The sequence below is a fragment of the Lutra lutra genome, chromosome 11, assembly GCF_902655055.1.
Source record: "Lutra lutra chromosome 11, mLutLut1.2, whole genome shotgun sequence".
NCBI classification, from domain to species: Eukaryota; Metazoa; Chordata; class Mammalia; order Carnivora; family Mustelidae; genus Lutra; species Lutra lutra.
In genome coordinates this window covers 59,475,738-59,536,685 of record NC_062288.1, presented here as the reverse complement: position 1 = coordinate 59,536,685, position 60,948 = coordinate 59,475,738, and the positions used below count along the sequence as shown (strand labels likewise).

Genomic DNA, 60,948 nt, shown 5'->3' with positions numbered 1-60,948 from the left:
TCCTTTGACAAGCTCTCAAAGGGATCCTGATGTGCTGAAGTCTGAGAACCACTGGCTTAGGTTTCCGGAGGCCCAGCAGGAGTGACAGAACTGGCCTGTTCCGCATTCTCCCTTCCAAGAGAACCCAAGGTGACACAACCGAAAGTCTCTGAAAAAGTTTTTAAAGTTCAGCGTCAAGTTTGCTCTCCAGCTCTGGGTGTGAATTGGGCTTATCAGTTCTACCTGCTTTAAGAAGAGCATCATCTCATAATGCAGGTTACCCGCCAGAGGGCTGGACGTTCCAGCTCCTATGCTCTGGTGTGGACACATTCCCTAATGCCAAGGGAGGTAAGGCTGGCCCTATGTTCTTACGCATGATAGCCAGACACTGGAAGTCCATGTCATACTTCAAATCTCTAAATGCCAGTGACCGTAGGGCACCAAGTCTCACCTTCAAAGACCAGAAACTTTGTAGATCACAATCTTCTCTTAAGATGACGATGCCTTAAATGAAATCGTCCAAAGCCTGGCAAGATTAGCTTTGTAACTGTCCCTTATATTAGTTGAATGTTTTCAAGCATGTTTTCCTCCCTTTTCTCCTTTTGATTTTAGACCTCAGACCATCCAGAGAAGCCCATGTAATAGACAACATCAGATGTTACGCCACTATCCTTTACCCCATCCTCTCTCTAACAGGAGTTCACTTTTTGTCCCAGCACCCTTCTCTTCCCCCTGAAGCCCCTCGCCTCTGCCCTGGGCTCCCCCAGCTCCAGAGGTGAGTCTAAGGGCGATCCCACCCCTCGGTGACTCAATTCAGGCTCCTGAATTTCAGAAAAATGTTTGCCAAGCTATTTCTTGCTCATCTTAGTCTTCTAAGAAAGCTGCCAGAGACATCCCTGTCTGTCTCTTCTGTGGGCTCCATGTGCCCATGTCAGGCTGAGAACCGCTGCTTCTGATTCTCTGTTAACCCAAGGCTGTAGTTGACACAGGAGATGCTGGGAAAGGAGATCAGAGCCACTGTCCTTCCTGTTCTAGGAGTCAGTCAGTCTTCTGATTGCTCAGGAAAATTTGACTTGGGTTACTTAATTTGATTTGGGTTACTGTTACTTATTGCTGAAAACACCCAACTGGTAGAATGAGGATTATTATCCATTTTTGTATGTGGGGAAACCGAGGCAGAGAGGTGGGTTTTCATTGTTGTTGTGTTTTTTTTTTTTTAAGATTTTATTTATTTATTTGACAGAGAGATCACAAGCAGGCAGAGAGAGAGGAGGAAGCAGGCTCCCTGCTGAGCAGAGAGCCCGATGCGGGGCTCGATCCCAGGACTCTGAGATCATGACCTGAGCCGAAGGCAGCGGCTTAACCCACTGAGCCACCCAGGCGCCCCTCATTGTTGTTGTTTGCGGGCGGCGGGGGACGTGGTAACTTTGCAGTAACTGACAGATAGTCGGAGTGGAAGTTCATGCTTTGGTGCCCACTGCGGGGAAAGTCCCTTGGCTGAGAGGTGTTTCCTGGGCATCAGGAGTGGGGAACAGGGAGCAGAGCCATCCAAACAGGGGTCAGAGTTGCCACGGGTAAACTTTACCCACACTGCAGTTTTGTCTAGGGGTGCTCAGCTGTGGGGACCGGAGGTAGAGGAGGACAAGAAAGAAGAAATGCTGGAGAAGGGAAATGATAGTTATGGCACATGATGGCAATTAAAAAAAATACAATGTGTTTTTTAGCACTAGGGCAAGAATCCAGCCCTTATGAAAAAGTTAACAAGTCTGTGACTTGCCTCTTTAAAGGCATTCTGTTAGCTTACTGCTCCCTACAGAGAGAAATGGCCTGTGTTCTGCCTGGAAGCACCGGAGGCCAGTCTGTCCGGCTTTCTCACCCAGTGGCTCAATAGTGCTGCCGCCGCTGAGCCCAGAGCCTGTTCTCACCCCGCTCTGCAGAGCTGACACAAATAGGCTATAAAGGTGCCCTTGGAAGAGTCACCCAGTTAGGGACTGGGAATACCAACCACAATGGCCATAACCTTGAGTAGTGCCCAGCCAAGCCCCACTCAGAACTCCGCTCCCTCCAGCCTCCCCTCTTTGAGGAAAACAGGGTTGTTCTGGGCCAGCAGATCCCTCCTCCCCCATCCCACCTCGTCAAGTTGCAGATCAGTATTGCTTGGTGGATAGCAAATGAAATTTCAAGGTTACAGGCAACAGGGAAAGGAAGAATGTACGTGGGAAATCATTTATCAAGACCTTATTTAAAAGGGAAAAAAAAAAAAACCACCTCCGTTCAAAGATAAAGCATAGGCTCTTAGCTTGGTTCCCCGATGGTGTTGGCCAAATCTCGGACTGCTGTGATATTTAAATATTGTTTTCAATGGGTTTTGCAATTTGGGGTCAGAAGCTTCATACATGTTCTTGGTCACAGAGTTCAATGCGTTTTTTTTTCTTCCACTGAAAGGGATCAATTGGCCTGTTTTCCAATGGAAAACTGCTAACAGCTTTGGGGACTGCTAGGTGGGCCTTGCTCCTTAATCCATACCATTAACTCTTCAGTTAACCACCTTTTAAATTAGATAAATGTGTCTGGTTTTATAAAATTCAGTGTTTGGGAGAGTTAGCATACTGTAGGAAGAGATGCGAGAATAAGAAGCCTCGCTGTGAAGATCCAGGTTGGGGGTGGGGAGGGAGGCGGCAAGGGTGGTCAGCCTTGAGCAAACAGAGGTTCAGAGAGGCTCCGCGAATTGCCCAGATTAAACAGCTTGTTTCTAATTCCTGTGTGACTCAATGTAGAAATGGCCAAGGGAGTGTCATAAACAAAAGGGACATATGGGAAGGACTCTTTCTTCATCTCCCACTACTTTGGCTACTGATAAATCCTGACCTGGCCAGGAGCCTGTAGGCATTGATGCAGAGCTGACTGGACACAGAATCCTGACCTGGTGTCATGTGCGAAGCCAGGACAGCTGGATCCCATATCCCCTACCACCATCACCCAAGGGAAGGGGGCCCCCCAGAAGCAGCCGATCAACTCTGGCCAGCCTGCTGACCAGCTCACACGCCACCAGCCCGTCAGCAAAACATGGAGACTTTCTTTCTAATGGAACCCAGAGATGTTTGCCATGTTTTCCTTTGAAGGACCTACACCATTTCTCCCTATCTCTTGCCACTGCGCCCCCCAGAGCCTGGACACAGATTCACCGACTGGGTATAAAACCTTTCCTTGGACCGCTGAATCTTTGACTTCACAGACCAAGTCAACAACACTTTTTACCCACTGCTGCCCCCATGACCCAGAGGAAGATGGCACAGTGACAACAACTTGCCTGTCAAGTGAAGCAAGTCAAAGGAAGCATCTCCTGCCTTCAATCACCCCCTCCACTTTCCAAATCAAGTATCTTTCCACCTGAGCACACAGATTCTTCTCATAGAGATTCCCCAAGCGTGCAGAGGTGTGAAGTGTGCTCAGTAGGGCTACTAGATCACACCCGCCTTCCCACAGAGAAACAAGACATACTGCCATTAACACACAAAAACTGGAAACAACAACAGACCTTTGATTATCTCTGTCATAGCAAATGAAGTTAGCGCTTTTTATATTATTGCAGATTTCCTCTTGACACTTCAAATTTTGCTTTCAATTCTGGAACCAGAAATGCTGCTGGAAGTGGCATGTTCCAACCTCTGAAGCTGAAGGACGAATGACACAGAGAACAGAAGCTTGTTACCTCTCTTCCTGTCTGAATTTCTCAGAATCGGGTATCTGATATTTTAATACTTTCTTCAGTACTAGTTGAGGAAATCGTACGTATCTCATGCTTTTCTGTGAGCATGTGCTGGTTTATACCTGACTTTCCAGCATTTTTTTATGTTGAATGAATAGTTGAATTCTGCACAAAGACCAGCAAAAGGACTTTCCCGTTGTTTAATAAATGTCCACTGTTTAAAAAAAAAAGCAACAAGCCCATTCCATCTGGGTGGATACATCAGAATGGGAAGGAAAGCCTTGGACACCCTGCCCTTAATTCTGTGCTAGCCCCAGACATTGACCGAGACAGGGACCTTCATATATCCTCCCCTGCTCTCCCAGGGGCTGGCTTGCACTGGTTAACAGAAGTCAAAACAGACTGACAGTCTTTCCTTAAACTATTTCTATTATTCCTGGGTTTAATTCTCCAACCTTCTCTGGCCAAAGAGAAGCCCAGAGAGGCTCACATAAGGACTCAAAGCTATAAAACTGAGATGCAAGTAAAAATGCCTACAAGGCCATTAAACTCTTTGTACTTGCGGCCAGAGTTTTTGGATCCTAAGAACTAATTTAAAATCCATTTGTCCTTCATGTTTGGACTATGAGTCTCCAGGGGCTTAATCAGAAGGAAAAAGAATCAAATACCCCATCAGCCGCTGGGCCTCTGGTACCCAGCTCTTGCCGGTCGACCAGCAGGAGATTTAGATTTCCACGTATTCCCTAAAATCACCTCGGAGGCAGAAAAGGAGATGGCCAAATTCAGCTGCAGTTACCTAATGGAAGAAAAGCCCTAGCAAGCCCGTGAACTAGGCACAGTTCTAAGAGACACCAAATGGAGACAATACTCTTTAGCTTCTGAATCAGGGTCTCATAGCGAGTGGGTGGGGGCGGGCATTGGGAGGGGGCTCTGTACCAATATAAAACGAAATCATAATATTCGAGATACCCCCTTACAGGTGAGAGCAAAAGTTAAGGTCTGTCGTGGTAGAGGGTCTATCTGCCCAAACCAAGGGATGCAAAGCTGCTTTTTTATGGGCTGCATGAAACAAAAGACATCAAAACCATTGCTTTATTCCTTGTCTAGCCCAGAGCCACAGTAACATTCTCATAATAAGGAACCAAAGGCAGACTGCTTGTGGAATGTGTGGCTCCAGCCCCTCTCAATTTAAGGGAGGCCTCAAGCTACTGAACCTGCAGCTGTTAATCTGCATGATTACTGAAGAATAGTAAAACCATCAACCCTGGGGTCCGGCTTAGCAGGCGGGCAGGAAGCAGTCATTGGCTTGATCTCTGGGAAAGTGTAGAAGAAAAAGGCCTGGCTGGGAACCTGGCTTAAAAAATCAGCCCAACAACCCATCGTGTTTTTCCTTCTCAGCCTTTCTTTCTGGGTCCAGGTTCTGGAAACATCAGTGAGAAAAGTGGGGGTGGGGGGAGGTAGGTACCATGAAAGCACTTAGAAGTATCCTTGGGAGCTCCTAATAATTGGGATGGATATTCTGAACCAGTTCAGTTTAAAAAAGTACTTTGTAATTTTTCATGATCCACCTAATTAAAGGACAGAAGTCAAGGAAAAAACACTCTAATTATGTTCACCAACATAGGAAGGTCAGGGTGCCTCTGTTAGAGAAATGAAAAAGTAAATTTAAAAAGTGTCTTCACTAATAAGGTCTCACTCAATTCATTAACTAAATATTCATTGTGCATCTATGAATGAGTCCCTTACTAGGTAAGACTGGGACTCAATGAAGGGCAAGGCCAGGTCATTGCCCACAAAGGACCAGCATCCTGGGGGAGGATGGAGGCCATGCCCTCCAGCATGATGGGCAAATTAGAGACACTGGAAGAGGCATGAGGGGGACACCTAGCCCAATCTGGGGGCATCAGGGAAGGCGCTCCAGAGGCGAGGTGGGTGTCTGAAGTGGACTTCAGACAATGACAACAGTCAGGGACAAATCAGGAAGAAACTGGTGTGTCGAATGGGGTAATCCCTGTCTCTGTTCCCCAGTCTTGTGTTCAGAACTGCTCTGGAGTTGTAGGGATAATGAAGAAAGCACTTTTTTTTTTTTTTTTTAAGTCTTTGTAGCCTGGGCTTTTTCCTATTCATTTCCATATCCCTGAATCCCAAGCTTTTTAGAACAGGTTCAGCTGACTGATTAGACTTATTTTATTTTGATTACTCTGTTAAGTTAATCTGAAAGTTCTTCAAATTAATAGAGAATCTTTTGTTTTCATTATACTGGGTGATTTTAGTTATTTTTTTAAAGACTTTATTTATTTATTTGACAGAGAGAGAGATCACAAGTAGGCAGAGAGGCAGGCAGAGAGGAGGAAGCAGGCTCCCTGCCGAGCAGGAGCCCGATGCGGGGCTTGATGCGGGGCTCCATCCCAGGACCCTGAGATCATGATCTGAGCTGAAGGCAGAGGCTTTAACCCACTGAGCCACCCAGGCGCCCCATATACTGGGTGATTTTAGAGCAGCCCCAGGAATAATGTTTGGCTGAGTCTTTATGTAATGTGAATTTCTGAGTAGAAGTGTGTTGCCTGTAGGGGAAGGAGCAGAGGATAGAAGGGAGATTCCTGCTGTCGTGAAGAGTAAGGACCTGAAAAAACTTAACAAGGAGGTCTACACTCAAATTAGGTATAACAGTTTTGTCACAGTGGAAGTAATAACCCAGAAGTCAAACAACATAGAAACAGGATCCTGAATGCGGTTACTGCTGACGTGCAGCTGACAGAAAAAGAGAGAGAGAGAGAGAGAAAGAGAGAGAGAAAGAGGGATGAACTGAATGGTAAGATCTGAGAAAAACTACAAAAGCATCTGGATTTAATTGGAGAGATGCAATAAAGGAATTATATCAAGTACAAAAAGAAAGTAGATTATCAGGGATCTCTTTCCTTAAAGTCAACATGGTATTGGAATTAGGCACATAGATTTGGAGTCCACCACCTGGGCTGAAATCCCTGCTTAACCCTGTATTAGTCATTGGGCCAGTTTACATAACACCTTGTGCCTCAATTTCCCATTTCTATAAAATGGGGCTATGAGAGTACTAATCTCATGAAGAATGGGGATTAAGTAATGATAGATATGTGAATAAGCCTGGAACATAGTAATACTCAACAAACGTAGTTATCATTATTACACGCCCCCCCACACACACCCATTTTTTATCAGAAAAGAACAAAAAAAAAAAATAGGTTTCATTACAAAGAAAGAATGTTAGTCTAAATAAGAAAATTTCCCAAAAATGAGGATGCTTATTGACATAACAATACTTTTCTTAGACAAAGAACATTTTGTCATGAATCCGTAGAGATTAGATTGACTGTGACCTGCTGAGGATGGATAATGTGAAAGGATGAGGAGGTCAGGCGAGTGGGGCTGAGGAGAGGACAGTGTTTAGAACCAGAATCCTTGAGGTCAAGTCTCAGGATCACAGGCCCAAAATGGAGTCGTTAGTATGATAAACCCCACATCAGCAAACCAAGACTTACAGTTTAGTTCTCCCAGAAATTGAATCTGGGATGAATCCCAATTAATCATGACCCATCTGATCAGTATTAGGTAATTTGCTGGAAAGATCCCTGACATCCCCTATGAGGGAAGTAATCTTGAGAAAACCAATCCATTTTTTTTTTTTTTTTGCCCAGCCCAACTTCCTTGTTCTTGTGCCTTTCTGCCTGTACCATCTCTTGACGTGGAGAGCTCTTAGAAGGTCCTTCTGATCTGTGAGATTAGATACTTCCTGATTCATCAGTCACTGAATAAAGCCAATAAGATCTTTAAAAGGTACTCAGTTGAATTTTGTTTTTAATGATCACAAATCAAATCTATACTGTTTTCTGTTATGGCTCTATCAATAGCATACAAGTGGGGACCATGTTCTTCATATACCCTGTACACCTCTCTCCATCTGTAGCTGGGGAGCCCTTTTAGCGGCTCCTAGGCTACATACTGACGTCCACTCTCACTCACATTGCTTGGGCACATGGGACCTTTGTCATGATTTTGAAAGACTTGCCATGAAAAGGTTCAAATGAATTTGAAACTCAATCACAGTAATAAAAGAAATTTCAAAATTATATTTGTCAGTAAAAGAAAAGGAAGACCTATTAAATTTTTTAATAGATCTGCAACTGTAGAAAATTCCCAAATGGCTGTAAAAATGGTTTTAAATTTTTTTTATCACCTACTTTGAGAATAAAGTTTCTCTGGGGACTATAAGGAGTTTGACAAGATCATCGTTAAAAGTCTCGATTAAGTGTTGAATAGAGCCATTTCAAACATAAAATCTGAAATAGGAAAAAATGTCTATAGAAGCAAGCTCAAGTTTCTTAAAACTTGGAAAGGTTCTATTTGTAAGTTATATACAAATTTAATGTTTAGTATCTTAGTACTTTTTATTTCTTGTATCCTAATTATATAGCATAAGGAAAAAGTAGGGATTATTTTCACCAAGCCCCACAGAAGCTCTCAAACCCCTCCAATTTACTCTGGTGTGCCATGTAAATACTGGAATTTCCAATGTCTGCTATTTTGTAAAAATCACTGGAAAACACTATCTTAGAGAAGATCGCAGACCCTACTGATGCCTAGACAGCAAGACTTCACTAACTTTTTCCTTGTTCATCGAACTCACATCTGATTCAGATATTGAGAGTGTCTATGCTTCTGAGGAAGACAAGTCTCCCCCTAGCTCCAAAGCAATCATGTAATTTCATTCTCCTTCCCAACAATAGGTTTGGAATGGGCATGTAATATGATTCTAGCCAATGAGCCATCTGAGAAAAAATTTCAGAATGGGGTAGACAGAGGGGCTTCTGGAAAGTTTTTTCCTCTTAAGTCAAGACTCTAGAAAGGGACATTCTTCCTTCCAGCCTTTGTACATTGTTGAATGAGTCTGTGATGCTTAGAGCTGCTGCAGCCATCCTGAAACCATGAGGAATTAATCATGAGGACCATCCCCACATGCTGGGGAAGGCAGAGCAGAAAGGCAGAAAAGACATGGAGCCCTAATGACCACTGAGCCACTCAATTAACCATCCCTGGAACTCCCTCTCCTATGGACATCTTGTTATGTGAGATAATAAATTCCCTTCTTATTTAAGTCATTTTTTGTCTAGGGTTTCTAAAACTTATATCTCAAAGTATTTTCCTGGATCCACAATGGGTTTGATGCCCTTCAGATGACAATCTCAGTTTAAACGTTACTGGTAGAATATGAGAATGCCTGTTTTCCCTTAGCAGCATTAGACTTAAAATTCTTTGCCTCTGGGATAGGCAGACTTCAGATTAAGATTCATAGGGCCTGCTTATCTACTTGGGCAAAAATACTGTTTTCAGGACTTCTGCCTCCTCACTGCAGCCATGGGCCTCTGCGTTAATCCCAGTGAGTCTGGCCATTGATCCAAGCAGGTCCAGCAGGACCTCTGCTTTCTTTCTTTTTCTTTCTTTTTTTTTTTTAAAGATTTTATTTATTTATTTGACAGAGAGAGAGAGATCACAAGTAGGCAGAGAGGCAGGCAGAGAGAGGAGGAAGCAGGCTCACCACCGAGCAGAGAGCCCAATGCGGGGCTCGATCCAAGGAACCTGAGATCATGACCCGAGCTGAAGGCAGAAGCTTAACCCACTGAGCCACCCAGGTGCCCCAGGACCTCTGCTTTCTAATGCTTGATTCTAGTCATAAAGTATGCTTAAAAGTAATATGTTTGCATTTAAAAGGCACACGTTCTTTAACTTAAGCTTTTCATTGACTACCACCAATCTCCTTCCCATTTGTTGTCTCAACCATATTTGTGGTTACAACCGTGTGTCGTAAAATGAAAATCAGTTGAAAGGAATAAACTAATGTATACCTCCATCATACACAACTTCTAGAGGTTACAGAGTGTGTGAGTGTGTCCTGTGTGAGAGAGACGGAGACAGAGAGAGGGTAAGCCAGGGAGAAACTTGGTGGAGGGGAAGAGAGAGAGAGAGATGTACATAGACACCTCAGATCTCTCTCCTCGAGTCCCCCTCAGGCAGGAGATGAGATCACAGTGAGCTTTGTCCCTGGACATCGCTTACTCTGGGTAAAGGCATAAGAGGCATAAAATAAGGCCTCTGTGGCCTTGACTTTCAATTTATCCATTCAAGTAGGTGTGGCATCGCTCCTATGCTCTAATTTACTTCTCACAGCAAACTTATTAGAAAGATATTGTTGCTCCCGTTCAAAAGACACAAAATTGAGATATGGACACATTAACGTCCAGGGCCATGCAACCAATATGAGGTCATTTGGATTTGACCTCACATCTAGGCCTGACACAAAATTTTGCAGGGACGTGACACCCCTTCCTGGAAGCGCTTTGCTAGAGGACAGCTACAAAACTTAAGAGGATCAACACCAAAGAGCCAACTTGCCTGCAAAGCTCACTTGTAATTGGTCAAATAATTCATTGACATGAAATTTCAGTTCTGCTAACTCATATGGAGCAAAAATATTATAGGTGTCTTCTGATTATTACTCTGTCTTTGGATTTATTTTATCATTTACTTTTACTATAAAAGAGAGAACTAAAAAGTAATGTGTTCGGAATAGAAATCTTAGAAAGTACAAGGAATAAAGTAAAATAAAATAAGTACCTGTTGCCCCAACATACAGAGAAAAAAAATTATTTTTCACATTTTGGTGATAATCCCTTAGCTTCTCAAAGATCATGTAAAATATAAAATGATTGCTTAAAGAATACAGAATTCTTTTAAAAGAAAAGTTGCATCTTAATGACTATGATGGTCAAAGGAGCTGTCTATGGCTACGTGGTCAGTCACCTTACCATCTTGTCATTATGGCTTCATATTCTGCTCTGGTCTTGTATATTTTCAGAAGTAAAATACATTAATACTGAAAACTAGCTGATGTATGTGAGATGCCTTATTAAGGGAAGTTGCAAGAATTGGGAGTATATTATTAAATATAATTTAAGGCACAAATTTAGCTCCCCAGCATAAAAATTGACAAAGCCAGAACTTAAAATTTACAAAAAGTAACACAAGTACTCCATAAACATTAAAACATATCCAACCTTGCTATTGATCAAAGCAAACAAATTATCATAAACATGGCAATCAATTTTTTGCCTATAAAATTGTCAGAGGTTTGCAATATGAGAATGCTTGATCCTGGTAAGGGTATCAGGGGACAGAACCCTCCCTCCTCCATTCATCCAATGGGAGAGAAACTGGTACAGAGTTTTTCAAGTACATATCAAGAGGCTTAAATTTGTTCCTGCCCCTCGCCCTTCTTTAAGGGAGAGCTCTTCTCTGAGGAAGAGTATCAGAGAATTGATCAGGGATATCTGCTCATGGTCACTCATAGTAGTGTAATTTATAAGAGTTGGAAACAACTTAAAAGTCCAGGAGATAGGAGACCAAAGTGGGGAACATCTGCCCAATGTACAATTAAGCTGTCATAAGAAATTTCCAAAGACCACTTAACAACATGAGTTGATAGTCATAATGTCATGAAGTACTATTCACAGAGAGTGAGAGTGAACAGCAGGATAGAAAACTGTAGATACACTAGGATTTATTTTGATACATATATATGCAATTGAAAATATGTAAAATACAGTTGTATTTTATTGTATGTTTGTTGTTGTATGTATTTGTTGTTGTTGTATGTATTGAATGATCAATCCATGAGTAAATGTCATGGATAGACCAACTGAATGATCAATCCGCGAGTAAATTCATTTAAAAAATATTTTCTAAAATTTCTACCGCTTAAGAGCATATTATTAAAAAAAATGGACACTTAAAATATTTCTAGTGGTAATGAAGCTCAGGTGACGAAAACACAGCTTGAACCTGCTAACCCAAGGCCATGCTTGGAGGATTCCCGGTCCTCAACCATCCCTTCTCCTGGGAACTGAGAATAATTACAGCAATTGTTAATATTTATTGAGCAACTACTATGACCCAGGCATTATATTCAATATTGCATTTAATCCCCACAGCAGCCCAATAAGGTAAATGCTAGAATTCTTCCTGTTTACCCTGAAACTGAGACTTTGAGATGTAGGGGATCCACCTAAGCCCATTCAGGGATTAAAGCAGAATCAAACCGGGTTTGACTGTAGCAAACCAAGATAGACTCCAGAGCAAAAACAACAAACAATTTTATTTATTCAATCTCAGCTTTGCTAAAATCTCCTTCTAAGCTCAGTCTCTCCAATTAAAACAATTCTTAATACCTGAACAATTTAGTTTTCCATATTCTGCGCTCTTTGGAAGAAAATCACTAGATCTAAGAAATACAGACAGTAAACGATGATAGAAAATGTGTTCCATCACTTTAAAGAGTGTGGTCACCGGGGTCGGCTCCCTGGACCTGACATCTGTAGGTCCCAGGGCCCCACGCTTCAAAGGGCCCCATGCTTGATTTAATGCTCTGCTGTCACTGTCTTATAATTCTTAATTTTTCAATGAGGGGTCCACATTTTCATTTTGTACCGGGCCCTGCAAATTTTCTCACTAGTCTTGATAGTCACCCATGAGCCTCAAGCCTCATTTTGAAAAACAGAATGTTTGGGGTTCAGAATTGTGTTCTTTGCTTTTTACTACCTAACTGGGCCTGATGCCTTTACAGAAAGTACTTTCCCTTGCTTCAGTGAATCCTCTACTGGAAACAGGTGATGTTATCAAGGCCTGCCTGGCTTTCTCCTCTTTATCATCTCTGGTGAACATTGTTTTAAACACTGTGCATTCCCTGTACTTCAGAGTCTGGTCATTTGGGCCCTGGTGTGGGCGGCCTATCCTGGTTTTGCAGCCAAACAGTGTCACCCACCTTCAGAGTGAGAGGCGGGCGCCTGCTACAAAGAAATTCTTCCAGACAGGAAGAGATTCTTACAGACAGGAAAATATAAGCTCCATGCTATGTACTGTTCAATAAGGTCCTTGTCAGGAAGATAGAGAAGATCTAGTTAGCTCTCTGGCCCTACTCTTCTGAATGGAGTAGTAGTTGGGACAGTAATTTGGCATAAGAAGACCACATGGTGATAAGCTACATTATAGCACATTTATGAATATTTTAGACTGCCAGGTCTCATTTCAGGGAAAAGAACGAATTCTCATCTGCTTTCCCTCTTGGAGTTGCATGGGATTCCATCTGACTAACATCCCTGTGTTTTCCCTTTTAAGATGGGATCTAGCATACAATGAAGTTAGGGTCCCTGGGGGAGTGAATGCTTCTGCCAAACCACCAGGTTCCTAAGGATGAAGCACAGTAATCATGCCTAGGAAAAGCCCAAGGTCTTGCCCTGCGTAAGCAAAGTCCACGTAGGATAACAGGGAGATTGCTGAGGAAATAAAATAAGGAAATAGATAAAAGACAGTGAAATAACGGAATTTAGTTTCGGCGACTCCCTCTAACCAAATAAAAACATCTCTTTTTGCTGCTTCCTTCCATAGCAAACACAGGGATTTTTTCCCCCAATTCGTTGGCTACCAAATTCACAGGATTCTGTTGATCCATTTCCATTTCTTCCTGCAAAAACCCTGGTTTTGTTCAGGTACGTTCCCTTTCCCTGAATATGCCATGTGGCTCAGGATTGGCTTTGATTAGATTAGATTAGATCAAGCCAATCATAGTAAGCCCATGGCCTCTTCTTTATCCTTGATGGAGGGTGTCATGTGTTCTACTTCTGGAGAAGGAATAAGGGTGTCTGGAAGTGTCTAGAAAGCCTTACCTTGCTTTTAAGAAATAACACTGGGGAAATCAGACTCTCTCTTTCTTGCTAGGGGTAAACTCAGAAGCATACTGCCCCAATTGCTACTGACCACCATTTTGCAGCTGTGAGGAAAGCCAGCTGGAGATCAAAGGCAGCAGCATAAAGAGCACAGAGGAGAAAGAACTGCATAGAAACAGTCAAAACTTGAACGGAACCAACTCTGAAGCCCGCCCTATCTGGCCCATTATATGAGCCAACGCAACTCTAGATAGTTTAAGCGTGTTTCAGTTAGCTTTTCTATTGCGTGTACCTGAGAGCACAAAATTACCCTCCACACTGGAGCCAACCTGGGATTTGGAAGAATCGGGCTCCAGGCTCCAGCCTAATCGTTCACTGCACAAATTCCTTTGTGTGAACCCCAACTTCCCCAAACCTCCGATTTCTCGTCTGGTAAAACTGTGTATCGTAAGTCCCATCCTGCTTACTTTGGAGGAATATCACTAGAGTTGAGGAGATAAAACATATGAAAGCTCTCTGAAACACGTCATCGTTACCTCCATGTGAGGTATGATTACCTCAGGGTAAATACGTTTGTAGCATGTCAAGAAATGTGCTTGTTTTTCTGGGTATGTGTACATAAATCACAACGCCTTAGTTTGATTTTTCCCTGTTTTGTTTCTCCTTTCTTTTCCCCAACCATACTAAGCATCTCATCAATGTATGGAAGGCAGTGGCAGAGTTTTCCAACATCATTTTTCTCCTACTCAGCAGATTCACCAAATACCAAACAAAAGGATACGGTAAATATTTTAAAGCATCTCATTGAAGCCCCTCCTGTTCTGTGCTTAGAACAGGCATCTGAGACGTGGTACTAAAGAGGCTTCTGGGGGCCGGAAAGAAATTTGTCTAATCCCAGAACAGAGTATGTGGTACGTTTATCCTCTTAAAAGGTAAATGAAATTGTCAAAGGAATGTGATAGATTGGCAGAATTTTAAATGGAAACGGGTGTGTGTTTTCAGAAATGCGCTAACTTGTGATCATTCACTGCAGAGGGAAATTAAACTGAAGGAAGGGAAAGAAAAATCTAGCCTGTGAAAAACACAAATGCAAAGCAAGGAGCCATAGGGAATCTGTGAGACCAACTGGTCAATTAAGTGCCATGTAAAGATTTCCAATTTTCTTGTAGTAAATTATTTATTTAGCTCTTACATACCATCAATATATTTTACAAGTTTAATACCCAAATTATGGCTGGCCCACCCATTTATGGCCCCATAAATGAGTCCTGACTTACCAATGTGAATTCTTGTTCCTGGCCATGTCAGATTTAGATTGGATTTGGATCTATTGCTTTTATCCTTATCAGACATTTCGAGGCTGATATTTTATTGCTATATTTAAAATGGAAAGTGCTTTAAAATAGACTTGGGGGGGAGAGGCACTGATTCCTACCCCAATATGTCATTTCCTGACTTAAACATCCTACCATCATCGGTTAAAGGGTTGGGAGTCCACATAGAATCCTTCTCCACTGGAGATTTCCCCCCACACAGAGAATTTTCTTAAAGGAAAGTGAGTGATTATAAAAAGGATGACTTTAATCTTAAGTAAGAGTAGCTAGAGCTTTCAGTAGTAAAACTGACAGGCAATTTCCATGCCTCTGTACTTTGTAAGTCAAATGAATAATAAAGACTATCAATGAAACACATCAGCCATTTCTTAACTTTTAAAGTGTATATGGAGCTAAGTTGCCAAGGTTTGTTTTGCAAGGGTCAGATTTTGTAAAATATGTAGAATGAACCAATAAATTAACAGCAGAACAGAAGACTAACAAATCAAACCTAGGGAACAGCTTCTACTTACAGTTATAAAAAGTAGAATAGTGCTGAGATTAGTAAACCTCACACTTACAAACATGAAGACAAATGCAGGATAGGATTAATGACACAATTACAATAAAACCAGATTATGGTTTGAGGCCTTTGAAAAAGATAGCCAATGCAATTTTGGGGGGGCTTTTTTAGTTACCTTTTTATTTTTATTTACTTATTTTCAAAGATTTTACTTACTTATTTATTTGAGAGAGAACGAGAGAGAGCATATGAGTTGGGGGAGGGGCAGAAGGAGAGAGAGAGAATCTCCAGCAGACTCAGAGCTGAGCACAGAACCCCCCTCGGGCCTCTATCTCATGATCCTGAGATCATGACCTGAGCCAAAACCAAGAGTTAGATGCTTAACCAACTGAGTCGCCCAGGTGCCCCCATATTATTTTTTTAGAAAATTTATATTGTTCTTGTTCTCTTGAAGATTTTTATTAAAATTTCTTAATGGGCTGTAAAGGAACAAATTGGAGCTTGAGGATCATAGCAAGCAGCCACACTCAGTGGGAAGAATAGAGGGATATGAGCTCTCAGCCCTGGCACCAGCCCTGGGAGAAGACCCCAAGGACAAGCCGCTTCTTAGAGTGTAACTGTTCTCATTTATAAAATGGGGCTATCTCATGGAAATACAAGAGGGGCAAAGTACTTTGTAAGAGAAATATGGTATTTGGTATTCACGGAAATTACTAATAAAAAGGAAGGAGTCATCTTAATCAAGCAACTTAGAGTCATTTTTAAAGATTAAATTAGATCAGGGGCACTCAGGTCATGATTTGGATCCTGGGATAGAGCCCCAAGTTGGCTCCACTCTCAGCTTGTCCCTCTGCCCTTCCCCCTGCTTGTGCTCTCTTTCTCTCCCTCCCTCTCTCTCAAATAAATAAACAAAAATCTTTAAAAAATAATAAAATAAAATAAAATTAGATCAGCTTTAGAGTTTCAGCTCTTCCTCCGAGCCCCCGAGCAGCACAATACCTGCTCAGCTTCCCCTGGGCCAGCTCCACTATTTGTGGGGCCTGCTGCACATGAACAGGTGGGGGTCCCTGTTCAAAAAGCAGGGGGGACTGGAGGTACAAAATTATAAAGCTTTTTCCTTTCTCGGTCTCTCTACTCAGTGGTGTTCTTATTTACCATATGCTGTCCTAAATCAAGAAAAATTCAAAATGTGAGTGATTAGCAAGAATTCTACTGTTCTTTATGTTGTGCAATGCCAGTTTTCAGTAAACATATACGATCGTTGAACTTGTATGTGGAATCGCCAAAATTACACAATTCATATTTTGTACTTCATCCATGCATAAGTATTCTCTTCTTAGAACAGTGAAAATGCTGCACAAAATGACCCGGTGTTTTCACTTTCTGATAAGCACCTATTCTACCAACACTCTACCTGTGGCTTTGGCTGACAGCTGAGGAGGGAAGACTGAAAAGAACAGAACTAGGGTTGCTCCTCGTCACCTCTTGTTTTTAACATCATCATTTCAGTGTCTGACTGACAGGGAAGGGCAAGGTAAGAAAGGACACAACACGATCCTTGGGCATCTGTGTACTCTAGAACTTCACTTCCTTCTGCAGTGGAAGCAAATTCTGGAAGACAGGTTTGCGAGGAGAAAGCCTGGCCTCTCGGGGCTTAGTCAGTATGGGCATAGACACTTCCCTCCGTACTCACGTTCTCATGTTGAACCCCCACGCATTGGGCTGGGGGGGTCCACCAGAATTTTGTGCTCAGGAGGACTCATGAGCTGATATGAGAATGGGGTAAAAGGAACAGTGAACGTGAACACTACACGAAATGCTCACGCACATGCTCCATGGTCCATCAGACTTTATATACAAAACACAAGTTCAAAAACAAAATTATTGGCAGTTCAAATGTTAAAAAAAAATATTTACTAAAAAGATTGTTGGAGGTCCCGTTATTCATTCCTTCACTGGAACGGTATTTATGAATGCTAAGTATTACCAGGTTCCAGATACAGGTTCCAGGTTCTAGGTTCTAGACAAAGAGTGGTGAATAAAATTGGAAACAAAATTTAAATTTTTTAAAAAATAAGACAGAAAAGGACTATCATTCCCTGTGCTGGGGAAAACAAAGTTTGACATATAGCCACAAGTTAAACTTTATTAAAGTTGTTTATGTCCTCTCTATTCTGCTTTATTTTTGTATCCACTTTCTCCTTAGACTGAGAAGTGTATGTTAAAATCTACGACTAGCGTATTGATGTCTGTAGGGTTTTGCGTATATAGTAGTTTCTGCTTTATTAAGGCTGTGCTGTGCTATTTGGAATGTAAGTATGCATAACTGCATATAGTTCTTGTGAGTAGTAAAAAAAGAGAGAGAGAGAACAAGAGAAAGAGAATCTCAAGACTGAGAGCAGAACCTAAACCACGTGTGCACCCTGAGCACCAGACCTGTACCACTATGCAAGTCAAGCAGGGGTAAAGCCAGCTCTGCCTTCCACCAAATCCATACCTGGGCTTTTCTGAGATTCCCAGTAGGGGAGATAGTCGCAAACCTCCAATAAGCTCTTCTCTATTCAGATATTCATTACCTGTCCTGTCCTAGCCTGGCTCAGAGAACCCCCTGTAGACAGTCTTCTCGTCTCCCTTATCCTCTTTGCCAGGTACAGACCCATCCCAACATGCCCCACATATGTCAAGACTTTGAGGAAATGCAAAAATAGCTCCTCTTCCGATTCAAAAGTAGAAAAACAAATTCCATTTCCATTTGTTTGTATCCTTCCCCTTTCTCTTAAAACACTGATTAGGCTCCATGCCACAGAGCAAATTTCAGCGAATGCTTACTGTTGTCAAATTTTAAAAGCTAGATGGCAAAGAATAGAATTTTCCTTTATTGAGTTACCTCGGCAGAAATGTACAGGGGGGGAGGCAAGTTACTTCTAAGAAAATCATGGGCTAAAAATTTTTACATGTTTATGTACAATGCTACTTTATATAAGTAATAAAAGAGCTCACCTAAGAAAAATCACAGCTTTCGGAGAAACCCATGCATTTCCATGTGCAATGCAACTCGGTACTCAAGTCTAGAGGGGAAAAAATGACTAGGGGATGGAATAATAAGGAAACAGAGGTGAGTTTATTAAGATTCATTAAATGATCCTGAAACACAGGCAAGTACCTGGAAACTTTTTGCACTCTCTGAAGAATGATGCCTGAGGGCATCAGTTTGGGGACATTTTCCTCATTTTCCCATTCTCTTCCCATCCTAGAGTTCCCGGGTTTGTAAAATGCTTAATGAAGAAACAAGCCCACGGAGCTGCTCCTATTCACCCACGAAGTGGTTTTTCTCCTTTTGCACCTATTTGGAAGTCTCTTGGGTTCAGCTGTAGGAATCAGTAGCTGTCCGAGTTAGGGCAGGGAAAAGGCGAATGATCTCTTCTTTTGCTTTCTGAGGGCAGCCCCACAGAGCCCTCGCACCTAACCGCTTCTCTCCAGAGATTTAACATCCAAAGAGTCAAGTATCCAGGTCACTGCAAATTTAAGCGCCAACCTCTCAGCAGATGAATAAGAGACTACACATCCCTTTCCAGGAGTCCAGTTTCTTCAGCACTTTAGAGACTCCATACGTTGGATGGAGCACAAGGGCGTCCTTCTCCAGAGGTCAGGAAACTCACAGGCCATACTTCACATTGATAACTCCATGGCGGCCAAGAACACATGCCTCACTTTGTTCATAATCCCCATTAATTAGCCTTTGAATGTGGCCAGATTCCAACTAAAATCATTTTATTCAGTTCTACTTGCGCCTTTCCTGGAACTCTAAATGGACATCATTCTTCCCTCCTGGCTGTTCAGCAGCCTGTTGTGCTCTGAAGGTGGTTGTAATTTAGGAGGAAGGAAGCTGGAGGCCCCAACAGGTAAATATTGAATAGTCCCGGGATCTTCAGATCCATGCTCTTTTCCTTCATGTCCTTTGGGGCCAAGCACTTTGGAATAAAAGTAGCTCTTGAGAATGTAAAACACATTCAGAATAGGCAAATCCACAGAGGCGAAAAGTGGATTTAAGGCTGCCAGGAGATGGGGGGGAGTAGAAATGTGGGGTCACGACTGAATAGGTCGGGGGACATTCTTTTGGGGTGATGGAGAAGTTTTGAAACCAGAGAGAGGTGATGTTGCATGACGTCAGGGACGCACTGAATGCCACCAGATCGCACACTTTAAAATGGTTAGTTGAATGTGATGTGAATTTCATAATTTCTTTAAAAAGTAAAGCACATTCTCACAGATTTCATTTGCTTTTCATTCCATAGTCAATTCTCTTATGAAACAGAGTTTCAGGGATACCTTTTGGGAGAAAAATCACATCACCGAATGGGTCTGTAAGAAGAGAGCTTAACAGGGGCACCTGGGTGGCTCAGTGGGTTAAGGCCTCTGACTTCGGCTCAGGTCATGATCCCAGGGTCCTGGGATTAAGTGTAGGGCTCAGCGGCTCAGCAGGGAGCCTGCCTCTCTTCCTCTCTTCCTCTCTCTCTGCCTACTTGTGATCTCTGTCTGTCAAATAAATAAAATCTTAAAAAGAAGAAGAAGAAGAAGAAGAAGAAGAAGAAGAAGAAGAAGAAGAAGAGAGCTTAACAATTAGCCGATGAGTTGGTTTAATGCGCACGATTTGAAAGAAAAGTTTTTCTCAGTTACCCGAAGGGACTTTATCTCATCTGTCCTGAGTAAAGACTGAAAACACGTCTCCCTCTGGAAGCAGTTTTCTTGCACAAGAATCACATAAAGTGGGACGGAGACGCCAGAAGGAGTAGCCCTGTGGTGTGCTCTGAGCCTCCTTGCTCAAAACTCAGGGGTGAACGGCTCTGGCTGTTGAGGGGACCCCTCTGCTGACTGGGATGCCCGGACGCAGGATGATGCCCACCGTGCCAGCCCCAATGACGTATCCACTTGCTTTGCCCAATGTGAAGATTCAGGCAACAGATAGGAGGGGTTCCCGCCATCCCTTAGGTGTGAGGTAGGCTCTCTAGACCCACAGTGCCTGGCTTGTAGTGCAGGTGCTGCCTGAAGCAGTAATTAGAGAGAGGTAGAAGTCACACATACCAGACCATGACACAATCCAGCCCTGATGGGGGCTTACGCGTCCCTATTTATGAATGTTCCACCCTGTCAAGTGCCTGCAAAGCAGAACTGCTAAGGTATGAGCTAATTGATTTGATCAATGTTTCTGGGTCTCTCCAAAATATATTTCTTAAAAAAAAAAAATAGCCAAAGCGGGTCTGTGGTTTAAAAGTGTACATTCAGTTTGAATCTTTCATCACACCAGTTGTGACAGATGAACAACCCACTAGCCTGGTGTCCTAATTGCATGAGTTTCTGAGTATCCCTAGACTCTTACCTACTCACTCACAACTGCCCAGCTGCTAAGTCCATTGGAAGTCTTAGACCTGCCCGGTGTACAATTAGTGCTCAATTCTTGGTTTGTTTTCTAGTAAAGACGTAGAGCATACAATAAAATTTAGAAAACCCGTCAGCACTTTTTGTAATATCAGAGGAGCATAGAAACAAAGAGACTGTGGAGAGTCTATATCCCAAATATTCTCATTTTAGCGAGGAAGCACAGAGAAGTTGAGCGACTTCTCTGAGTCCCACAGAGGGCAGGGGATCCTGTCAGGCTAGAAGCCAGGTCCCTCATCCCTCTTCATTGGTTGTGATCCACCACTTTGACCTGCTTCACTTACGAAGTGATGAAGCCAAGGGTTGAGGCAATTCCAGAAATATACCATGATATCATCTTTCAAATTATTTTTCCATACAAAGCATAATGAAGAAAAAAAAAAAAGTCACAACAGTACCTTAGAAATCAGCATCACGTCTCACACATGTCTCTCCCCTGGCATTAGGCAAACACAGCAGGCCAGGCCTTGTTGAAACCTTAAAACAAACCAGGCCAATTCTGAGGTCTAGACAGGCCCCAGACAGGCTTTCCCAAAGCTTTGAAATGCGATTTTAGAACTGGTAATTTAGAGGCAATTTAACCCTGAAATCAAACTGACATTCAGAACATTTATTTTGAAAACATTTTTAAAGCATCTACTTCACCCCTTTAAAATACGATTTTGTGTTTCACTTGGGGCCGACCAGTGGGAATTGCAATGATTAAGGTTCAAATTCACTAGCTTTTAGCAAGTTCTAAACACAGAATACAGCCTCCTTCCTCGCGCACTTACCCAGCATGCAGGAGAAACGTGCCTTGCCAAAATATATTCCAAAAGTCATATGCAATTTTTACACCGCTTTTGCATCTGCAGAAGGTTATACTTTTAGGTTATATTCACATATTCAAAAATCCTGGGAACAATCTCCACCACGATTTTTGTTCAAGCCAGAGGAATTCTTTATCTCTGCAAAAGTATCATCGTTGCAGAATTCAGGCTTGCAGGTTAGTAGGCACTTGCAATTTTTCCTTTTAGCGAGAACATGAGTATTCTCCAACCCCTCTGTTCTGAGATGCATAGACTGGGCCATAATCTTCTTTTCTATAAGGCAACCAGGGAGCCACAATTAAGAAGAAGCCAAAAATCCTCTCACACTGTAAGTGCTGTATATTGAATGAAATTCCCAAGATGCGGAGAAGAGCCTTTTTCTTTTCTTTTTTTCCTAAGATTTTATTTATTTATTTTATTTATTATAGAGAGAGAGAGTAAGAGCACAGACAAGGGGAGCACCAGGCCGAGGGAGAAGCAGGCTCCCCACAGAGCAAAGAGTCAGATGCAGGACTCGATCCCAGGACACCGGAATCTTGACCTGAGCTGAAGAGAGATGCTTTACTGACTGAGCCACCCAGGAGCCCCTTTGCCAGCTCATTTTCATTAATGGATCCTGCACAACATTGGGATAATTTTATTTTTTAAATAAATGACAGTGTTGGATGGGAAAGTTAGCCAAAGATGTCTGAGAGAATCGGAACGTGCTGTGTCACAAATGAGAGTGCACATGTGGTTCTTAGAGTTTAGATCTTGAGAAGCTTAGTCGCTCTCTCAACAATGCATGATTATTGTTAATTATATTAAAATATAACTGTAGGAAATAGTGTCAGGCTGCGATGGCTCTGTGCTCTCTGGATTCTTTCTTTTTAATCCTTATTAATCATTTTAAATTCAGCTTTTTAAAAGTCTTAGTCCAGTTGCCCTTCGGGAACAATAAAGTGGCAATTAGGTATGACAAAGGCGTGGAATAGACACAATTACTTATTGCTGTAGTAAAAGAAAAAAGATGGGTCTATGAACCTATCAAGAAAACCTGCAAAATGGAATGGGCTGCTGGACCTTATGAAAAATGTATCCAAATATTTGCAAAATGTATTTTTGGCCACTTCCCTACAGAGATATTAAACCATTTTCTTTTTATCGGAGAATTTACTACCATTACATTAGATATTAATTTAACGACTTTGATCAGGCAATCATCATTTATTTGCCTAAATTACCGGTCCCTTAGTACTTTATCGGCAAAGGGAAATATTTCATAGAACATGAGGCAAAGCCTCTAATTACTATTAGAGCATAATTTAAAGTAACTTCAACAGGTATTATAATTTTGACCAATTGAGTTACTAATTTGGAGAATCAATTATCTCCTGGACACCTTCAATTTGCTGCCTTGCTTAATTGGTAGAGGCTGTCCAATTACACATCTGGTGTAGCAGTAATATTTGCATCTGCAAATCCTCAGCCAATCAGCCAAGTGAGCCTGATTGTCAGGTAATAACTGTGTGGGTTTGAAGACTTTGATATATTTGTGCATCAAATTATTTTTATAATTTGTATCCACTTTTTCACAAACCTTTCTCTCAGTGTATCTTTCCTCCCCCATCCAATTAAAAAAATTTGAAGTTATTTTATTTACATAATTCATCTGGTTTCCCTCTTTTCCTCTGGCCCCAATTTCAAATAACACTCAACTTCAAAAAAATTTAAAAATCAAGGGGAACAGCTTCCTAGTAACAAAAACAGAAAATTAAATCATATCATTCAATGCGGCCAAGTGAAACTAGTACAGTCTTGAACCACTAATTACAATGTAAGTTATGCAAATCTTTGAAAAGCAACAGGACTCTAGAAGTCCTACAATGTCCATGCACTTTGAATCCGTAATAACATTTCCAGAGTTTAGCGCCTCTGAGGAGGAAATAGCACCCTAGAGGAAAGGAATCTATATGCCAAAGGTGTTCTTTCCAAACTGACTTCAACGGTAACAAGCAACAATCAGCAAAAGCTGAAACCAAAAATGTCTAAATATGGAGAAATATTTAAATAAGCTATGTTAAAAATAAGACATGTAGCCATTCAACATGGAAATTGTTAAGACTATGCAAAAATGTGGGGCCCCTGTGTGGCTCAGTTGTTAAGCATCTGCCTTTGGCTCAGCTCATGATCCCAGGGTCCTGGGATCGAGCCCCCCATTCGGCTCCCTGCTCAGTGGGAAGCCTGCTTCTCCCTCTGCCCCTCCCCCTGCTTGTGTTCCCTCTCCTGCTGTGCTCTTTCCCTGTCAAATATATATGTAAAATCTTAAAAAAAAAAAAAAAGACTATGCAGAAATATGGAAAATGTCTAGGACAGTAATGAAATAAGCAAACTATAACATGAGATGTTGCAACAACATACAGATGAGTGTCCCTCTTCCTTATATGAAAAGAAGTTGAGTAAGTGCTGTATTCTCTTGCAGCAAAACCAAATGCTTAGGGAGCTAGAGAAAGAGCAATGGCATCCACGTGGACACTATGGAGATGGCACATGCAGTTGGCATTCAAGAGTTCCAGAGAGTCGGGAAGGTGTTACTCTGGAGGGGAAGTTGCATGCCAAAGAGATGTGCCATGTGTATTTGGGGACCACCAAGTGGTCTGTTCGGTTGCGTTGTGGGGCATAAACATGAGACAGGTCACACATCTGCCTGGAACGAGAGGCCCCATCTTACTGAGGAGGGCCAAAGGCTAAAGTTTTTTTTCCAGAAGCAGTGAGAGAAGCTGAGCATTTCAGAACAGCAGGAGGCCGTAGGCTCTAGACAGAGAACTGGAGGCACTAACTAGTCTTGAATCCCGCCCGTCATGGGGTGACTCTGTGGCCTGGACAAGTAACTGAAGCATTTCGCGCCCTGGTTTTCTCATCTCAGCAGTGGTTCCATACCTACATCTTAGGGTGACTGTGGGAATTAAAGGCAAAATATACAAAGTACCCGGTACCCAACAAGCACAATATAAATTGTACTTTTATTGTTCTTAGCAAGAGTAATCTTGTATCAGAAGCAGCATGTGTTCGAGTAAAGAATATAAGAAACAATGGGGACCACTTTAGGCGCTTACTCTGCTAGATTACACACCAAAAGAAGTCTGAAAAAGGTGATGTTGTTAGCCAATGGAAAGATGACAGAGAGTCAAGGGGCGCCTGGGTGGCTCAGTGGGTTAGAGCCTCTGCCTTCGGCTCAGGTCATGATCCCAGCGTCCTGGGATCGAGCCCCGCATCGGGCTCTCGGCTTAGCAGGGAACCTGCTTCCTCCTCTCCCTCCTGCCTGCCTCTCTGACTACTTGTGATCTCTATCAAATTAAAAAAAAAAAAAAAAAAAAAAAAAAGAAGAAGATTCTCTCTCCCTTTCTCTAAAAAAAAAAAATAATAATAATAAAAAAATGACAGAGAGTCAAGAAACACCATGGGGGAAGAATCCATAGGGCTGGGCCAGGGTGAATCCAGGTTTGGTAGGGCATGAAGCTTATAAAATTTGGAGTTCTTTTTAAAGGAAAAGAATGAAATAGTAAGTTGAAAGTGAGTATTTATTTAGAACTAGAAAAGAAATCATAACAAATTATAAAATTGAGAAACCTGACAAGTATCACTAGTGACACACACACACACACACACACACACACACACAAAACATTTATCTTTAAAAATGAACTGCCTGACAGACCTCTATAAATCTTGTTTTGGTACATTTTGGGCTCTATACTCCTTGATTGCCTCTTCATATGTCCAATATTTTATAATACCACTTTCCTTGGAGGGAATAGAATGATGACTCAGTCTTTCCTCTAGCATGGTTGATTGAAAAGGGTTTCTCTACTGGTAGTTCAGCAAAGTTTCTCTGAAATTGGAGAAGTCATGTAAATTTTTAGGATTGATTTCAAATTGAGAAACATTTCTTTCTTTCTTTCTTTCTTTTTTTTTTTTTTTTTTTAAGATTTTATGTTTAAGGAATCTCTACACCCAGCACAGGTCTGGAACTTAAAACTCTGAGATCAAAAGTCGCATGCTCTATGGACTGAGCCAGCTAGGTACCCTGAGAAACATTTCTCTTAAGTTTCTTTAATACATGAGTTGTAGTAGGTCCCCTTAGAGCCCTGCTACAGGTTTGTGCCATACAAGCACAGGATGATAAGTTCTATTTTTCATTATTGCCATTACAAAAGAAAAAACAGGGGCACCTGGGTGGCTCAGTGGGTTAAGCCTCTGCCTTCAGCTCAGGTCATGATCTCAGGGTCTTGGGATCAAGTCCCACATCGGGCTCTCTGCTCGGCAGGGAGCCTGCTTCCTCCTCTCTCTCTCTCTGCTTGCCTCTCTGCCTACTTGTGATCTCTCTCTGTCAAATAAATAAAATCTTAAAAAAAAAAAAGAAAAAACATATGGTGAGTTCATAACCGTATAAACTGCATTTTAGAGAATACTCCTATTAGGAGAGAACTAGTATGTTGACCAGGTGTTAATGAGAAGTAAATTCTCTGCTTACAGTTTATCTGTCTGAGAGCCTGAAGAATTTTCCACAGACCAGTTTCTGGTTCCACACATTCACATCATGTTTCTCCTCACACCTGCACAGTGTACTACATTCCTACTTTGTTTCTTTGTCACATGAACCAGGTGATTCGGCACAGTGGGCAGTAGGAATATACTGAAAGCCATCTGCTACATTGGGACAAGTAGCAACAATTAAATATAAGCAAGGCTGCCTTCAAAACACATGAATATGTCCCACGGAACCCAAATAAATGTATCTCCAGACACAACTGAACATCCCTTTTGTCCCGTCTCCAAACTGGCACTTGGTAACAGGAAAATGGTGCCTGAGGAGAAGTTTGAGTGGAAAGAGACATCAGCTGAAATATCTTTTTCCAAATTTTACAAAAACATATGGCTTTTACAAAAAACACATTGCCCTGGAAAACATCTGTGTACAAGAGAGGCCCTGGACTGAAGCTTCATCTGCCTCTTGGCAAATGTGTCTCTTTTAGCGATGATTGAATACAGCAAGTACACAGAGAAGCTGGGAGTAAGGCTACCAGTAAGGGGGGAAATCATGGTGCCATTAAGGCAGGGGAGAAATCAAGATGAAAAGGAACAGGGTTAGTATTGTTGTGTTATAAAATGGCTAGTGAATAATAGTAAGTCTCATCTCAAATATGATGAGTTGAAGATGCCCGTGGGGCCTCCACCTAGAGGTGTCAAGTGGAAAAATCACTTAAAGAGGGTATAAAATCAGAGATTTTCTGATTAACTGAAAATACTCTGAGTTCTCAACCTACACCTAGAATATTGGTTTCCATTCCTGATCTTTCGTTAATTCCTGACTTGGTCACTTCTACCTTTTACTGAAAGCAAACACTCCTATGCTGATAGTTTTTGAACAACAACAAAACCCCAAAATCGTAGCCTGAGATTACCGTAGTTGGAGTAGGGGCCAGGAACTTGACATAAAGCTTCAGTAAAATTGCAAAGTCCTACTTCTGTTCTCTGTCTTAAATAATTCACAGTGCCTTCAGTGTTTTCAAAGAGTCCTATGACACAGAACCAGCAGGAATCTCCATTTACTGTTCTCTTTCTGCCAATTCTCCTAGCTTGGAATGAAAAAAAAAGAGATGATAGATAGTTCACTTATTATCTCGGTCTTCATTTGGACCATTTTGTCTACAGTGCAAACAGAGTAATCAGAGGATGAATCAACAATGAGAACCATTGTGGCTACTGCGCACGACTGTAAATTCATGCTCATTGAGGCTGACGTTGCTTGACAGACTATTTTTCATGTATATTACCTTTGCTATCTATTTGTGTCCTCGTCTATTGGTGGTTAATGCATCTTTCGTTATTGTTCCATGTAGCAACTGTGGTTATCCAGTAACAATACAATGATATAAGAAATTAAATATTAATAGGCAATTTATAAAAGGGGTGAAATTTTACATTCCAATAGATAAAACTGAAAAATGGAACATGTAAAAGGCTATAAGACATGGAAGGTTGTTTCCCCCCGAATGTATAAATCAGAAGCTTTGAATCCTTCTAGTATTGTCTAAGGATTAAAAGAAGTTAAAACCTAAATGTTTCCAACAGAAACTGGGGAGCACCACCTGGATGAAAAGAAAAACATAAGATAGTTGTTGTTTTGCCCTTTTGGAAAAAAGAAAAGACTAAGTAATTGGGCCGATTTCAACTGATATGACAACAGAAAGACTACATTTTTGGGAAAAGATCTCTGTACAACCTAAACAAATCATTCTCATAGGACTTGATAATGCTCCTTTTTAAAAAGCTTTTCTCTTCCTTTTGTTTGTTTCATTTATGATAGAGGTGTGTATCTCATCTCAGCTCGCCACTTCATCTGGTCATAGATCAACAGTTCTGCAATGTAAGGAGAAATGTATTGTCACAAAATTCTGGCCTAACTAGATTTAAGATCCTAATCCCATCCACAAAGCCTGCGCTCAAGAAGTTGGCTTCCTTCAGCCCAAAAAGATGAGGGGGACCCCTGTGTGCCAATCACTAGGCCAGGCAAGGTGATGAGGGGCCGGCCTAGGACGCTAATAACAGGAAAGGAGAGAGAGATGGATGGTCTGCATTCCAGCTTCTATTGCTACATTCGGTTTACCCGAGGACTTAACAGCTAAAAACAATAATCATTTTGTCACCTCTCATGGTTTCTGCTGGTTGGAATTTAGGAGAGCAGAGCTAGGTGGTCTATCTAGGTGGTGGGTCTCACAGGTGTAGTCAGGTGGTGGTTGAATGCTGAAAAGCAGAGGGGTGAAGTGGCTGGGAGCTAGCCAAACATGTGTCTCTTCCTGCAGTCTCAGGGCCTCTCTGCGGGGTTCCTCCACATGTGCCAGTTCGGGCTCCACCATAACATGAAGGCCTTTTGCCAACATGTTCCAAGGAGCAGGGCTGGAAGCTGAATCACCTTTTATGGGTTAGCCTGGAAAGTCGCATGGAGTCACTCTATGCATCAAAACAGTCACAGAAATCTAGTTTCAAGAAGAGATATAAACCCATCTCTTAATGGGAGGAATGTCAAAGAATTTGTGGATGTACTTTAAAGCTATCACAGTAGGGAATTAGAATTGAACTGACTTGGGCAAGAGACAGGGAGTGGAAATTGACTCCAAAATTAATCATCTTGTATTTTAGTCTATTCCAGTGGCTATAACAAAACACCATAGGCTCCGTAGTTTGAACAACAAGCATTTACTTGTCACAGTTTTGGAGTCTAGGAAACTCAAGATCAAGGTACAGGCAAATTCGGTGTCTAAAGAGAGTGGGATTCCTGGTTCACAGATGGTTGTCTTCTCACTGTGTCCTCATGTGGTGGAAGGGAAGAGAGAGCTCTCTAGGGTTTCTTTTCTCTCTTTTCTTTTTTTTAAGATTTTATTTATTTATATGAGAGAGTGAGAGAGAGAGAGCACAAGCAGTGGGGAGGGGTAGAGGGAGAAGCAGACTCCCCACCAAGCAGGAAGCCTGAAGCAGGACTCTGGGATCATGACCTGAGCCAAAGGCAGATGCTTAACCGACAGAGCCACCCAGGCCCCCAAGGGGTTTCTTTTAGAAGGACGCTAGTCCCATTCATGAGGGCTCCACTCTCATGACCTATTCAACTCCCTAAGGCCCCACCTCCTAATGCCATTACATTGGGGGTTAGTACTTCAACATATGATTTTGCAGGAGGGAGACACAAACATTCAGTCCATAGGACCTGGATCAGTGGGAATGTTACCAACCAAAGTATGGATCAGGAGAAAGAATAGGTTTAATGAGAAAGAGGTAGATTTAGGACAGACATGTCTAATCTAAGATGATCAGCAAGACAGTTAGAAAGTTTTTTTCTGGACCCCTGAAGAAAGTTGGAGCTAGAAACAGAAATTAGGGATTGACTGGTGTATAGGGAGTCCATAGGCTGGAATGGAATTTTGTAGGAAGAGCATACAGATCAAGAGTAAAAGTGTATAGGGGCACCTGGCTGCCTCAGTCAGTGGAGGTGCAACTCTTGATGTTGGGGTTGTGAGTTCGAGCCCCACATTGAGTGTAGAGATTATGAAGAAAAAGAAGAAGGAGAAGGAGGGGAAGAAGAAGGAGAAGGAGAAGAAGAAGAAGAGGAAGAAGAAGAAAAAGGAGAAGAAGAAGGAGAAGAAAGAGGAGGAGAAAGAAGAAGAGGAGAAGGAGGAGGAGGGGGGAGGGGGAGGAGGAGGAGAAGAAAAGTATATTTTGAGGCCATTTGAATGTTCCTAACTACCAAGTAGACTATGTCTATCCCAAACAGATGTAAATATGACTGACTTCACAGGAGTTTCTTGGTAGGTGAGTGGATACTGAGTAGGGCTGGCAACTGGGAATACATTGTGAAGATGGTGGAGTAGAATTGCCCAGGGCTGTCTGATCCCAATGCCCATGCTCTTCCCTCGAATAGATCACCTCCCTCCTTACTATCTGTTCCCTTTCCATTGGAACATGTAACAGTCTTGTCACTGCCCACCTCTCCCACCCTTGGTTTCTTTTTCTTTCACGAAGGTCCAGACTGAGGCTGATTCTCAGCTCTGCCCATCTGGCAGATGGAGACAGGCTACTCATACACATTTACATTTTCTAAGCCATTCCCGCTGGCTAGCACTATTCTGTTAAATTCATGCACCTACCCCACCTCCCTCCAGAAAAGGAAAGAGAGGCTTTCCTAGATTCCTCTTGATTTTTATTGTTCTGTTTTCAAATGATTGGGCCTAATCACTTACACTCAGACTGAATTCAATTCTTCCAGATCTTCATCAAATCACATGGTATTTTCTACCTACTACTGAACCCTGTATAAAGGCTAGGTCACCTACCTCTTGATCTCAGTGGAGATTTAAAGATTAACTTGAAAACAGTTTCTTAAGCACAAATGTAAGCTTACTGGATACTCTTAGTAACCTTGTGAAAGAGATATGTAAAGCAGACATTAATGTCATTCCTGTTTCTACTAATGGAGAAACGGAGGCTAGGATGGTTCAAGTCACTTGCCCCAGAAAACACTGCTACTGAAGGAGGCTGCTCACATGCAAACCCAGGTCTCCGGCTATGACACCATGACACACCGCTTCTCCTAGTCCCGTTATATACGACTTCCATTATACTGAAACATTTGGAATAATTTTTAGGTGATGGAATTGTTTGTAATGGAAATAGACATCCTGAAGAATCAATACTAAATCAAGAGCTCTCAGGTGCACGATGCTACGATCTTGGCCCCGCCGAAGGTATACACCAGCAGGGTCCTTTTGTGTGCATTTTTCTAGGGACAGCACTGACGCCTTTGTTACAATAGTATTCTTAGCACGGCGATGTCTTTGGGGCTTTTCTCCGAAATGGCACCTTTTAATCCCTAATAAAGCCCTGGCTTTCATTTTAATCACGTATCCAGACACCAAGGGGAAAGCTGAAAATTGAACCTTCTAGATTCTTCCAGCTTGAGATGCTGTTATTAAAATAACTGCTTTCTGGGGGAGGTACCATGCAGAAAAAGGACCCTACTGGCTACAGAATGAGATGGAGGGACATCTGCCACTTGCGCCTGAGGCTTTTCCTGGCCCTACCTTAACACAGACGCTCCCTTACAGCCTCTTATGATTTACGCAGCTGCAGCTCAACTGTTTTGAAAAGCTGATGTTGTGGAATCCTTAAGTCATCTGTGACCTAGGTCACTAAAGACAGGAGCAATTTAGTAAAAGTATTAATTGAAACTCTCCTGAAAGGCCCTACTCCTCCAGATAAAGTTACACATCAAACCCACACAGGCTGCTGGGCTATTCTGAGCAGTCTGAGATTTTCAGTATCTCATAAACAGGCCCCTCAATCACTACAATCTAATAAGGCTATAATCATCATTGACACTATAATGATTAAAATGAATAAAACCCATTAAGAAAAGTCATGTTGAGTTATTAAAAGTTTCGCTCTGCGTGATATGTAATCTTTTATCCATTTTTATGATGAAATCTGTAACCATCTATCCACAAAAGACCATTAATTTACTGCTCTGTGGATGTTACCATGCTCTTTAGTTTAACAGCTTATCATTGATTTCTTGAGGGAGATATTATATTTGGAGAAATACACATGGAACAAAAGCCCGAATGTTGCTGTAAATTTCCCACTGACAGGATGATCAAAGTATTTTGGTCTGGTCTGTAGCCCGGGGCTGCCAAACAAGTTTTCGAGAGCAGAGAGAGCCCTCCAGGTACCAGGCGGCAGATACATGTTTTCAGGCATCGCAAAAGCTTCTAAGGAAAGGTCATGTGTGCGACGGGTGGTGGGGGGAAGTCGGGGGGTGGGGGGGGACCCAATAAAATGTCCATTAACTGGAGCCTAGTTAACTGGCTTATTGGCATCTATTAGAAACAAATTGCAAACAAAACTGATCCTATTATAAACTTCTCCACATCCCTCCATCAAGAGCGGTCTCTGATTGGCTCAGAAGAACCCAACAAATACAAGGCTGGCAGATGACTCCTTTATTTGCAAGAAGGTTGGGTTGGGGCCAGCAGCCGCCTACAACTCTGAGCAGCAGAGAGCTACAGAGTTGGGAGGGATGCATGGCCCTTCTCACCACAGAAGGATCCCCCGAGGCAGAGAATGTATTCCTGCCCGCATTCTTTCACCTGCAACTTTTTTTTCTCTAAGCAAACAGCAATTAAAAAATCTGAATGGAGGAATGTGTACAGAGTGCTGAGCTAAGTGGTAGGGGAGACTGATTCTTAATGTATACTTTTTCTCATAGTAAACTCTGCTCCAATATCTTTACTGCCCATCTCTTATTTAATCTTATTAACAGTAAAACCTAAAGAGATTCTGTGAAGCCGAGGAGAGGGTATTGTCTTTGAAGGTATTCTTTATTTTTCCAGAGATGATTAATAAATCTGTTTGCCAGTGTCTGAACAGACATGCCATGGTTCCCCAGCAGGTAATGACAAGGTCCCACAAAACAAGAGGAAAATGGTTGCTTTCTGTTTTATCAGATTTCTCATTTTCCCGATTTGCTTCCCTCACGGAGGTCCTGCTGGGCTGTTTTTTTCTTTTTTCTTTTTTTTTTCTTCACTTTATCTAAATAACATTAGGTTATAAACGTCATTCCATAACATACCATCTCCTGTACTAAGGGAAGCTCGACTCTACTAAAATAATCAAATATTCTTTATGATCCTCCCTTTTCAAAGAAAACAGCGCATTCCATTTATAAGGTTGACATATGGGTCAAAGCATGGCGAACAGACATCGATTTTTATCAATCTTTGCAGAGTTCATTTAAATCCACACCTCTCTGTCATATAAGACAAAAATGGTTGCTAAATGAAATTAAAAGGCAAATTCAAGGAGAATAAAAGGGAAATCATTCTTTATCTAACACATCATTAACCTGTGGAAATAACTATTTCAAGGCATGATGGAGGCTAACAGCTTAATAAAAATTTTTAAATGGTGGAAAACTTCTACAGATCAAGATGGCATTAGGAACTGGTGACTCTGTCAGTCCTCACACTCCTGTAAGTACAGTCATCTCAGTTGAAGTCAGGAAGACATTTTGCTTGCCCTCCACATACTTAGACTAAGTTGGTAAGACATAAATACAGCAAAATCCAGTGCACAGACAATTAGCTTTCTCTGCTCTTCTCGAACCTTCTTCTCACCCTGACTATATTGAAGTCAGTTACGGTTCAGAGTGCAAATGAGACTATTTGTCTATTTCCATGTGACAAAACTTTCTTCCCCACCCTTCTGAGGGAGATCAAGATATAAGGCAGTATAAACGTTATTTGACCATCTCTAAAGGCCTTAAGAGAAATATAAAAGCACTTAAACTTTCCAATAAAAAGGGACTGATATTTAGAAGAAAATTGTGTGTGTGTGTAACATAAAATAAAATAAATAAACCAGATTAAGGGATAAGGAAATTAGGAAGAAAACACTCCAATACATCAAAGAAGTCCTCTTTTAGTATATCTTCAGAGAAAGTGAAATTGACTGTTAAAATACCTATAAAATTTTTAAAGACATTCATGAATTTTAATTTATCATCATGATATTAGAAATATAGCCCTTTCTAACCATGGAGGCCCTGAGAATTTTGTGACATGAAAGTTTTCCTGGTGTTAATTTGAGCCTTTAATTAATTACAACCTTTTAGAAGGGGGTTGTTTAACTGCCAAAAAAAAAAAAAGTTATACAGAAATGATGAAAAAACAAGACTCCTTGCAGATTTTAGTGAAGCTGCCTCTCGGTAAGCAGTAGTTCTAGAATGATGAGTCAGCACTTCTGTGATTACAGGTGGAGAGAGCAATAAAATCTTGCTGAGTTTAGTTACTGAAATTATATGGTTTCATAAATAGTATAATGTTGTTCTCAGAGGGTAAATGTTATATTTTAATGCCATCTGTATTACAACACATACAAATTTTCAAGCTCAAGGTCAATAGGGCCTCCTTCAATATGAACAGCTAGAGTCCAGCTCTATAGTTGGAGAGGAATGATTCGGGCTCCAATGACAGTGTGGAGAGAGAACCAAGATCGCAGTAACTCATCAGTTCGGAGAAAAAATATTTTTGTGGTAGGCCTTCTGGAAATGTGTGCAGGTTTGAGGTAGTTAGAACTTGTGTGAGTGACCTTTGGTTTCCAGCCTTAACTACGTTAAAACACAAGTCATCGTGCTCCTTAATTCATTTCAGACCAATATACCCTGTTTCAGCCCAGACGTTGGAAGGACAGGTGACACACTTGTACATCTAAACCCCCTCCTGGGGGTGCCTGGGTGGCTCAGTGGGTTAAAGCCTCTGGCCTTCGGCTCAGGTCATGATCCCAGGGTCCTGGGATCGCGCCCCACGTCGGGCTCTCTGCTCAGTGGGGAGACTGCTTCACCCTCTCTCTCTGCCTGCCTCTCTGCCTACTTGTGATCTCTCTGTCAAATAAATAAATAAAATCTTTAAAGAAAAATAAAAAATAAACACCCTCCTGAACTTATTAACTTAAGAAAAAAAACTTTGGTGAGACTTTGTTTGGGTTGTTCATAAATCAGCCTTGTTTCATTGAAAAACCTATTCACTCACTGTAATCTTTCCAAGTGTTTTCCCTCTGAGCCTCCTTAAGTCTACTGCCAAGACCAGCATGGATATTTCTGCTTCTTTAAGTAGCATATTATGGCTTCTCTTTAAATATCTCTCTCATGTGTGGACCACTTAATAGTTTACAAAGCTCTCTCCCTTGCATCAAATTTTATTTAATCCTCACGGCGTACTTTGAGGTACTATGAGGTAGACAATATCTCTGTATTACAGATGATGAAAATAAGAGTCGATTCATTACTTAAGGTCAAACTGGTAATTGCTGAAGTCAGAGAACAAATTTCGGTCTTCTATTGCCAAATCCATTCCATTCCCTACCGCACCAAACTTCATATTAGGAATTTTGAACACCACATCATACTCAGTTGCCATCTTTAAGTCACAACATGATAGTTTATCATTGAAAATTCCTTTACAGTTTATGTTCTTTACCCATAGAACATCACAGAAGAGAGTGCTTTAAGAACTGCTGCTCTTACTCTGGTCAACCCAAGACAAGCAGATGAGATGGCGGGAGACTTGAATAGTGGTTCACCCAGCAATGACCCTCACTGCTTTCCTTGCTGAAAGAGGTTTGTTTTTGTCCTCTATGCAATTCATAGGTAAAGCCTGATTAGACCAAGCCAATCAAGGTGATACTATCTTCTTCTAGGAATTGGTTTATGAAAGACCATGGCCAATGAAACCCAAGAAAAAGTCTATCAGAGGTCTCTTGAGAAGGTTATTTTGATTAGAAAGAAAACAAAGGAGCACTAAGAAACACTCCTCTTCTTTTAATCAATAGCTTGTCATACGAGCATGAAATGAACTAGCCTAAAAAGGAAACCAACATACTGAGACTGATAGATGATAAGAAGCTGGGTCCTTGATAATGACTTGAGGGTTTCACCAGCTCTAGAGCCACTGTGACTCAGGACTTCTTGTTAAATAAGAAAATAAAATGACCTTACTGTTCAAGACAGCTGACTTGGAGTTTTTCCATTACTTGCAGCCAAACATCTAGCAAAATCTATACAGGTGAACATGTACACTTCTCAGTTTGAGGCCTTTTAAAGTTATACTACAACTAGTTGAATGTCTTAGTCTTACATTGTCTAACCAGTGTAGGGTACTACTATGTTTATGAGGTGCTCCAGCTTTCTTGAAAATATATTTTCCCAAATAAGAATCCTCTTCTATCTAGATGAGCAATCACCTGAAAGGCCCAATATAAAATCATAGTAATATGCGATTAAAAATTTGGAGATTTAGAATAATGAAAATATTAGAAATCTATTAGTGGGGCACCTGGGTGACTCAGTTAAGCGTCCAACTCTTGATTCTGGCTCAGGTCATGATCTCAGGGTTGTGAAATAGAGCCCCATGTTGGGCTCCATGCTCATCAGGGAATCTGCTTCTCTCCTTCTCTTTCCCTCTGCCTCTAACCCTGCTCACATGAGCTCTCTCTCTAAAATAAATACATCTTTTTTTAAAAAAAGAAATCTATTATGGTTTTAGAAGGGAGGGGGTGGGGGATGGGTTAACCCTGTGATGGGTATTAAGGAGGGCACTGATTGCATGGAGCACTGGGTGTTATGTGCAATGAATCATGGAACACTACATCAAAAACTAATGCTTTAGGGGCGCCTGGGTGGCTCAGTGGGTTAAGCATCTGCCTTCAGCTCAGGTCATGAGCTCAGGGTCCTGGGATTGAGCCCTGCATCGGGCTCTCTGCTCAGCAGGGAGTCTGCTTCCCCCCTCTCTCTCTCTGCCTGATACCCTGCCTACTTGTGATCTCTCTCTCTGTGAAATAAATAAATAAAATCTTTAAAAAAAAACCACAAAAAACTAATGCTGTACTGTATGGTGACTAACATTACACAATAAAACAATTTTAAAATAAAATAAAATTTTAAAAAAGAAATCTGTTAGTTAAAAGTTAAAAGCTTTGGATAGTGTATGTAATCTTGGAAACCGTTATGATTTGAAATCTTACAATGGAGAAAATTCTTATATTGACAGGCTACACTGTATCACTGCCTCTGCTAACACCATGAAAATGTTTGTGGTAACTCACAAAGTCCCCAATATAATACCTAACATGAGCCAGGTTCAAAAACACAACCAGGATTTATAGTCGTGCTGAGAAAAACGCTCTACTATGTCTTGCTTGTGAGACATAATAATATAAAAGAACAAAATGTAAACCATACTTCAGGGAGAGAGTAACAAAGAGGTAAAATAAAAACAGAATAGTTTCACATGTAAGATCCAAGTATCCTCATATATGTCAAATTACACCCAATGAAGAAAATCTTAAATCAAAAATACTTGAACTATTCGTTTTACTATCAACAAATCTTAGGAAATTCAATTCATTTGAGATAAAGATCATTTTCTCTAGCTCCTGTGTACCCTAGATCAATATTTCTCATGGGCTATTAGATGTTAATTGTGGTGTTACCCCTTCCTCCCCAAGAAGGAAGGTCTTGGTTTGGGTTTCCCCAAAATAGGGCCTGATTCAAAGACTAAAGGACAAATAGTTTACTTAGGAGGTGATCCCAGGAAATACCAGTAGAAGGTGGGGAAGAGAAGGGAAAGAAGGAAGGGAGCCAATATGGAATGCTTTATCAGGTCAGGCACCACTCTGAGCAACTAACTGGAACTCAGCCTTCCTGGGCAACTCTGGGAGTATTGTGGGGCATGACTCAATTTCCTAAATGAGGCAAAACTGAGTAGCATATCTGCCAAATCACCATCCATCTTTGGTTGAACACACCTTTGGGGAACATTAATTTTCTTGTTCTTTCAGCTCGCCTGTTAACAGGTTGAGTGTACTCCCATAGCCTCCTCTCTCAAAGATAAAAACAAAAGTCTTCCAGCAAAGAATTACAGACCCAACTCATACTTTCATTTCAGGGTCTGTCTTAAATCATTGGTTAGCCAATGAATTGTCCACTCGGAGTCAGGTGCCCTTGATCTGGGTGTACTAGATTGGGGAAGATTTACATTGTTCTTGTGAAAGATGATCTGGAATAATTTCTTGAGAATTTTATTTGGAAAACATGGAGAAAATAAAGGCAATTAGCAATTAGCAGGAGGAGTGGCAACTTAAAGGATGTAGAAAGAAAGAGAAGCCATGAAGTCATGTTGGAATTATGATAGGGATGTAGAGTAGGGGCTGCATGGGGTCTTGGCAAGCTGAAGTTGTCATTAAGCCAAAACTATAAGAAAACAAAAGCTGTGAAGTTTTCTTTTAAAGGATAAAGTAAATGAAAAGAGTATGTGCATTGAAGCTAGTTGTAATCAGAGACAAAGAGGTATACATACCCAGACTGCTGAGGCACATAACTGGTGGAACCCCAGAGTAAGGACCCAGAGACTCCTGGTCCGTGGGCCATTAGGGTCACCTTGGATCCAGAAATGCCCTCAAGTTCTGGACTTGGTGAGGTCTGGCCCTGTTTTAGCAATGTTCTTGGAATTCCATGAAGATCCATGTTAATCCTTACATAAACTGCTTCTTTCTTGAATTTGCTTGAGTAGATCACTATTGCTTGCAACTAAACAGGTTTGGTCACTCATAGTCCCTGAGGGCCTGATAACAGGTCCCACTATGAAGCAATATCTGTGACCAGGAGATGGCTTTGACAGATAGAATAGCAAGAAAATAAAATTTAAAAACCAGAATTTAAAAAAAAATAAAGGACCCTCTTAAAAATTTTTTTTAAAAAAAGAAAGAAAGAAAAGAAAATAGAGAAGTGAGAAAGGCATGCTGGGTAATTTCTCCTAATAAATTCATGAAACAGGGCAGGATTTCTGCCTCCAGTCTGGGTACTGGGACACTTCAACTCTGGTCTGGGCAGAAGCAAAGGCAATTGCATTCAGGTGAAGGAGGTGGTCTCTGAAGAAAACTCCTGCTCCACTAGCCTTATCCTCCGGTTCTCTTCCACTGAACAACCTGAGCAAAAAATGATATGGTATGGAGAACAAGAATGGAGAATCAGCCAACAAATAAATGGGTTAGGGCTTACCACTGAATGGGGAAGATGACCCTAAGGATCTTTCGTCTAAGTGGAAGTCATCTCCATAAATGGTGAACATTCTAACAGATGTTTGCTTTGAAATGGCATAAAAGAAAGAAGATGGGCTTTGGTGTCATGCAGACCTGGATTCAAATTCCAGCAGCACCACTTTGACTGTCTGATAGATTAACAAATTGCTAAAAATCTGTGGGCCCCTGCACCCTCAACTATATGTCCAACTAATCTTGAACAAAGCAGGAAAGAATGTCCAATGGAAAAAAGATGGTCTCTTCAACAAATGGTACTGGGAAAATTGGACAGCCACATGCAGAAGAATGAAACTGGACCATTTCCTTACACCATACACAAAAATAAATTCAAAATGGATGAAACGCCTAAATGTGAGGCAGGAATCCATTAAAATCCTAGAGGGGGACACAGGCAGCAACTTTTTTTTTTTTTTTTAACCTCGGTGGCAGCAACTTCTTGTTAGATATGTCTCCAGAAGCAAGAGAAACAAAAGCAAAAATGAACTATTGGGCCCCCATCAGGATAAAAAGCTTTTGCGCAGCAAAGGAAACAATCAACAAAACTAAAAGGCAACCTACAGAATGGGAGAAGATATTTGCAAATGACATATCAGATAAAGGGCTAGTATTTAATATCTATAGAGCACTTACCAAACTTAACACCCAAAAAATAGAAAATCCAGTAAAGAAATGGACAGAAGACATGAGCAGAATATTTCTCCAAAGAAGACATACAAATGGCTAATAGACACATGGAAAAGTGCTCCACATCACTCCACATCAAGGAAACACAAATCAAAACCACAATGAGATACCGCATCACACCTGTCAGAATGGCTAAAATTAACACCTCAGGAAACAACAGATGTTGTCCAGGACACAGGTAAAGGGGAACCTTCCCACACTGTTGGTGGGAATAGAAATGGTGCAGCCATTCTAGAAAACAGTGTGGACATTCCTCAAAAAGTTAAAAAAAGAACTACCCTACCACTACTATTGCACTATTAGATATTTATCCAAAAGATAGAAAAATAGTGATGGGGCACATGCACCTCAATGTTTATTTATTTTTTTTTAATTTTATTTATTTATTTGACAGAGACACACACAGCAAGAGAGGGAACACAAGCAGGGGGAGTAAGAGAGGGAGAAGCAGGCTTCTCGCCGAGCAGGGAACCTAAGGCAGGTTTCGATCCCAGGACCCCAGGATCATAACCTGAGCCAAAGGCAGACGCTTAACAACTGAGCCACCCAGGTGCCCCTGCATCTCTATGTTTATAGCAGCTATGTCCACCAATAGCCAGACTACAGAAAGAGCCCAGATGTCCATCAATGGATGAATGGATAAACAAGATGTGGTTCATATATACAATGGAATATTACTCAGCCATCAAAAAATGAAATCTTCCACTTGCAATGATGTGGATGGAACTAGAAGGTATCATGCTAAGCAACAGAAGTCAGTCAGAGAAAGAAAAATACCACATAATTTCACTCAAATGTGGAATTTAAGAAACAAAACAGATGAACATAGGTAAAAGGAAGAAAAATCAAAATAAGATAAAAACAGAGCAGAAGGCAAACCATAAGAGACTTTTAACTATAAGGAACAAACTGAGGGCTGCTGAGGGGGAGGCATGTGGGGAAAAGGGATAATTGGGTGATGAGCATTACGGAGGGCATGTGATTGTAATAAGCACTGGATGTTACATGAACCTGATGAATCACTAAATTCTACCTCTGAAGCTAATAAAATACTATATGTTAACTAACTTGAATTTAAATAAAATTTTAAAAATCTGTAGCCCCAGTTCCCTCATTTGTAAAATGAAAGTAGTAACACCTAATCTGCAGTATTATTTCAATGGTTCCATAGAATACCTGAAACACAATAGGTTATACTCATTCTCCTTCTCCTTAGAAAAGGAAGAGAAGTCACTGGGAAGTCCCCATTGGCTACGTCTCTCTAAATAAACTGGATTTATAAAATTGCAATGTAATCAGGATCAGGATGGGATAGAATTCAGAAATTGTATCCGTTACATTTCTTTGTACAGTAGACGTAAGTGCATAAAGCTATGTAGACTCATAGAATCCTTAGATGCTAGAATCTGAGCAACTTCAGATATCATCTTCCACTCCTTATTTTTTGAGTGAAGAATCTAAAACCTAAAAAGATTATGTCATGGGGCACCTGGGTGGCTCAGTGGGTTAAGCCTCTGCCTTCGGCTCAGGTCATGATCTCAGGGTCCTGGGATCGAGTCTCACATCAGGCTCTCTGCTCAGCAGGAAGCCTGCTTCCCTCTCCGCCCCCTGCTTCTCTGCCTACTTGTGATCTCTCTCTCGGTCAAATAAATAAATAAAATCTTAAAAAAAAAAAAAAAAGATTATGTCATATTCCCAGGTCAGTTGGCAGCATAGCCAGGAGGGCAACCTGGGTTTCCAGACTTCCCATTCAGTATTCTTCCCACCAGAGCTTGTTGGTTTTCCTAACCTTAGATTAGGTTCTTCATTCAAAGCAAAATTCTACCAGACTTTATTGTTTTCCTACTTGGTTTTCTCCATAGTAAATAAAAAACTCCTTTACCTGTAGACTCACAGGCATGACTCTTGGACATGGCATGTTTTCTCCATTCCTCAAAGTGTTCTTCTCACCTCCCATCTTCCTCAACCCCCTTCTCAAGTCCCATTTGGGGACCCTCCATAACTCTCCTCTGTTATCACACTCTTCACTTGGTACTTGTTGCCTTCTCCTACTCCTCCCTGAAGGCAGGGCCTAAATCTGGTTCATTCAGTATATTTCAGTTGGGTGAACTGTCAAATGTGTGTTACGGACACTGAAAGAGAAACTGTTGGAAGAGGTTAGAATAACTTCAAATGTTGAGGTAAATGAGATGACCCTCAGATGTCAGTCATTTCTTTCCCAAGGATATGTAAGTTAGAGAGGCCAATACACTGAGAACCTCTGAAGAACAATGATCCAGTCTACCCTGGGTCTCTAAAGAGGAGACAGAGTGAAAAGCCCCAGATCTGTCAGTGGGGCGATGTGGATAGTCATTTCCCTGTTCTCTATGTCAGCTTCCCCATCTGTATGGGGTGATAGGTGGTTATCTCAGATATTTTTAGTTCTAAAATGGTAAGATACTATATTCTAAGTACATTTAATTAAGTATAATCCTGCTACAGGCTACGCAACTTCATTGTTGCTCTCAGATCGGATCTCAAAGAATATACCTAGGGCAACACATAGCATACTTCATAATAGCTTCTACTCCTAAGTCATCAGTCATGAAAACAGAAAACTTTTGAAATCTTAAGGCAAAATACATATCATTTACTCCCTTCTTTTTGGAATCATTATTCAGATTTGTTGATTGATTGATTTATTTGACACAGAGAGAGAGATCACAAGTAGGGAGAAAGGCAGACACAGAGAGAGGGTGAAGAAGGCTCCCAACTGAGCAGAGAGCCTGATGCGGGGCTCAATCCCAGGACCCGCAATCATGACCTGAGCCAAAGGCAGACGCCTAACGACTGAGCCACCCAGGTGCCCCCATTATTTAGATTTAAAAACAGATAAACATAAAGGCCTTTATATCAATTCATTCATTTACTCTATTAAAGCTTCTTCTGGGGATGCCTGGGTGGCTCAGTGGGTTAAAGCCTCTGCCTTTGGCTCGGGTCGTGATCTCAGGGTCCTGGGATCAAGCCCCGCATCGGGCTCTCTGCTCAGCGGGGAGCCTGCTTCCCTCTCTCTCTCTGCCTGCCTCTCTGCCTACTTGTGATCTCTCTCTCTGTCAAATAAATAAATAAAATTAAAAAAAAAAAAGCTTCTTCTGTGAACAGTTCCACATTTAATTTCCCAACAAAGCCAATAAGGAGTTTATATGTGATTGTGATCAGTAATACTAACAGATCACGGCATTAAGAAAAAAAAAGATTTTCTCGAGTGCAGAACCCTGGTTTCATTTGTCTTTCAAACATGAATATTTTTGAGCGCTTGCTTTTAGGAATGGAAAGAGAAGGCTAACTATATTAAACCACAATTTTGGTTTCAAGAATTTGAAACAAAATCATACGCAGAAGCACAGCAATTTGTAGCAAGATCATTTCTGCTCCAGGGAAAAAATGGAGAATTCCCTTTCTGAAGTGGTTAGCAAATAATCCCACCAACAATACAGCTATAAATAAAAAGACCTTAGAAGCCGCCCTCTCACCAAGGACTACTTATAATATACATAAGCACATGTATTCATTTATGCAAAATGCCTTTAAATTTCCCTTTATTATTTTCAAGAATGCTCCTAAATGGGGTAGAGAGTAAAAATCAAAAGGTGGGAAGTCTTTAAACATATATATTTAATGGGTGAAATCTTAGAATATCAAGCAGCTTAAGAAATAAGAGTTTTTCTAGAAGCGATTGAACCATGAGGTAGTTAATGAGTGAAGAAATGTCTTTGGAATTGAGCAAAAAAAATTACTGTGTAATAAGATCCCCATTTCTCTAGGGCAAAGCTAGTGAATTGATTAAAACTCAGGAAAGATCTGCTTAACATAGGTATAGCTATTGATGGACCATTGGTCGGTTTTTGAAATAAGTTACCGTCCTCCATAATAATAGTAAAACGTGATCTATTCCTAATGACTCAGGTCCAGTGGAAGCTAAACCACAAATCTTGCAAGTGTGAGACAAACAGATGCACAGACAGTCCCGGCATGTCTACATTTTCCAATTTACAGACTGGACATCCTATGTCACCTTTACTGTATTTCATATACATTCTACACTGAATTGAAAATTGAACTGAAAAAGATTCATTGTATTCGCCGTATGTGTGTGTGTGAGAGAGAGAAGAATGAAAAGATGTAAAAGTCTAAGCATTTACTTGAAGACTTACAGCTAAACTGTATGAATTTAAAAGAATGTTTAAAAATGCACAATCTTGAGCAAAAGAAGTCAAACACCAAAGATACCCTACTGTTTCACGTCTAGGAAGCAAAACGAATCCATGTTGTTAGAAGTTAGGATAGTGGTTACTCTTAGGAGGGGTGGCGACTGGAAGCAAGGTAGCACAGGGACTTCCAGGGTGCTCTTTATGAACTTCTGAATGTGCTGGTCACATGAGGATGTTCAGTTTGGGAAAGTTCATCAGGGTGAACACTTGGGGTATACGCGCCTCTCCCTCAGCTGGGTCAGAAGCAGATACTGAGACAGAGAGGAACACAAAAAGTTTCTTGGAGGGCAACGCTTGTGAAGCAGAACTGGACAGGACAAGCTCTCAGACCCTGGGCAGAGCTGGCAAAGGTACCACCCGCTCATCTGGAGTGCCACAGCGAGGTCGCTTGTTGGAGGGAGCTCCCTGGGAGGAAGGACAAGGCCTTTCTCACGAAGTCTTGCTTGGTCTTTGGCTGGGGCCACCTTGGGAAGAGCATGACCTCAGCTCAAAACCTCAAAAGCAGACCTGAAGGTGTTAACAGTGAGAGGCTATCAGCTAACCATATTCCCTACAACTGGGAAATGAATTCTTTTAAGAAAAACAATTTTTTTAATTTTAAAAAAGATGATTTATTTATTTATTTGAGAGAGAGCGCGTGCGTGCAGGAGTGGGGGAGGGGCAGAGGGAGAGGCAGACTCCCCATTGAGCACGGAGCCTGACAAGGGGCTTAATCCCAAGACCCTGAGACTGTGACCTGAACCAAAGTCAGATGCTTAACTGACTGAGCCACCCAGGCACCCCCCCAATTTTTTTTAAGTCTTTATCTTAATCACCCAGTGCTCATCAGGACCAGTGCCCTCCTTACTCCCCGTCATCTATTTCACACACCCTTTACCCACCTCTCCTTTAGTAACCATCAGTTGAAATGAATTCTTTCTTAAAGGGGGTCTGAGCAGCACACGGATCCACACAGGGCAAGGTGTGGATTGTGGATAAGTAGTAACTGTTACTAATATGATATATAAATACATTATTATATTTCAATAAAAAGACTTTAAAAAAAAGAATGGACCACCCACTCTAGATATTCTGCATGTCTACTCACATAGAACCCCAGTGTTAGATAAGTTAAACCAAAGTTCTCCACTAATGCAAAGGGAAAAGATTATGACTTTTTCTACTTCCACAGAACAAAAATAATGCATCTATTTCTCTTATTTTGAAGTTTTTATCTCAGATTCTTTCTAACTCTTTGACCCATACTCCTGCATGTCTGTACAAGAATCCAAATAAGGTGACATCTGATTTAACACAAAATTATACATTTTGCCATATCAGTAGTTTATGAGATTTAATAAAGAGTATTGTTGGGGCACCTGGTGGCTCAGTTGGTTAAGTGACTGCCTTCAGCTCAGGTGCTGATCCTGGAGTCCCGGGATCAAGTCCCAGATTGGGCTGCCCCTGCTATGCGGGGAGCCTGCTTCTCCATCTCCCTCTGCCTGTTGCTCCCCCTGCTTGGGCTCTCCCTCTCCCTCTCTCTGTCAAATAAATAAATAAAATCTAAAAAAAAAAAAAAAAAAAAAAAAGAACTGTGACTTCCAGGTATCCGGGAACAAGCTCGAAGATCTACAAAGCTACTTGGAGAAAATGGATGGTATAACTATTAGGAACCCACCAAGCATCAATACTTCACTTAGCAGCCACTGGGGAACAAATGATCCAGCCGCCAAGGTCACAAGCGGTTGTAGTGCTGTATTATGTCTCCTCATGCGCCTCTGTGTTGTGGCCCCTCATCTTCCAGAACTTGGAGAATAAGTTCTTCATTTATTCCTTGAGGCTCAGTTTGAATCATATACCTGCAAGCTTAGTTCCAGTGTCTACCCACATGAGCTTTATCAGTCTGCCTACCTGGGCCTCAGAGACACCCCAGGCCTACATCTTAATCATGGTCTCTGTGTTCCCATACACACACCACACACGCACACACTCTCATCTCTCCAGCTACCTTTTCTGTACCTTCCCTCTTTCAACCTCTTACCCTCACATCGTGCTCTCTGCCTGACTCAACCTGTCCTGGTTCCCAGACCAGAGGCCTTGAGGCTTGCCTTGTCTTGTAGCCACTCTGGGGCTAAGATAGGTTAGGTAGAAGACCATTTTTAGATGTTCAGAATAGAAGCCAAGTGTGTGCAGCAGGGCACACTTATGTAAGTACTTCTGATAATGGGATGCAAGAGCAATCATTCAAGAATCGTATCATTAGAAACGCTTTCAAGTACAATGAAAACAGTTCACAGTCATTTACCTGCGAGTTCATTGTATCATAAGCCAATAAGATCTTAATACTAAAAAGTCCAATAAATATCTTCATAAAGCAGTTGGTATTTACTGTCGAGGCTACTCGCTACACAGAATCCATCTCCTTTGTTTGGACACAGCATGTCTGGTTCCTTTGGGGCCTTACCTTCCTGTCACAGTCGGCAGCTTTGATCGGACTGTCAACCAAGACACACCAAACCGAAAGAAGCACGCATGGTTCCAGCTGGACCAATCTGGCTCTAGGATTTTCCATCTTTAGTAGCGGGACCTAAGGATAGGAAAACAAAACAGCTGGAGCTCGTCTGTTACAGAATGGCTTCCTGACAAAATTGTCAAATAGTAACAACATATTTGTCCTTAGGAGCTACTCCTGTTCTCTCAAGTTTAAATGAAAACATTTTAGGGCACCTGGGTGGCTCAGTCAGTTAAGTGTCAGCCTTCAGCTCAGGTCATGATCCCAGGGTCCTAGGATGGAGCCCTGCATTGGGCTCCCTGCTCAGCGAGGAGCCTGCTTCTCCCTCTCCCTCTGCTGCTTCCCCTGCTTATGTGCTCCTGCTCTCTCTCTGTGAGATAAATAAATAAAATCTTAAAAAAAAAAAAAAGAAAAGAAAAGAAAACATTTTAATGAACTCCACCACTGGACAGGAACAGTGAGAAAACTATAAAGAAGTGGTCTCCATTATGATCACACAGAATTAATTTATTTATTCAACAAATATTTATTCAATTTACTGAGACTTATACTCTGGCCACAATAGAGTAACAGGGACCTAACTTACCCTTGTCCTGAAATGAACAAACAAAAAAGCAAAATACAGTTTTCAAGCCATTTGGACACAGCACAGTGAGGAACAGTGATCCCTGAAAGAAGGGAAACATTCAATTACCTGCAATTACCTTAGTCTGTTACCTGGAGAGTTTCCAGGTCATGTAGGAGGAAGGGGAAAACCCGGAAATGCCCTGTAGGGGAGAGCTGGGAATACAGTTCAGGCCAAGGCAGCTAGAATGCACAGTACAGAGGACCAGGGAAGAGAAAACTGCGCAGGGAACCTCACAGATTGTCTTCAGCTAAGGGCTGATAGTGCCTGTGGCTGAGGAAGCCACCTGAGGCTGGGAAAAGAAGCACCTGGAAGGATTTAAGGAAACAATCTCTGGAAATTGTTCAGGGCCAGGAAGAGTCCCTTTTCTTATCAGCCAGAATAGAAAAACCTCACGATCCATGGGGCATTTGGTAGAGGAGTCCCTGAAGAAGGGAGTGGGGCAGAAAAAAAGAAATGATGGGTGAAATATTTCTAAATTTCATTACCCACAAATCAAAGAAGCTCAACAAAACCCAAGCAAAAGAAACTCAAAAACTAATCCAAAGCATGCCATAATCAAATTGCTTTAAAACAATGATAAAGAGAAAAATCTTAAAATCATTCAGAGAATGTGGCAAATATAAAAGATTTTTATTAAGAACGTAGTGTTTCAGAGCTTAAGGGATTATTCTCCTTCCTTCCTTCCTTCCTCTCCCCGACCCTCCCCCCACCATTTCTTTCCTTCTTCTTTTGCGAATATAAAGGTTAAAAGAAGTTACATATGTTCTCACTTTGAACCCGTGGTTCTTTGGATTCCAAGGATACATGGTAGAGAAGTTTTTTGTTTGTTTGTTTTGGGGGCTTTTTTATTTTTTGGGTTTTTTCCCCACAAATCAGACACTCTCTATCTTGACAGAACTTATGGTCTATAAATTAGTATAAAATACTCAACATTCAAGCTTTCAGACTTCTGCTTTTTTTTTTTAAGGATGCTTATTGCCAAGTACTCCTAAAAAAAATGCAAAGATGAGCACTTTAAGTTACTTACAGAAAAAATTTCACAAATGAACAATAAATTTTCCATCATTGCAAACGTGTTTTGAAGAGAAAGTCACTCTGAGGTTGACTATAATTGTTGACTGTACTCAGAGAGCGAAGAAGGGAGAGCTGAGAGTGACTTGAGCAAAAGTCTCAAGACTTTTGATATATTTTTTAAAGATTTTATTTATTTATTTGACACAGATCATAAGTAGGCAGAGAGGCAGGCAGAGAGAAAGAGGGGGAAACAGGCTCCCCGCTGAGCAGAGAGCCCGATGTGGGGCTGGATCCCAGGGCTCTGGAATCATGACCTGAGCTGAAGGCAGAGGCTTTAACTCACGAGCCACCCAGGTGCCCCAAGACTTTTGATATTTTTAAAAGTATAAAACATAGCAATTGTGAGTGAGGGTGTGTGCAGTGGGCAGGCAGATTTTAGAGGTGAATCTTTTTTTTTTTTAAGATTTTATTTCTTTATTTGACACACAGAGAGAGATCACAAGTAGGCAGGAAGGGGGGGGGGCAGCAGGTTCCCTGATGAGCAGAGAGCCCAATGCGGGACTCGATCCTGGGACCCCAAGATCATGACCTGAGCCGAAGGCAGAGTCCTAACCCACTGAGCTACCCAGGCGCCCTAGAGGTGAATCTTCTATTATCATCAACTTCACAAAATATATTCAAAAATTTCTTTATGCCATGTATTCTTATTTGTCTCTGAACAATGCTGTAACGATGTTAGAAATGTTCCATTTGGACGTTCAACATGGGATGTGCCATATGTCGTCGAGGATTTTTAGCATGCTACTTGGTGTATAATTGGAGTACGTAAGCACAAAGCCTGGACCCCGTCCTTTCCCTTAGCCTCTCCATCTCTCTTTCCTCTTTACCCATTCCTTTCCTTTGCAATTACTGTGGCCATCACTTGAAAAAGAACAAAAAGCTTGAACTAAGGGAATTTTCTGTTTCACTTTGGTTGTTCTACAACTCATTATCCCTCAATTGACCACTGGAGACTCCGCTGCCATATATTTAAATCACCCTAGGCACTAGCTGGGGATGAATTTATCATGAAACTTTTACAACAGAGAGGGCCACAAGGAATAGAGTGCTTTTAAATGTCTCCTCCCCTGCAGGCAGGTGACAATTTCACTTTGTTGAGTCCCTATTGCTTTCCTATTACACTCAGATGTTTTTATTTTAAGAGGAAAATATTATGGATGAACATAAAGTTTTAGTATCTGGAATGGTTGGATTGCACATCAAGTAGTCGGATCTATTTTCCTATCTTTAATGTATTTTAAGATCAGTTATATTTAATGCTCCTGAGTCTTGCTGGTTCCCATGTCGGGTGAAAAAGAGACTTGCCGGAAACCTAGATAGCTTGAGTTTGAAGGAATTGTTTTGCTCAGACTTCCATCCAGGATATAAATCCATGCCATTGCATTCCTAATAAAACTGACCTTCTCAGGAATGGGGATAGTATTTGGGGTTTATGTGAAAAGCGAATCCAGAATTTGTTGAGATCCCAAGTAACAAAAGAGCAGGGTCACAATATGATGTTTGGCAAGCATAGGACCACAGCAAAGTGTTGTGCAGGCTTTGCACTGCACAAATCACAAACTGCAATGACTGATGTCCCCTAGAACGCCCGTATACAACCTGAACAAATTACATGACAGCCCTAAGCAAAAGCGAGCCAGAAATCAAAAACACAGCAATGAGACTGCACATAGGCTCAGGAACTCAAGCAAAGAGCCTGAGTAAAAGAATCAAGGCCAAGAATAAGTTTTGGATTTTGGATGATGGATCCCACAACTGCAACAAGAGTGTAAGTCTTTGCTTCGGTCTAGTCTGCCATGGCTTTACACGTATTCACCTTCATACAGTCTCCATATCCTTATTACCTAGGCCAGACCTGTGGTCCTCCATGACCATACTCTTTTCCACCTGTTCCCTCTCAGGTCCTCACTTCTTTCAAGTTCCCCTGTGCTGACTCTACTAACAGAACCCCATCTTTCGGGACTCCAGTATGAATATAACCCCTTAAAGATGGGCATATTTTTTAAAAAGCCAAACGATTCTGCTTCTACAAATTTTTTTAAAGAAAATAGTCATTAGTGGGGTTCCTGGGTGGCTCAGTGGGTTAAAGCCTCTGCCTTCAGCTCAGGTCATGATCCCAGGGTCCTGGGATTGAGCCCCACATCAGGCTCTCTGCTCAGCAGGGAGCCTGCTTCCCTCCTCCCCACCGTGCCTGCCTCTCTGTCTACTTGTGATCTCTATCTGTCAAATAAATAAATAAAATCTTTTTAAAAAAATGGAAAAAAAGAAAATAGACATTAGTATTATTAATAATGACAATAATATAAAACAACGTAAACATCCAACAACAGCAAATCATTTAAATAAAGTATGTTATTATTGTGCAATGGAGTATAAAGCAGTCATTTAAAATGACTTTGTGGGGTGCCTGGGTGGCTTAGTGTGTTAAAGCCTCTGCCTTCGGCTCAGGTCATGGTCCCAGGGTCCTGGGTTCGAGCTCCGCATCGGGCTCTCTGCTCCACAGGGAGCCAGCTTCCTCCCCCCTCTCTCTGCCTGCCTCTCTGCCTACTTGTGATCTCTCTCTCTGTCAAATAAATAAATAAAATCTTTAAAAATTAATTAATTAATTAATTAATTAAATAAAATGACTTTGTAAGGGGCGTGTGGCTAGCTCAGTTGGTAAAACGTGTGACTCTTGATTTCAGGGTTGTTTAAGTTCGAGCCTCACATTGGGTGTAGAGATTACTTAAGAATAAAATCTTTAGGGCACCTGAGTGGCTCAGTGTTAAAGCCTCTGCTTAGACCAGCTCCGGTCATGATCTCAGGATCCTGGGATTGAGCCCTGCATCAGGATCTCTGCTCAGTGGGGAGCCTGCTTCCCTGCGCCCCCACCCCGCCTGACTCTCTGTCTACTTGTGATCTCTGTCTGTCAAATAAGTAAATAAAACCTTAAAAAAAAAAAAAGAATAAAATCTTTAAGGGGAACCTGCATGGCAAAGTTGGTTAAGTGGCCGACTCTTGGTTTTGGCTCAGGTATTGATCTCAGGGTCATGAGACTGACCCCAGTGTGGGCTCTGTGCTCAGCACGAAGCCTACTTGAGACTCTCTTTTCTTCTCCCTCTGCCACTCCTGCTCATGGTCTCTCTCTCTAAAATAAATAAATAAATCTTAAAAAAAAAAAAAAAGATGTGAGAGTGAGTTTAAAAATAAGATTACAGAGTGCCTGGGTGGCTCAGTGGGTTAAGCCTCTGCCTTCAGCTCAGGTCATGATCTCAGGGTCCTGGGATCGAGCCCCACATCCGGGTCTCTGCTCAGCATGGAATCTGCTTCCCCCTCTCTCTCTCCCTGCCTCTCTGCCTGTTTGTGATCTCTCTCTCTGTCAAATAAATAAATAAAATCTTTTTTAAATAAATAAATAAAAATAAGGTTACAATACAGTATAACTGCAACTATTTTTTTAAAACTCTATCTAAAATAATAATAATAAAATAAAAATAAAACAAAAACTTTATCCTCTATCTAGACTTAAGAAAAAAGGCTTGAACAATATACACCAAAATGTAAGCACTTTCTGAGTGGTGCCATTAAATTTGATAACATTTATTGAAAAAACAACATATAAGTTGTTTTCCCAATTACAAAAGTAACATACTTCTCACTGCATAAGATAGGAAGAAAAGAGAAGTCTAAAGAAAAATATGGTATTTACTTATAATTGTACAATCCAGAAAAAAAGCCTATTAATATTTTGGAGTATATCATTCTGAGCTCTTTTAAAATGGAAAATAACTTTTTTCTGGGGGGAGGAGTCAAGATGGCGGAGAAGTAGCAGGCTGAGACTACTTCAGGTAGCGGGAGATCAGCTAGATAGCTTATCTAAAGATTGCAAACACCTACAAATCCAACGGGAGATCAAAGAGAAGAAGAACAGCAACTCTAGAAACAGAAAATCAACCACTATCTGAAAGGTAGGACTGGCAGAGAAGTGAATCCAAAGCGACGGGAAGATAGACCGCGGGGGGAGGGGCCAGCTCCCAGCGAGCGGCGGAGCAACGGAGCACAAAATCAGGACTTTTAAAAGTCTGTCCTGCTGAGGGACATCGCTCCAGAGGCTTCACCGGGGTGAAGCCCAGGCGGGGTCAGCACGGCCTCAGGTCCCGCAGGGTCACAGAAGGATCGGGGGTGTCTGAGTGTCGCAGAGCTTACCGGTATTAGAACAGGGAAGCCGGCTACAGAGACAGAGCCGAGGAGTGACTCTCAGCTTGGGGTTACCTTGAACCGGTCGCAGGCTCGGTCAGCTCGGAGCGCGGCCGGAGGCCAGGGTGACGGGAGTAATTGGGCGCTGTTCTCTGAGGGCGCACTGAGGAGTGGGGCCCCGGGCTCTTGGCTCCTCCGGGCCGGACACCGGGAGGCCACCATCTTCATTCCCGTCTTCCAGAACTCTACGGAAAGCGCTCAGGGAACAAAAGCTCCCGAAAGCAAACCCGAGCGGATTACTCAGCCCGGCCCCGGGTAAGGGCGGTGCAACTCCGCCTGGGGCAAAGACGCTTGAGAATCACTACAACAGGCCCCTCCCCCAGAAGATCAACGAGAAACCCAGCCAGGACCAAGTTCACCTACCAAGGAGTGCAGTTTCAATACCAAGGAGAGCGGCGGAATTCCAGAGGAGAAGAAAGCAAAGCATGGAACTCATGGCTTTCTCCCCATGATTCTTTAGCCTTGCAGTTAATTTAATTTTTTTTTCTTTTTCAATTTTTTTTCTCTTCTTCTGCTAAATTTTTTTAACTTTTACCATTTTCTTTTTTAACGTTTTTTAAATAGTTTATCTAATATATATATTTTTTTTTCCTTTTTATATTTTTTATCGGCTTTCTTCTTTTAATAGTTTCTTTCTTTTTTTTTTTCTTTCTGAACCCCTTTTTGTCCCCTTTCTCCCCCCTCACGATTTGGGATCTCTTCTGATTTGGCTAAAGCATATTTTCCTGGGGTTGTTGCCACCCTTTTAGTATTTTACTTGCTCCTTCATATACTCTTATCTGGACAAAATGACAAGGCAGAAAAATTCACAACAAAAAAAAGAACAAGAAGCAGTACCAAAGGCTAGGGACCTAATCAATACAGACATTGGTAATATGTCAGATATAGAGTTCAGAATGATGATTCTCAAGGTTCTAGCCGGGCTTGAAAAAGGCATGGAAGATATTAAAGCAACCCTCTCGGGAGATATAAAAGCCCTTTCTGGAGAAATAAAAGAACTAAAATCGAACCAAGTTGAAATCAAAAAAGCTATTAATGAGGTGCAATCAAAAATGGAGGCTCTCACTGCTAGGATAAATGAGGCAGAAGAAAGAATTAGCAATATAGAAGACCAAATGACAGAGAATAAAGAAGCTGAGCAAAAGAGGGACAAACAGCTACTGGACCACGAGGGGAGAATTCGAGAGATAAGTGACACCATAAGATGAAACAACATTAGAATAATTGGGATTCCAGAAGAAGAGGAAACAGAGAGGGGAGCAGAAGGTATGTTGGAGAGAATTATTGGAGAGAATTTCCCCAATATGGCAAAGGGAACAAGCATCAAAATCCAGGAGGTTCAGAGAACCCCCCTCAAAATCAATAAGAATAGGTCCACACCCCGTCACCTAATAGTAAAATTGACAAGTCTTAGTGACAAAGAAAAGATCCTGAAAGCAGCCCGGGAAAAGAAGTCTGTAACGTACAATGGTAAAAATATTCGATTGGCAGCAGACTTATCCACAGAGACCTGGCAGGCCAGAAAGAGCTGGCATGATATATTCAGAGTACTAAACGAGAAAAACATGCAGCCAAGAATACTATATCCAGCTAGGCTATCATTGAAAATAGAAGGAGAGATTAAAAGCTTCCAGGACAAACAAAAACTGAAAGAATTTGCAAATACCAAACCAGCTCTACAGGAAATATTGAAAGGGGTCCTCTAAGCAAAGAGAGACCCTAAAAGTAGTAGATCAGAAAGAAACAGAGACAATATACAATAACAGTCACCTTACAGGCAATACAATGGCACTAAATTCATATCTCTCAATACTTACCCTGAATGTTAATGGGCTAAATGCCCCAATCAAAAGACACAGGGTATCAGAATGGATAAAAAAACAAAACCCACCTATATGTTGCCTACAAGAAACTCATCTTAAACCCGAAGACACCTCCAGGTTTAAAGTGAGGGGGTGGAAAAGAATTTACCATGCTAATGGACATCAGAAGAAAGCAGGAGTGGCAATCCTTATATCAGATCAATTAGATTTTAAGCCAAAGACTATAATAAGAGATGAGGAAGGACACTATATCATACTCAAAGGAACTGTCCAACAAGAAGATCTAACAATTTTAAATATCTATGCCCCTAACGTGGGAGCAGCCAACTATATAAACCAATTAATAACAAAATCAAAGAAACACATTGACAAGAATACAATAATACTAGGGGATTTTAACACTCCCCTCACTGAAATGGACAGATCATCCAAGCAAAAGATCAACAAGGAAATCAAGGCCTTAAATGACACACTGGACCAGATGGACATCACAGATATATTCAGAACATTTCATCCCAAAGCAAAGGATACACATTCTTCTCTAGTGCACATGGAACATTCTCCAGAATAGATCACATTCTTGGTCCTAAATCAAGTCTCAACCAGTATCAAAAGATTGGGATCATTCCCTGCATATTTTCAGACCACAATGCTCTGAAGCTAGAACTCAATCACAAGAGGAAATTTGGAAAGAACCCAAATACATGGAGACTAAACAGCATCCTTCTAAAGAATGAATGGGTCAACCAGGAAATTAAAGAAGAATTGAAAAAATTCATGGAAACAAATGATAATGAAAACACAACGGTTCAGAATCTGTGGGACACAACAAAGGCAGTCCTGAGAGGAAAATATATAGCGGTATGAGCCTTTCTCAAGAAACAAGAAAGGTCTCAGGTACACAACCTAACCCTACACCTAAAGGAGCTGGAGAAAGAACAAGAAAGAAAGCCTAAACCCAGCAGGAGAAGAGAAATCATAAAGATCAGAGCAGAAATCAATGAAATAGAAACCAAAAAAACAATAGAACAAATCAACGAAACTAGGAGCTGGTTCTTTGAAAGAATTAATAAGATTGATAAACCCCTGGCCAGACTTATCAAAAAGAAAAGAGAAAGGACCCAAATAAATAAAATCATGAATGAAAGAGGAGAGATCACAACAAACACCAAAGAAATACAGACAATTATAAGAACATACTATGAGGAACTCTACGCCAACAAATTTGACAATCTGGAAGAAATGGATGCATTCCTAGAGACATATAAACTACCACAACTGAACCAGGAAGAAATGGAAAGCCTGAACAGACCCATAACCAGTAAGGAGATTGAAACAGTCATCAAAAATCTCCAAACAAACAAAAGCCCAGGGCCAGATGGCTTCCCGGGGGAATTCTACCAAACATTTAAAGAAGAACTAATTCCTATTCTCCTGAAACTGTTCCAAAAAATAGAAATAGAAGGAAAACTTCCAAACTCATTCTATGAGGCCAGCATCACCTTGATCCCAAAACCAGACAAGGATCCCATCAAAAAAGAGAACTACAGACCAATATCCTTGATGAACACAGATGCAAAAATTCTCGCCAAAATACTAGCCAATAGGATTCAACAGTACATTAAAAGGATTATTCACCACGACCAAGTGGGATTTATTCCAGGGCTGCAAGGTTGGTTCAAGATCCGCAAATCAATCAATGTGATACAACACATTAATAAAAGAAAGAACAAGAACCATATGATACTCTCCATAGATGCTGAAAAAGCATTTGACAAAGTACAGCATCCCTTCCTGATCAAAACTCTTCAAAGTGTAGGGATAGACGGCACATACCTCAATATTATCAAAGCCATCTATGAAAAACCCACCGCAAATATCATTCTCAATGGAGAAAAACTGAAAGCTTTTCCGCTAAGGTCAGGAACATGGCAGGGATGTCCGTTATCACCACTGCTATTCAACATAGTGCTAGAAGTCCTAGCCTCAGCAATCAGACAACAAAAGGAAATTAAAGGCATCCAAATCGGCAAAGACGAAGTCAAACTATCACTCTTCGCAGATGATATGATACTCTATGTGGAAAACCCAAAAGACTCCACTCCAAAACTGCTAGAACTTGTACAGGAATTCAGTAAAGTGTCAGGATATAAAATCAATGCACAGAAATCAGTTGCATTTCTCTACACCAACAACAAGACAGAAGAAAGAGAAATTAAGGAGTCCATCCCATTTACAATTGCACCCAAAACTATAAGATACCTAGGAATAAACCTAACCAAAGAGACTAAGAATCTATACTCAGAAAACTATAAAGTACTCATGAAAGAAATTGAGGAAGACACAAAGAAATGGAAAAATGTTCCATGCTCCTGAATTGGAAGAATAAATATTGTGAAAATGTCTATGCTACCTAAAGCAATCTACACATTTAATGCAATTCCTATCAAAGTACCATCCATTTTTTTCAAAGAAATGGAACAAATAATCCTAAAATTTATATGGAACCAGAAAAGACCTCGAATAGCCAAAGGAATATTGAAAAAGAAAGCCAAAGTTGGTGGCATCACAATTCCGGACTTCAAGCTCTATTACAAAGCTGTCATCATCAAGACAGCATGGTACTGGCACAAAAACAGACACATAGATCAATGGAACAGAATAGAGAGCCCAGAAATGGACCCTCAACTCTATGGTCAACTCATCTTCGACAAAGCAGGAAAGAATGTCCAATGGAACAAAGACAGCCTCTTCAATAAATGGTGTTGGGAAAATTGGACAGCCACATGCAGAAAAATGAAATTGGATCATTTCCTTACACCACACACGAAAATAGACTCAAAATGGATGAAGGATCTCAATGTGAGAAAGGAATCCATCAAAATCCTAGAGGAGAACACAGGCAGCAACCTCTTCGACGTCAGCCGCAGCAACATCTTCCTAGGAACATCACCAAAGGCAAGGGAAGCAAGGGCAAAAATGAACTATTGGGATTTTATCAAGATCAAAAGCTTTTGCACAGCAAAGGAAACAGTGAACAAAACCAAAAGACAACTGACAGAATGGGAGAAGATATTTGCAAACGACATATCAGATAAAGGGCTAGTGTCCAAAATCTATAAAGAACTTAGCAAACTCAACACCCAAAGAACAAATAATCCAATCAAGAAATGGGCAGAGGACATGAACAGACATTTCTGCAAAGAAGACATCCAGATGGCCAACAGACACATGAAAAAGTGCTCCACATCACTCGGCATCAGGGAAATACAAATCAAAACCACAATGAGATACCACCTCACACCAGTCAGAATGGCTAAAATTAACCAGTCAGGAAATGACAGATGCTGGCGAGGATGCGGAGAAAGGGGAACCCTCCTACACTGTTGGTGGGAATGCAAGCTGGTGCAACCACTCTGGAAAACAGCATGGAGGTTCCTCAAAATGTTGAAAATAGAACTACCCTATGACCCTGCAATTGCACTGCTGGGTATTTACCCTAAAGATACAAACATAGTGATCCGAAGGGGCACGTGCACCCGAATGTTTATAGCAGCAATGTCTACAATAGCCAAACTATGGAAAGAACCTAGATGTCCATCTACAGACGAATGGATAAAGAAGGTTTGGTATATATACACAATGGAATACTATGCAGCCATCAAAAGAAAGGAAATCTTGCCATTTGCGACGACGTGGATGGAACTAGAGGGTATCATGCTTAGCGAAATAAGTCAATCGGAGAAAGACAACTATCATATGATCTCCCTGATATGAGGGAGAGGAGATGCAACATGGGGTGTTGAGGGGGTAGGAGAAGAGTAAATGAAACAAGATGGGATTGGGAGGGAGACAAACCATAAGTGACTCTTAATCTCACAAAACAAACTGAGGGTTGATGGGGGGAGGGGGGTTGGGGGGGGTGGGGTTATGGATATTGGGGAGGGTATGTGCTATGGTGAGTGCTGTGAAGTGTGTAAACCTGGCGATTCGCAGACCTGTACCCCTGGGGATAAAAATATATGTTTATAAAAAAATAAAATTTAAAATAGCAATATGCTAAATACTATAATCACCAATCAAAATACACTACTTGGAGCTCCAAACTGCTAAATATCTAAATACCACACATTTATGATATACCAAAGCAGGTTTTAACATTTAAGGAGAAAAGCAGCATGTATACAGTGATCAATGAGTTCAGATTTTTTCACTTTGCCATTTTCACATATTTGATCTCAGGGGGTCCCATAAGCCAAAACAAATCCCAGTATTTCAGCAAATATTAAATAGTTCTCATCACATATACTTTTACTTTTAAATATTGAAACACAAAAGACAGAGAACATTGGCCAAAGCAACACCATGATACTCATGAAAATATGTAGATGAAGGGGCCTGTATCGCATACATAGACTTACAAAGTTCACTAACAGCCCAGTAACACAAAAGCAACTGGGCAAACAGGAAAAAGCTGACAGTAATATGAGATAATAATAGCAATGGATTTATTGCCAGGTATTACTTTATGTGGTCATTTGGATTAAAGTTCAGTATCATTTGAAATGTGTTCTAAATTAAAAGTTAAAAATTGTATTTTAATTTCAAAATGTATGCAAAAGACTGCATTTTTGGAAATGTGTATGGAAAGAATAAACTTCTTTCTGAAGAAATGGAAAAAAATGGAAAATAACTTTTTTCTTATAAAAATTATACATATTCTCTTTTTCATGGCAACTTGGAGTCAGTTGGCTGCTTCAGGAAGAAACTGAACATCTCTTTCCCAGCTAATGGCTTCCAGAAACTCATTGAAGAGGACGATGACCACAAACTTCATACTTTTCTGAGAAGCATATGGCCACAGAAGTGGCTCCTGATGCTCTGGGTGAAGAATGGGAGGGTTGTATGGTCGAATCAGTGCAGGGGAAGGTAAGTAAGGCTCCTCCATGAAGCAAGGTGTCTTGACCCATGGCTGAGACCACCTGCTGTTGAGTAAGGGGCATACCTGTTACAGACTAAGGAGAACTGGAAAAAGAAAACACGAATCTGTTCACGGTTATGTTGTGGATGCCAATCTGAGTGTTCTCAGCTTGGTCCTTGTAAAAAAAGGAAAGAAGGAAGACATTCTTGGACTCACTGACATTCCTACACCTTGTTGCCTGAGATCCAAAAGAGCTGGCAGAATTCACACACTTTTCAGTTCCTCTAAAGAAGATGATGTCTGATAGTATGTGTGAGAAAGCTCCTAAATAAGGAGAGTGAGACGTCTAGAACAAAGGACCCAAAATTCAGCATCTTGCTACTCCACGTGTCTTCCAGCTTAAACATTGGTGTATTGCTCTAAGATACAGCGTACTAAGAAAAATAAGGAAGAGGTAGGAGAATATGCTAAACTCTTAGCCAAAAGAAGGAAAGAGGTCAAAGAAGACCTCTAGGACCAGACTGCCAAGAGACAGAGGCTGTCCTCTCAGATCTTCTACCTCTAAGTCTGAGCCCAGTCAAAAATGAGATTTGCTCACTGTAACAAATAAATGAGACATTAAAAAAAAAAAACCAAAACATATTCGGGCGCCTGGGTGGCTCAGTCGTTAAGCGTCTGCCTTCGGCTCAGATTGTGATCCCAGGGTCCTGGGATCGAGCCCCGCATCGGGCTCTCCACTCGGCAGGAAGTCTGCTTCTCCCTCTCCCACTCCCCCTGCTTGTGTTCCCTCTCTCGCTGTGTCTCCCTCTGTCAAATAAATAAATAAAATCTTAAAAAAAAAACATATTCAGTGTTGAAAACTGAAAATACAGATAAGCAAATAGAAAAACATATATTGAATAATTTTTATTTCCTTCTTTTATTTATCTTTATATTATAAATTTTCAATAATGAATATACATGGCTTCATAATAAAAAAAAATGTATTGATCATGCCTCTCCTAGTCCTCAGCTTCACCTGAATCACAGGTTTTCAGTAAAGAAAATCACTCGATGTTAATGGATGAAAACAGCTTAGTATGAAAACCTCTTCCCCTTTCAGCTGAGGTTTTCTGTAACTTCTGTTTTGTTCTAAGATAGGCAATAGCATGAAGTCTACAGAGACATATGAGCCACAGTGGAGAAAGAGACATTTGGGGTCAAGCAGGACCAAAGGCCCCAGAAACCACACTGCTGCAGGCTAGTCTTGGGGCAGAGCTAGCAAGGGGTGAATCGAGACAGACTTGAACACTCAGGAGCCGGGGAGAGTGCTAGTCATGCTTGCCAAAAATGTTATCCTGTACCACAGAAGTAAACTAGGCAAACCTTCAAATATGGCTGCCTTGTCTAGGCTGGGGTGGCAGGGCTCCAGTCTCTGACTAGAGGACAGACTGAGCCCCATTTCCAGGGAATCTGGGGTGCCATACAAGGTAAACAAGTGAGTCGGAACACAACGAATCAGAACCCCATTACATGGGTTGGGAAAGCATGAGAGGGGTGTAGGGGCTACATTGGTACCCAGAGCTCGCCTTGGACCATTGGACACAGGACTTGGTTGGATATAAAGACACTTATCCAATCATGAATTCATTCAACAAGTATTTATTGACCTTGAAGTATCAGGCTCTGTGTTAAGTGCCAGGGACACATAGTGAAAATACATAGGTGTAAAAGAGGAAGCTATATCTTCAGCCAATGTGAGCATCACACAAATAAACACAGCAACAGAGAATAACAAATGCTTCAACGGTGAATCAGGAAGCTCTAGAGAACACCAAGGGTACAAATTTTGGGATTATATTCACTTTTTTTCTTTTGATTAAAAAAAATTAAAACATTTTTGTGGTCCTCTAAAAGTACCACTGGCCCTAAGTATTGTGCCTACTGTACTAAATGTACTTAATGGATAAAGTGGTCCTGGCCAAGGAAGGCAAAAGAAGCAAACAACAGAGCCTGACCCATCAACCCAAAGGTGTAAATATAAAGAAATTTCTAGAAGCCCCGCAAAGATGTTGGGAGATACCTGGAGGTTCTTAGAAGTCTTCATTTGACCTTCAGACAAATAACAAATAATCTCATCACATTAGTGAGTCCACC

General features: G+C 41.3%; 1 pseudogene; it reads left to right on the top strand.

Moving 5' to 3' along the window:
• Positions 1-249: 249 nt before the first annotated feature.
• Positions 250-59,116, top strand: LOC125080505 (40S ribosomal protein S6-like; annotated as a pseudogene).
• Positions 59,117-60,948: the final 1,832 nt, after the last annotated feature.